Raw genomic sequence first — 65,327 nt, 5'->3', positions numbered from 1 at the left:
TAGATAAATCTGCTAGCTTATCACTCAAAGACGCAGGTTATCTACTCTGCATGCTACAAATAGGGCGTATCGCTCTTTGTATGCAATGCCCCCACGCCATTACGTGCAGTAAAGCACAAAGGCATCCTTATACAGTAGACTACCGTTAAGACGACCTGGAAGGGACCATGAAAATTTGTTGGTATTAGAAATTCGTCTTAAGCGGAGGTTTTTTGCATTGTGGACGTTACAAGAGAGCAAAAGTGTTGTTCGTCTTAAGCATGGGGTTCGTCTTAACGGGAGTCTACTGTATTTCGTTCCCATCCGAACCCGACAGCCGTGGCACTGAGTTTACCCAGATAAATATTTAAATATATAAAACTTTACCCAGATAAATATTCCATTGTACAGAGCAACTGCGCTCGGCTAACTTTCCTCGGAGATGATTCCTCCGGAACCTCTGTGGGCCGCGTGATAGCGACGTTTTAACCGGGGTGCTCGCTGTGGCAGAAAGAACCCAGACCCATCCGAAACCCCTCGGTGGGACAGGGAGCTAACCAGCTGGGCGTGCGGGAAAGGCGAGGACGGCCAGCTGCCGGCCGCACCAGCGGAGTTTTGGACTGAATACCCCCGCACACAAGCAAGCTCGCTTCAGCTCTTATTAAAGTTTTCTCCCTCACACTCTCTCGGGCAATCTCCAGCGGGGGCTCCTCACCTTCTATAGTGTAATCATTTCTGTGCGTGGAGACTGGGGATCGCGACTCACGCAAACCGCTTTTGGCTGGCTTTCTCGCTGTTCTGCATCGCTCCTCGTGCACTCGCGACGGGAAAGTGTTGGCACCCAGCGAGTTCGCTTTGGCGAGGGTGGTCAGAGGATGTCAGGGTACGGTGTTCTAGAGTGGTGCCTTCGCCCCTTTTTCTCCTTGCCTTGACCGGTAACCGGTTACCGCACTAGCACCGCCGTACTACCGCACGACAACGGAACAGCCTCTTGACTTCGGGAACCGACATTGCACGAACCACTTGGCGAGCTGCTCTCTTGACTTCGGGGACGCATCGTGTGCGGACCGTTCCTCCAGCTGCTGTCATGTCTGTCTCCGTGAACAACGTAGCCGGCCGCAGCCGGCATTCACACAGCAGCTTTGCTGAGCGCGGATGGCTCAGCAAACTTTATCGCGATTTACCGCGACCCGAGCATGACGGCCGATTATCAGCGAACGCAGCTTCCCTCACAGCTGACATTGTCAAAGCAGAGAAGAGTTGAAAGGGGTGTAGGTAATCGGCGGTTCCTGCAGGCCGGCGTAGTCCGAATGCATGAAGGTTTTTGAAACGTGTAATATTTTCGATTAACTTTATCGTCCTTGCTCAGAATAGCGGGATTACTGCGCTGTGGAGATGACGCACGTTTGTGAATGCGGGAAAAAATGTGTGCATGGCCAGTTCCTACAGTCGAAGAGCGCAAGGAGGGCGCCGCACAAGAATGGGCAAAGTTGTGCAATTTGGTCAGGATGTCGTTGCGATTCCTTTAAAGTTATGGCAACTTGAATTTGACTTAAATCGTGAAAGATTTTTTTTTGCCGCGAAACCAGGAAATGCTAATTGCATACCAAAAGCGAATTTTACGAGAGCAGCAGCATTTGGCAGTCAGATGATCATGTCGCCACCACAGGAGCACTGGACAATGGATAGACAGGCCGCGAACACGTGATTGCTGCGGTCTATAAATTACTCGGTACTCAACCGGGCAGAACACAATACTAGGCGAGTGAAAGTATCGGTCATGTGGAAGTTTGAAATCATGAAATCATTCTGCTGACAATGAAAGTGCCCGTACCTTACTGTGGTCCTGTCTTAATTTTTTTCGGTGGTTCTGTCCGGTCTTTAAATGCTACACAGGGTGCAGTTACTAAAACCGCCTTCCTGGTTTACGGGTTTGAATCTGAGGATTTCGATATGAATATTGCAGGCGTTCAGAACGACGCACAGGTCGATCTAGACTATCACTGGAGGGAGAGGGGATGAAATGAAAGAGTTCGTTCCATTTTATAGCGACGGGAGGGGGGGGGGGGCAGTGGGTGTTTCGGCATAATAAGGGAACAAAGAAATCGGGGAACAAAGAATGCGGCCACGACGACTCTTTCCCTGAAGAGCTGACGGGACGGTAACTGTGGGGCAGGATACTACAGAAACTCATCCAGCAGCCGGCACCGCTCCCGATCAAAATCACGGCGGAGGACCCTCAGCAACCCGGGGCCCAACAACCAAGGATGACACCCGCGATCCACGTCGCACAGGTCGATCTAGACTATCACTGGAGGGAGAGGGGATGAAATGAAAGAGTTCGTTCCATTTTATAGCGACGGGAGGGGGGGGGGGCAGTGGGTGTTTCGGCATAATAAGGGAACAAAGAAATCGGGGAACAAAGAATGCGGCCACGACGACTCTTTCCCTGAAGAGCTGACGGGACGGTAACTGTGGGGCAGGATACTACAGAAACTCCTCCAGCAGCCGGCACCGCTCCCGATCAAAATCACGGCGGAGGACCCTCAGCAACCCGGGGCCCAACAACCAAGGATGACACCCGCGATCCACGTCGTGAAACGGACGTCAAGCAACCGGCCATTCTCCACTAAACAAGGTGAGCTGGGCGATACGGTCTCCCAAAGCAAACATAACCAGAAACGTAGTGCTCCCACGCCGAATACCTTAAAATCTGAGCAGTCTGATCATTCTTCCGAGACAGCGAAAATCAAGCAGATGCTCGAAGTGTTAATGGCTGAAAATGCCATGCTCAAAGGCAAACTCGCTCAATTTGAAGAAACCAAAAACAGTTCTGCAGATCTCAGTAGCACACGTCCCGGTGCCCAAACGACGGGCCCGGTAAGCCAGGAAGCGCAGCTCACTGCTGCCTACTCCCAAACGCCGCATGCGTGTGACTCTGCCGTAGAGATGGACACTTTGCAGCAGGATTGCCCTCCTTCGAAACGTCGAGCCCAGGCGATAAACTCTGAGAGCCCTAACAGAGTCCTTCAATGCTCTCGCCCTAGTTAGGGCGCAGCCACGAACTCGGTAAAACTTTGACGACGATGCTCCGCCATTTCGGAGAAACCCTCACCCGAACTCTAACGGAAACCCTCCGTGCCAAGTTCGGAGCTATGCTGGATAAGTTGGGCGAAAAAACCGATGCCCACATTGCCATCCTCAAAGCCCGATTAACAGTGCTAGAAAATGGAGTCCCACGAGCTGGGCGGGAAGTGGGACCGGGCTCCATCAAGTCCATTAAACCCTACTTCCGCCCCCCGACGGCGGACAGCCCCAAAATTGCGAACGATGTCTATTAGCTGATCCAACCGAAAAATCAAAGCCAACACTTAGATAGTGTGGAAATGGAATTGTCGAGGATTCAAAAGAAAACGAGCTCACCTAGAACAGTTTATCAAAAACAAAAAATCGGACGAAATACCCGATATGGTCTGTCTAAGAGAGAGGTGTTTTTGCTCGATTGTATAACTACAAATCGTTCAGTGACCTAGAAGATGACGCCTCTGGTGTAGTAAATAAACAAAAACCCGCAGTCACCGCCCTCATTAGGTGAAACCTCCCGATCCTGCGGCGCGAGACCGGGGTAAACGCTGCGTCCGCGGCTCACGTCCTTGTAGAAATAATCCAAAACCAGAAACACAAGGCCCAGAGCACGTTTATACTCAATGTTTATAGTTCCCCAAGAAATACTCAGAAATTCCGTAAACTCCTCCGAAAAACTGCCGAAATAGCCAGAGGGAGCAGGTTGCTTATTAGCGGAGATTTTAACGCGCACCATACGGATTGGGGCTACAAGCGGGACACAATGAAGGGGCGCAATTTCTGGCTTGGTGCGCGAAGAGATGGTCTGAGTTTGCTGAATGATCCACAGCAGCCCACCCGTATTGGAAACAGTGTTAGTGGGGCCACAACCCCTGACTTGACCTTTGCAAAAAACATGCGTACGGAAACAACCTGGCTAAACACTCAGGAAAATTTTGGCAGCGACAGCTACATCGTCGCTATTGGGGTCGAATCTGGGGTAGCCAAAGAAAAGTCCGGTAAAAAACTACAACTAGGATGCATTCCGCGCGCTTAAAGGCGAAGAACGAGGCCCAGTAAGCGCGGAGGACGGTACTTCTGGGGCCGACATTACCAACATTGAGAGCTGGGCAGAACAACTTCGCGCAGACGCTAAACGGGCCACTAGGGTTGTACCGGAAGAAGCAGAGCTCCAACAGGTCGACGCAAAGTTGCTACATATGTGGGAAGCTAAACACAGATTGCACACACGACTCCAAAAGCAAAAGCTTAACCGAACCCTCCGGCGACGACTAGCGGCCCTCAACCGCGATATAGAAACGTACACCCAACAACTAACACGTCAAAATTGGCATAGCACATGCGATCGCATGGACTACGAAATAAGTCTTCCCAAAACCTGGAACATTCTGCGCTGTCTCATTGACCCCGAAAATAATAAAACTACACAAAGACACAACCTCAGCATACTTCTCCACAAATTTCAGGGAACAAACACGGAATTGCTCAAAGCCATTCAGGACATATACATTGGCCACTGCACCCGCGAGGCACTTCCTCCCTACGTGGGCAATGACAATGCTCTCCTTGACCAACCCATCACTGTAAGTAAAGTTAAGGGGGCTATCTTGGCACTGCGCACTCGCTCTGCTACTGGACCGGACGGTATTACAAATAAAATGCTGAGAAACCTAGATGACGAGTCCGTTGAAGCCCTCGTATGCTGGGAGACTGGGAGACATGAACGTATGCTGGGAGACTGGGCGACTACCGGCTCAGTGGAAAACGGCCAAGGTTGTCATGATACCTAAGCCAGGCAAAAAACTGCAGGTCGAAAACCTTATACCTATTTCCCTCACTTCATGCCTAGGGAAACTATTGGAACACGTTTTCCTAAATCGACTCACCAACTACATGGAAGAAAATGGTCTCTTTCCCCACTCCATGATCGGGTTCCGCCCAAAACTCTCAACACAGGACATCATGCTCCGTCTCAAACATGACGTCATCGATGGGAAACGCTGTTCCACTTTAGATACGGGGGCCAAATTAGGATTAGATTTAACTAAGTTATTTGACAACGTTAAGCACTCGGCAATCCTTGACAACCTGGGCCGGCTTGGCCTTGGTAAACGCGTATACAACTACGTCAGTAACTTTCTCTGTGAACGCACAGCTACTCTGGCCGTAGGGGGACTCCACTCACTTGTGATCGAGCTTGGGAGCAGGGGGACTCCGCAGGGTTCAGTCCTGTCCCCATTTCTCTTTAACGTAGCCGTGATGGGGCTTCCCGAAATACTAGAACGGATCCATGGCCTGAAACACAGCCTCTATTCGGACAATGTCACGCTTTGGGTCAGCGGGGGCAGTGACGGGCACATTCAGGAAATCTTACAACAGGGCATTGAGGCGGTCGAGCGGTACGTAGGTCCCCGGGGCCTCAGCTGCTCCTCGCAAAAATCAGAACTGTTGCTATACACGCCTACTACTGGGGAAGACGTACAGACCCAAACCCCCCGGCAGTGAAGATCGTCGCGAATGGAACGAAACCCATCCCCACAGTGTCCAATATACGGGTTCTTTGTCTCCGAATACAGGCCAATATGCATAACTCAGAGACCATCCTCGCACTAGAAAAAAGCGTCCATCAGACTACCCGACTCATATCGCGAATCGCTAACCGACATCACAGTATGAAGGAGCGCAATTTCGTGCGATTAGTTGAGGCCTTCGTCCTCAGTAGGAAAACGTAGGTCACCCCTTCCCTACACCTAAAAAAGACAAAGAACTCAAAACTGACGCCCTCATTAGATGGTCCTACAAGCAGGCCCTAGGCATCCCGATCACTGCTCCGACCGAACGTTTCGAGGCACTGGGGCTTCACAACACCCTCAGTGAACTAATAGAGGCTCAAAAGCTAGCTCAACGGGAGCGGCTTAGTTACAGCCAGACGAGTCCGCATATTCTCGGCTCCCTGGGGATCAAGTACCCTCTAACTGGCACACACAAGGTACTCTTGGCTCAAAAAGTGCGGGAACAAATTCACATTATCCCTAAAAACATGCAACCGGTCCACAATCTGGAGCGCAGACAGGCAAGGGCGAAAGCCATACACAAACGTTACGGCAATTTGGAGGATGCGGTTTATGTGGACGCGGCCGATTACCCTGGTCGCGATGTCATGGCCCTAGTGGTAGTCAATCGGTAGGGTAATTCCATAAGCTCCGGGTCTGTCCGCACGAGCGAACCGGGGGTGGGCGAAGAGGCGGCCATTGCCTTGGCAATGACGTCCTCCGCAAAAATCAAATACGTGGTTAGCAACTTAGTCTGCTATTATAAATTACAAGGGGGCGCATCTCCCCAGAGCAGAGGTCGGAAGACTCACTCATGAGTCCACTCACTCAGACTCATTTGGACTCAAACTCACACGTGAGTTTGAGTTTGAGTTTGAGTGAGTGCGAGGCTAGTGTAGCATGGTGAATTTGAGCTTGAGTGAGTTTGAGCGCGGCTGAGTTTGAGTACGCCTGAGACCGAGTGAGTTCTGAGTCCATTTTGAGTTTTGAGTCCATTTTGAGTTTTGAGTCCATTTTGAGTTTTGAGTACATTTTGACTTTGAGTACATTTTGAGTTTTGAGTACATTTTGAGTTTGAGTACATTTTGAGTACTGAGTACATTTTGAGTTTGAGTACATTTTGAGTTTGAGTACATTTTGAGTTTTGAGTACATTTCGAGTACTGCGTACATTTTGAATTTGAGTACATTTAGGGTCTGAGTACATTTTGAGTTCTGAGTACATTTTGACTTTGAGTACATTTGGAGTTGAGTACACTGAGTTTTGAGTACATTTTGAGTACTGAGTACATTTTGAGTTAAAGTACATTTTGAGTTTGAGTACATTTTGAGTTTTGAGTGCATTTTGAGTACTGAGTACATTTTCAGTACTAAGTACATTTTGAGTTTGAGTACATTTTGAGTTTGAGTACATTTTAGCTTCTGAGTACATTTTGAGTTTTGAGTCCGATTGTGTTCTTAGTTTTGCGCTTACTGTGAGTTTGAGTTTGAGTGAGCGCAGATGTGCTGCTCAACATTGAGTCTGAGTTTGAGTGAGGGGTGATTCGAAAAAAAAATTGTGAGTGAGTTTGAGTGAGCCGCGCCAACTTTGCCGAGGTATGCCCGAAAGGCGTCCGCAATTCTCAGGACTGGACTTCACAATGTTCAGCGGTCCGGCAAGATATATTTAATATGGGCACCTGCACACTCCGGCTTGGTCGGGAACGAATACGCGCACGACGCCGCTCGAGGATTTTCAATCCGAGCTGGTGATGACCACAGCGCTCATTCGCTTCGCTGTTCGGGCAGGGATCGGCTCGTGTCCTGTAGAGACATCACTCATCACTCATCCAGCTCATCCTACACTCAATAAATTTCAATCCGGCGCTTGGCTACTTTTGCAAACAAACTCGTACCCCAACCCTGTAGCATGCAGCCATTGCTACCCCGGGCAATATTCTGAGAAGTGTCACCGGTGTAAGGAGAGGGCAGACCTTGCACACATGCTGTGGGCCAGTCCACAGGCGTCAACGTTAGGTCGCAAAATCGCTAGTGTAGAGCAATGGGAGACCATATTGTTCAGCTCGGACCCAGCGGATCAAGTCTGGGCCATTCAGCTGGCCGAAGACGCTGCCAGAGCCCAAGGGCTCTTGGCCGACGTCTAGGCTGTCACGCAATAAAGTTGTCTCTCTCTCTCTCTTGTAATAGTCGCCTGGAGTCTCTTAGGGCTGTTTATTTAATTGCTAAGCACTTTCGGCAAACGAGCGTGAGAAGCTCAGCTCAGGAAGCAAGTGGCAAATCTTAGAGCCAAACACAAAAGACCTTCGACTACAATTCCAAATTGCCCATTTTCCGGGTATGTCAGTCCCTTCCAGGAGCAGGAGTGAGTGAGTGGGTGAGGGAGGAAACTCTTGTTACAACAGATGTCGTACAATTCCAGGACCTCTTTCTTGTAGCACAACTCCAAGCGAGCTTGATGTGTGCCACCGATGTCCACTGGTTCGCTGACGTTTCTGCTTGAGTCTGGCAAACATTGTTGAGTGATGTGCCTATAGTGGTTTGTTTAAAGTGCTGGTTGTGCTGGGCTTCATTGGTGGGCATTCGCAGATTGTGACGACGCTTCGGGTAGCCTGCGCGATGAATGCATTTAGGGGGACCTCAACTTTGGGCCTTAATGCTGTGCGTATACGGGACGGTGAGATGATAATTTATTTGAACTTGCCGAAGTAGCCCTGCCTGCAGCTCTCTAGTCAAACTGGCATGTGCGGCCTGTTAGAGCCGGCCTAATGTAAGTTCGTTTAGGAGCTGCTTCTATTCTGAGCCGCCATTCGGATGTGACGTCGTTCGGTGACGTCCGGTGACGTCGTACGCTGGCGGCGTATTCGCTCGCTCGTTGCCAGACGACCACGTGCATTGGGACGTATTGCGTCTTAGTCATGTCTGCCACACATATTTAAGTGTTCAGCTATCATCTTGCCGACATTATTGTGCACTAGTTGCCAGCACTCGTCTAAGAATCCGTGAAAAGTATTGCAAAATTCACGTCTTCTGTTTCGCTTGCTTTAAGGAACGTTCATGGTAGCATATCGCTGAAGCCCCAAGTTATAGCTTTCTGTCGCAGACGTTGTGCGGCCGTTAACTAAATTTTGCTCAATAGTCCCGACATTGATGTATGTATTCAGTGCCGCGACTTTCCGAGAACAACCCTCCTCGAGAAGTACTTCGGTATAATATGTAGCCTTCGCTTATTCGCTTCACCTGTAGCTTATTCGCTTCACCTGCAAGATGAATGACAGCCTGCACCTTTCCGCAACTCTCTTCAAATTAATGTTGCTAGGAAGTGTAGCCATTCACAGTCAGAAAGGAACGGCAGGCACTGCAGGCTGAGCAGTGGTTTAGAAACCGCTTGGGGGAGCGTTCCCTAGCCCCAACCCATCTATTGGATCAACCAGCGGCCGGACCACGGGGATCTTGCTGATGAAATTGTGCACAAGGAGATTCCGCCCTATACGTGGATACGTACTTAAACTCGATAGCTAACAACTATCTACCCTTCTTACACCACCATAACAGCGAATGGTATGGCAACTACTTTGAAGCACCCGGGGGTTCCACCTTGTTATTTATTTTGAAATGTTAATCAATTTTATTGAGTCCTCATTGGCCCAGGCCAGGCACCCTTTTGTGGCATGAGTAGGCCGTTTGTTTTATCCTTGTCAAAGTCTACAAGTCACCGATATGCAATTAAAAACCGTGCAAACACAACTTAGCTGTTATGCCGCGGCATGCACGGAGCGGTGAACTATACACTCCTGATAAGCACTGCGGAGATTAATGTGAATTTTATAGCAGCGCGTGTTACCTTGGGGTGCTGAGCGGCCACATCGTTGTACTCGCATGGGTCCTCGGCCAGATTGAAGAGGCAGGCGGCCACTGTGGGTTCGCAGGCCTTCGAGGGGTCCCGGGTGCCGCATTCGATGGGCGTGGCATAGCCGGCGCCGGTCGAACCACACACAGGATCCAGCCCCAGGTCTTTTAATGTTCGTGCAGCCGTCGACGCTTCGCACTGCTCCCTTGGTTTAGCCGAGTCCCATGTCACGTTGCCGACGATCGGATACCACTGTTCAAAGTCGCCCTTCTCCGCCACGCCAGCCACCAGCTTGAAGGGCCAAGCTATGATCGCCGAGTAGTTGTCGATGGGGTCGATGTTCACCATGAGCTCCATGCGAGGTGGGCTCGATGCCGTCTGCAGCGCTTCAGCGTGGCTAACGCCGTCAATATTGCCCAAGTCAGCTGGGACGCCTCCTGCGGTGCGTACGAGCGTGTGACTCGGTGGGTTAAACCACCCCGTTACGGGCGTTGCGCAAGCATCTTACGTGATGAAAAGAAAGCGGAGCGCACATATCGGCTGCATATCGACATGACAAAAGTCCTTCAAGCAAAGAGCTCCGGAACGGGGGTACTTGTGTCAAAAAGAAAAGGCTAAGCTCCCCGTTTGGTCTTGTGACAAAAGACAAGACGTGACTCCAAAATAAAAAAAAAACTGATTGGAGTGTGAAAACTGCGGGGCTCAATACCACTGAGTGATTTTGTCAAACCAGACTCCCTGTCTGTCAAGGCTAATCGTTATTTAATTCTCCATTCGCCTTGTTTCTTTTCTTCTTACAAATTGATACTGACGCACTATTGTCATTAGAGCTTTGCTGTTCCTGTAAGGGGGAGCGAACTATTTCCCTCGAATAATTTTGTCCACGATGTCAATTGCATAAGCGTAAACGCGCTTGCAAGGACATTTCGAGTGCTATGGAGTCGTTACGATTGCTCTTTCGTAACCAAACAAATATTAGCTTTCATTATTACATTATGAAAGATGTTTGAAGATACCCGTGGCGCGCGCTGAAGATACCCAGGTGGTCGCATCAAACTAATTCCTAGTCCTACGCTGGGGCGCGCTTTCGCTTCCGGGCGTAAAGACTTTTCTTTTAAACTCCCGCTGAAAAGCAGCTGACGTTCACCAAGGTATGCTTTGCGTGCAAGAGACGGCCGCGGAGTGGTGGCCGATCCAACTGACCGGCCATCTGGTAGAGGGTGGGCAGCCAGTCGGAGACATGGAAGAGGTGCTCGTAGTCCTCGCCTCCTCGGCCCCTCTGCAGGGCCCAGCTCCACAGCACGGCGGACGATCGGACGCCGCCCTCCCAGGGGGTGTACTTCTGACTCTTGAGCGGCCACGAGGACGCGTAGTTGGCCTGGGGGCTCGCCGCGTCCCCGCCGTTGTCAGAGGCGAACACGAACAGTGTGTCACGCAGCATCCCCTTCTTGGACAGAGCTTCGAACACCAAGCCCACGGACTCGTCCAGGGCCGAAACCATGCCTGCGTGCGCAAGCTTTCAGTGAGCTGCGCGCGCCTCTTGCCATCTGTAACAGGAGGTCTTCGGACAACGACCAAGCTGATACTGCTTTGGACATGCGGTAGTGAGCTAGATGAAAGCCCCTGACGCGACGTTCGCTTCGCTAAAACAGAATAGTGAGCGTCGAATTACATTATGGTCCCCTACGAACGCGTATATTCTTTCAAGGCACTGTATACTCTACAGACTGCCGTATAGAGTAAGGATCCTAGTCAAAGGCCAACGACCCTGCAGGTTACAGGAACAAACCTAAAGCTATCCGATTTCTTCGGCCTCAATGAACAAAACTAATTTAACGAAACCTCTTCTAGGCGGCAAACGTGCTGTCACTCTAGGGTAACGTGATGCAGATGACGGCCAGACTGCGGCGCCGTCCGGTCACTGACTCGTCGGCCGACTCTCGAATTTCTATACAGCCTTGTCACTCTACGTTTACTACGACGCAAGCAAGTAGGGTGACAAAAAATTGGAGCAGTGTGACAGACCCGCCAACCGAAACCACCGACAAAAACAGACTGCCGACCGGTCCGCCGATGCATTGTCGGAAATTCATTGTAGGACGCACACGCACAAGCGAGGACTTCATCCCGACAAACTTTGTTGCGTGATTAGCGTGTTTTTCTCTCTTTTGTCTATAAAATTCGCTAAGTGCAGCAAGGTGCATAAAGCTCTAGTGAATTTGCACTAGTCTGTTCTGGTGCCTTTGAAACCCGCATAAATTTACTGTGTTGATCGACACCAATTTCCTCTAGTCGGGCTGGGCTCACGAGGTGCGTATGCGTGTGTGACTGGTACACTTGCAATAAAAAAATATACGCAGTGGCTTCGGAAGTCTTGCACCAAGTGTCGGCTCGAGGTGAGCACCAAGTCACCCTGAGGATCTTCTGGCGTCTGGATAAGCTCAGCCCCCTTGTATTCTTGTGTTTGATAAAATACTTCCTGCCAATCACGTCCGGTTAATTATACTACAATAAAATTATTGGCTGAACAGCTCAATGCTGGCGAGCATTCTCAGTCTGCACTGCCAGTTGTGGCACCATGACAAGGGGACAGCATTTTTGATTTGAACAGAATATATACTGGTGGACTGCTATTACGGATGAAAAGGCTGCAACAGTAGACGCAATAAAACAACCGGCGAACCACCACCAAAGCGATTTTCTTCCATGTTTGAATGAAGTTTCAAATGAAAAGGCTATAGAAAAACTTCTAATAAAGAGTAAGGGCTATTTCTCGTCTCCCTCAAGATTCTACGATTCCGAGGCACTCGGCCATCTAATGCGTGCGTTTAGTCTTGACACACACAGTTGTTCAGCACAGCATGCTTCCCGCGTAAGCAGTGGGGTAGGCTCGGAGAGGGTTTTCGATGTGTTCAGACCAGTATATTTGCTACTATAGCTATCATTCCCCGAGTCGGCGAGATTAATGGGGTCACTAGGGAACACGTGGTGCAACTGGAAAAGGAACTCGAGTCGGACTCTCTGAACTCGCTTTGGATTTCGAATAATCTGTATAAGCCCACCAAGAAGTCAAATTTAAACGGCGATGTTTCTCAATGGCTGCCGACAACTGAGCGAACGGTGAGTAACCCGACAATCAGAAATATTCATTACTATTGAAGGAAGTTGGTACAAATCGCAAGATTTCATAATTAACCGGTTGCAAAACAAACTACGCCATCAATTCGTCATGTTGCTGGCCACTACTCTGACTACCTCCCCGTGAATTCATGTGTCCCGCAAGAAAGCGTCCTTTGTTCGCTGATTTTTTTTTTAAATCTACATAATGATCTAACAACCTGAATTGATGAGAGTTTTACTACGCGATTGCTTGTCGACGATTGCCTAATCTTCAAGGAAATTAAAACTGACGATGACCCGGTAGTTCCAAATAACAGTGTTTACGTTATTTATAACTGGTCTGATAAGTAAGACATGCAACTTAATCTAAAAAACAGTGTTCGTGCGTGTTACCAACAAAAAATGGCCCTATGAATACCGAAACTGTGTTAACGACTTACCAATTTCTGAAACTGAAAGCTTTAAATACCCTGATTCTGCACTAACTAATAACACGGTTCAATATAGAAGTCGGTAGAAACGTTTGTCAGTTTGCATATTACGCGATTGCCTCGGCCGGTTGAGGTGTCGGCGTAACGCCAGACAGTTACCGGCCTCTTTCCCCCCTCCCTCCCCCCCCCCAACAATCACTTCCTCCTCCTCCTCCTCCCCGATTGCCTGTCAAGTGGAATACAAATAGGCCACCCTTACAACTAAGAATACCAGGCGCACACGTGAGTTTTTATCCGCAACTATTTTCGTTCGAAGAAACGCCTTCAAAAACATTTTTTCCCCAGACAGTGGTCACAAAGAATCATTTACCCTTAAAGGAGTACTGACACGAAATTTCTCGCTTTCAGTTTTTATGCTGTAAAGAATACCTATGGTCCCAGTAATTACGAAAATCGAACCGAAAGGCGTCAGCCACCAACATATAATTAATTATAGCACGTTTATTGCAACCACTTTCAAATTCGGTCGCCGCGCGGGAAAATGGCCGTTCGGAGGAGAGCCTGCAAGCGGACTGCCTGACGTCACGGTCTCCGTGACGTCGGACCGTGACGTCATGGTCTCCGTGACGTCAGGGACGTTCGCTGCATCGTCTGCTACGGATTGCACGCGGTTCACACTAAAGCGCTGGACACATGTACGATTTGTACACTCGATTCGCATGCGACTGATCGTTACGACTGTCACCACGACTAGTCGTACGCGTGAATTTGAGACACATGACCCGATGCGTGCATGCGATGCGTCGTCGGCGTCGCTCCGCCCACCGTTTTTGCTCCATGGTCAACTACGACTATCGCTGAGCTGAATTTGTAGATCCCGCGCGTTTAATCGCAAAAAATGGATAAAGCAGGCAATCGTGAAGCGTTTCCTGCCTTCGGAAACAGTTCGCGCACACGCCGGCCGCGCCTGCCAGCTCGGACACTCAGCGGCTCGATCCGGCGCAGACCACGGTAGCAAGACGGTAGCAACCGCTTGTCGCTGCTCTTCTGAATCAATCTGATCGTTAAAATGAAGTTCCACATGCGAGAAAGTAGGTGTTAGTGTGGTGAAAAATTGTGCTTGGGATTGTTATCAGGGCTTATTTTAAAAGCGGCGATCAGATATCTGCCGCGATGCAAGCGTATACGCTGACCGGCCCCCCGCGGCGCGCGGCGGGCGGTGCGCCGACCGGTCGAGAGATGGCAATACCTGCGCGGAAACGTGAAGTGCGCACTTCGCAAGCCTTGCTCACAGCGGTACCGCAGCCAAGCCAAACCAGCCAAACCTCCTATCGAAGCGAGACCGCCCACAACAACAGCGCAGGCTATCGCTTCCGGTTCCGGAAACAACTGTATGACGTCATGCTGAATCGGCCGCAAAATCGCGGATAGCCTGACGTCACACCCCAAGCGATTTCGCTAGTGCTGCCGATTTGTAATAGTTCGCGGCCAGGGCAATTAAAATCGATTTTTGATGCGTTTCCAGCCTCGGATCGCTCCAAAAATTTCTGTGGGTAATCTGTACAAACTACTGAAGCCAATTATATCGTTATTTAGGCCTCTAAATTTGGTGTCAGTACTCCTTTAAGTGTTTTAAATCAAATAATTTCATACTACATACTCATTAAAGTGTCATATACGTGTTTAATAACACATTATTTCCATCATGTCCACCATTGTTGCCCCTACCAGCGCCATTTTTCTTCTCTCTCTCTAAAAAAACAAGAATCTCTACAAAATTACGGTGCCGTGTTGTTCCAAGTTATTTCATTGTTATGTTTTGACTCATTGCCCCGGTATTACCTCAGGATTAGAAGCCCTTCTGCATGGGTCAGAAATGTAACCGGTCATTTCAAGAAATAATAAAAATAAATGAAATGGTAGCGCAATTATAACCGAAATAAATCATGCAAGAATTGTTACATTTACTCGCCAGAAACAAAAACTAGAATAAACGAACCTGTCAGGTGATCAGACGCTGGCCATGTTGAAGAGTTGTGGCCATTTGCGTTCTATCGAATGACCAAGGACAGTTGAGGTGGGTATTTAGCGCCGACAGTCTTTCCTTTGGGATCGAGCGCAGGAACTCTGGTGTGATTGGTAAGCCGATGTACGTTCAGAGGCCTCCTCAAACGCCAAACATCGATCAGAACGGCACGTCCATGACGCCTAATCATGTTTAGGTCGTGTTGCTCAGAGAGCTTTCTACTATAGCCCCGTATGTTCATATGGTAGTATGGAGATTATGGGGAGGTCACATATTTTATTGGAATCATGTTTGGCTTTCCCCGCAATGTTGTATGGCTGCGGAGTCTCACAGTCGCTGATGGGGCATGTTTACGTAGTCGTTTCGCTAAAGACACAGCGGGTTCGTCCAACGCCGTAATATGTTGTCTGTAAATGTGGATATCCATGACTACAGACGCGCTGAGAACAGAACCACGAAACTTATTTCATTAAAAAAAGCGTTCGATTAGACTTTTCGGAACGTATTTGACGCTTCCTTCTGTGATAGCTAGATGGTGCAGAATTCTGAATTCCTTGATCACTAAGCATTGTTTTTGTTTTTATCGAGGGTGGTCATGGAAAACCCCCGTAGGGGAAGCACTTGAAGCCTCACGGCACATAACGAGCTCTGATGAAATGAATGCATGGGGCAACCTTGGCAACTGCAACCAATGTGACTTCCAGCGAGAGCTGACAATATGGGTCACGATACACAAGGGGGCACTGGTCGTTGGTCATTTGTTTTACCAAAAACAAGCGAAACTAACATTTCACCTGTTGCATACAGCCACATTGCCTCAGCATTGGTTTCACTGCCCGATGTATTGGGCATTACGCATTTTTTTGTTCACCGCGTTCACGAGCAGTAACAGCGTCACTGCATGGTATACCCTATCAAACGCTGGCTGCTCGTAACGGCCAAGGCTTCCGCGCAGCTGAGGCCACTCGCACGAAAACGTGTCGCAGAAATCCACCGCATAGGAAAGCCTGTTCCGGGTCATTATTGCAAAATCCTTGGACCAAGTGGACAGACAGCTCACCTGCATACTTCATCCTTTCCGGGGAACCAATTTCTTGGTATTGCTTGACGTACTTGTCAGGCACTTGCAGTGGGTCTTGGGCACTGGCCGAATGGGGAGCTAGGTGCGCCAGGTACAAAAACAAAGGCTGTGAAACAATTAGGGAAAGCGGCAACGATTAAAGCAAAACTAGGGACTAATGCAGACAGCATTTTTACAAATTGAGTGGAGTTTATTATCTTACAAGTCACCATGATAGATGTGTAATTACCTTGTCCGTGGGATGGTTCTCAATGGTCGCGACGGCTTCTTCTGTCAACAGATGAGTCAAATATCTCCCAGTATCGTTTTTGGCAAGAACAAAATCTCTTCTCATATCCAGTCCTGGAGATTTGGTCGGCTAGAACATTCAGGGTCAATAGTACACGCTCTTTCACTGTGCAGTGCTGAATAGAGTACGGCCAACGGTTTGTGAAACCTATGTGCACTATGGTTGTTTACAGCTTATGAAAGCAAATCAGTCATGCTCACAATTTTTATGGTGTAAAATGCTTGACAGAGGCATGTGGAGATAGATTACTTCCGAACGTGCCAACTGCGGAGCAGGTCCGCATGAGAAAATTCTACGTGTGGAGTAACACCACCGCCACTATCATTCTATTTATGGCTGCTGCAGGAACAAAGCCTCTCCCGCAGGCTTCATATTTCTATATATATATATATATATATATATATATATATATATATATATATATATATATATATATATATAGCGAATCAAAATGGGAAATGAGGGGCTCGTTGAATTAAGACAGAACTAAGGGGTTGGCAGTTAACCTAACCTACAGTAAGAAAAATGGCCACCATGGCCGGGATAAAACCTGCGTCCTCGTGCTCAGCAGCACACCACTTTAGCCAGCTGAGCCATTGATTGATTGTGGGGTTTAACGCGCCGACGCAACGCAGGCGATGAGGCGCGCCGTAGTGGAGGGCTCCGGATTAATTTCGACCACCTGGGGATCTTTAACGTGCGCCGAAATCTCGTACACACGGGCGTTTTTGCTTTTCGCCTCCATCAGAAAAGCGGCCGCCGCGGCCGGGAATCGAACCCGCGACCTCGTGCTCAGCAGCGCAACGCCTTAGCCACTGAGCCACCGCGGCGGGTAGCTGAGCCATTGCGACGGGTGGGGACATAATGTAAAACGCTGCATGCAAAAAAGAAGTCATATTGAAAAATCGTGTGAATGTCGATGTCCAAACGCCCAGCTCTGAACCAGCTCGCAGGATACATGCAATGTTGCCTCACCCCAAGGTAAGCCTTTTCGTGACTGTAGTAGTCCACGTAGGCTCCCCAGTAGCCCACGTGCCGCTGAAAGCCCCGCATCAGGGGAGTGTATTCTTTCTTGTAGAAGCCGATGTGCCACTGAAACAGAAACTCATACTGTTACTGGCAGACTATAGCACGTTTCGCAGACCCACACTAGTGTACAAATTATGTAGAGAAGTTTCGGAGCATGTTTAGTTGGTGGAAGTATGAAACAACCAGAATCGAGTGTGAATCCATGATGGTAGACCTATACCGTAGGATGCATTGTCTCAAATTTATTGTGGAAGTGTTGAAACATGACTTACCATAAGTGGGCATAAATAGCCTTACCCTACAAGCAACGAGCAACAGGTCCGAATGCCTGGCTTTTATTTTGTGACCCGTATTTCAGCCATATAAACCATGGAAGAAACTAAATTTTTGTTGCTCGGATTGGCATGTACGAGGGAACTAAAAATCGCTAGTATCTAGTCAGAAATAAAGTCGCAATCCGTCAGCGCGGCTCAGATGTAATGGATTTTCAAGCTTAGGCTCGAATTCACAGCGGTCTTTTTACTTGCTCTTTTTGTGTTCATGTTCGTCTGCTTACTATTAGTTGCGGAATTTTCGGATAAATACGATGAAAAATAAAGGGCCCTTCAAGATAAAAATTTTGCGGATTCAAATTTAAAGCGAGAACTAGAAATTTTGCAGCAATCCGACACGAAAAATTCCTAATTCGGGACCGAACACACAACTCTTGTGATTGTCTGTTTCATTTTCCCCCCGGTGACCACTAGTAGTCCTAAAGAAATGCGTGCTAGAGATATTCTAAACTGATGCATGCTAGAGACTAGCACAATCGTGAACGTTGTTCGTTGGTTTGCTGTCTCTTGTCATGCCCAGCGAAAACACCGAAGGGGCGTTTTCGATGACACTAGTTACTGAGCGTCCACGCGGGGAAAAAGCTATATAAGGATTTTTATGGGAAACAGAGTAGTGTACGGGCGAGATAAAAAAACAGACACAGGTCAGATTCGCATGTCCGAACCAAAATTTCTGTTCCTGGAAGACCACGGGTGTGCAGCGAAGTTATTGTTGATTGAAATTATTATTGGTTGAAATTGATCGATTGATTGATTTATCGATTGATTGATTAATTGATTGATTGATTGATTGATTGATTGATTGATTGATTGATTGATTGATTGATTGATTGATTGATTGATTGATTGATTGATTGATTGATTGGTTGATTTTAATATTTAGAACTGACTGATTGAAAGGATCTGTCTCTGCTGTTTTATCCAACTTTCGCCAATCTAATTTTTGAGTTTGTGCAATCTAGTCGTTACATGCCCTTGTGGCAGTGTTTCCCTGCTAACATCAAGTATGCCAGGCATCAACTACGTCATGAGTCATGTCTACAGACACTGACTGCAGGGAATGATAATAAAGGGAATAAATTATCCGCTATTAAAAGAAAAGTTGCGGTGCAGACATTTACAACAATGACATTTACAGACGTTCACAACAATGATGCAGACATTTCCAACAAAGTAAAGTAAGTCGCGGCTGAAACACAACGTAGGAAAAAAAAAACTTAAAACTTAAAAACGAAGGGCACAGATGCAAGGCGTGGCGTTTGCAGTTACCCACCTTTCCTATAATGTGCGTAGCGTATCCAAGATCAGCCAGCCACTGGGGCAAAATTTTCACGGACAACGGAAGTCCCCTCGGTTCCTCGTTGTAGATGACCGAGTGTTGCAGACCTGCGAGAGCCGTGATACCGTTATAAGCAACATTGAAACTGTAAGCATTAATTGTCTTACCAGGTTTAAGTATCTGATGTTTAAGCCATGCTCCGAGTTTTTTTTTTCAATTTCTGTGCTTTTTAACAAGAAAAGTGCGTTCGAAAGTGCCATTTCCCACGCGCCATCCTTCCCATTGTTTCCTGACGTCATCTATGACGACACACTGGCGAAGTCCGCAGGGACAAATTTAGCGGATTGCTGGCATGTGTAACTTGTGCAACCTGTGCGTGAAGAAACAAAAAGTTGATATCAACCGTTTAATTGGGGCAAATGAAACTTTTAAAGGGCTGAGCCATGGGGAACTACAGTGACGTAATTAATGCAGTTTTTGCCCAGCTGCGAATGGCGTATAACGTTCCCTTCCCTGTGCAATGAAGCTACGGCTTCATTTGAAAAAGATGGATTGCATGGAATAAACAACACAACGCAGCCGCAATGGTTGCTTTGAAGGTTTCGCTTCTCTGTCCCTTTATTGTGTTACAGAATGTCCGCTGTCAGTGCAAAGTGCAAGAAATATTTAGCTTATAAACGAGTGAAAAGGCAACAAATGACAAGACGTTTCTTTTTCTCTCATTTGCACTTGCATACTAACTTTACTTTCTTTTCAAATCAGGAGAAATATTTCACTTTTGCATGTACCAAGAGATAAGGACGACAAAAAGATTTATCTCATCTATAGTCCTATAGTCCCGCAGCACAAACTCGGCTGGTAATCTTACGTCTGGAGCAGTGTTGCGGAATGGGCATCCCCATTCCATTCTAATTCTATTCCGAGGAATTAGAACTTGTCGCGATTCCATTCCTTTCAATTCCTCGGAATGAGAGAAGTTAGCCCATTCCCACTCCTGGAATGGACGGGCAGTTCAATTCCATTCCTTTATATTCCTCAACCTAAAAACTGCCTCAGGTGCTCTATCGAGTTACCGAGGAACGCAACGTGAATCTGACGTAATCATACGTGTTGAAAACTGCAAAAGTATGCAAAATGTGCCACTTGTCACCAAATTTGGGAGGTGGTAGCAGCTTGGTTACATATCTGGTGCAGACCAACGACCATTCTGATGCAAAAGTGTACCATCCCTTCCTAACCAAAGTAGAGGGAAGCACGAAAGCTAGAAGTGCGTCCAATCGATCGTCAAACCTTACACCTAGGGTTCTGCATTTTCGGAGTTTATTTTTGAACAAATTCGGAGGGCGTTTTTCGGAGTTTATTTATTTTTGAAAATTTGGAGTTTTTCGGAGCGTGCTTTCAGGGTAAACAGAATTCGGAGTTTTTCAGATTATTAGGGTCGCAGAGGATTGATCTTTAAGAAATACCATGTAAAATAATAAAAGAAATCAAACAGCAGAAACAAATATCATGCTCTCACTGCGCGACCACTGTGAACAAGTGCTTGTAGATCTAGAACATGGGATGTAGTTCTGCCTTCACGTTCGGGTTGACAATCTGCACTCGATACCAAAACGAATCGCTGGTGTATTGCAAGTCGTCCGCAATATTTCGTTGCACGGTCTGGCTCCACTTCTCGGCCACAGCACCGTAGTACTCATGGAAGCTGTTAACAGCGTACAAGCGCTTCTCGTCAGCAATGTCGAGCATGCAGTCGACTTCCCCGCCAAAACTTGTCACTGAGGCGTCGGTCCATTGGCTTAAAAGTGCCTTCAGGCGCACAGCAAGTAGGGAATAGACCTCATGCACCAATGTAGATTCAGCTTTTATATTGATTATTGATTCAGATTCAGCTTGATTATTGAGAGCACTTCGTTCGAGGTTTTTTTTTAAATTAAGAATCTGAGCTTAACATGCAGGTCATGCAGATAAAGGAATCGAATATAGGAAACGAATACCGAACACAATAGAATAAGATTGTGAATGTAGGCCACATTTTGATAAGACCAGCATTGTAGGCCGACACGAGAATCAGCTAACAAAAGAAATCATCGAGTCCTACCAGATTGTTTTATTGAAAGACAAATGCGCTAGCACAGCTTCCATAACACTGACAAAGACAGAACTGAAATTCTTATCCAATCACTAGTTTTTGCCTTCCTAAAGTGCCTTTGTTAAGCGGGTGTTTGAACTGTCATCCTCCACCTCTTAGTTTCTAGTTTTTATTGTATTTGCTTGTGATCCTCCCCTTTCCCTCTTTTCTTTCGTTGTACCGTCCCGTATAAAATCGGGACGGTACAGTGAAAATAAACGAGTTGATAGTAGCGCTGTGTCCCGTCCACTTCGTTCGTCCTTGTTCCTTTGCGCTTACTCAAACGTTCAATCTTTAGTGAAGTGAGGTCAGAGAAGGGCGAATGAAATTCTCAGAAAATAACATATCAGGGAAAAAGGCCCGAAGTGGAGTGGCAGGGAAGGTGAGAAGTGTTTGACCTTGGTTCGACTATTGTTGTGGGGAGAGATCTGGTTTTTCATGATAAGGGTCCAAAGCGACTCCCTTTCTGAAGCTTTGGAACGTAAGTGGAACTAACAAAAGTGGAAACATGAAAATAGAACAGGAACCGTTTTTTGAGGATGCCAGGGAAAGATAAAGGATAGTCTGGTTTTCATAGGCGGCGGTGCCTGAATTCGGAGTTTCTCGGATAAATCCGAATTCGCAAAATTTTTACCCGCGAGTGTTTTTCGGATTTTATCGGATTTATCCGAAAACGCAGAACCCTACTTACACCCAAATCGCAAGCGAAGAGCGAACCCATGCGACGCTTTTCGCGCACTAAGTAAATGCATCTACGAACTATTTAAATGTACACGCTTACGTGGTTTATGAGATAAAGTTATACTATTGTACTCCTTCATGATCGATGCGTGTGTTGTCGTACCTAAAACCGTTCCTTTTTCGCGATTTTCCAGTAACCGTTTTGACACAACGGAAGCCCAGTTTTAGAGACAGATAGAGAAAGACTTTATTTGCGGTCCCGGTTTCCCGCACGTGCCGTGTGTTTAAAGATCTTATCAGAGCTTTTCGGTCTAGCAACCGGTCTATGGGGAAATGTATTGGTCTTTTGACAGAACTCCATCGGTCCCACTAAGAAAGATTTCGCTTTGAAAAGGGGCAGTGTCACACTTCCCCCTTTTGAATAATAAGTAGTGGGACCCCACTACTTATTGTAGTATGTATTTGCATGTTAGCATATTTTAACGGTTTGTTCTTGCGCGACGCGAGATGAAACAACTATAACGTTGATGTCTGCTTTTTCGGTTTCGTTCCACAGTCTGTTGCGTGCTGTGTTGCATCCTGCTTTGCGTACCGTCATACCAGCGCCATTAGTATGCTGTGGCTAACTCAGAGGCATGTCGCGCGGAGCTCGCTTACGTGTGCACGCACTCGCAATGCTTGCTTCAATGATTCCAAGTGAATTTACGGCATGTGACCTCAAATGTTACTGTACCAACGCTAGAGACGTGAGGGCAGCGTCACGGAACACCGTTAACAGTTTTGCATTCACCGTAGGAAAGTCGCCACCGCTTCCACGTTGACATCCATGGCGCGTGTTTGTTGCCCACCAGCTTTATTCAGCATTTTTTTGTAATTTGTGCTTTGAAGATATTTTGAAAAAAGAACCAGGCACATAATTGAATGGTTTAGGTATATAGTGTAAACTAACGTTTTCACCATATCTTGTGCGGACACTCACACTAAACTTTTTTACTCCCTTTTTGGCCAAAAAAGGTGTAGCATAAGTGGAAATAGGGTGTTGGGAGCCCATTACACCCTTTTTCTTGAATCTCAACACCCTTTTCCTAGCTCTACACCCTTTTTGTGTAAAAAAATGGTGTTGATCAACTTCAACACCCTTGGTTTTTCTTATGGTGTTGAAAGGGTGTGGAAAAGGTGTTGAGCTGTTCATTAAATAAGGCCATGCACACATGTATAATTGCACTGTAAAGAACAAGACATCCCCTCATACCCTCCTCTACTCGTAAGAAACATTTAAAAGCAAAAAAAAAGACTGTTCGTCTGCAATGATCGCTCCTTTCCATATACGGTGTGTACCATGCCCCAAGTTTACATTTGGCACGTGAAATATCAATTTGAACATTTAAAAAAAACTATAGTTGTGAGGCAAAAAGGGTGTTGAACGACGGCAACACGCTTGGCTTTCTGTAGGGTGTCGAAAAAAATGTTCAGCTTCGGGTCCACCTAGTTTCTTCCGGTGTCGCTAAGTTTTGCTGCGTTTTCTAGGCTTTGCGATGTTCTTGCTAAGCTAGGATAAGCTCTCAGGGGTGAGGCCAAGTTTAACCAGACTTTACAAGGCTGTTCCAGTGTGTCCCACACCCTGACAGCGGATCCAAGAAGGAAACAAGCTAGGTCGACCCCCAACTATGCTCTTTCTCCAGCCTTGCACCACCATTGCAAGCTGCGCCAATTCTTTTTGCGTTTTAGAATCCAAAAAGACTGGTACCTGTGAAATGGTGTAGTAAGATGTGCGTATACGCTTGCGCCTTCTGTGATAACACTCGAACAGGCTACAAAGCCGGATTCACTGGTATAACACATTATCTGCGGTGGTGCACCCGTTACAAGAAGCGCAGTTCGTTTTCTCTTTTTTTTTGCTAACGCCGCCGAACCTAGTTCAAGGTTAAACAGCTTCACTTGTAAAAAAGTATTCCATTTTATGTTGTGTGAAACATCGTGAGGTACAAAACATACTCCGCTTGTAGAAAATGTTCTGTCCACCCGTGTAAACGGGTATGAAATACCTCCAAAGTTGGAGGTCTCTTACACCCGCTTTCTTTACACCCTTTTTCTTAGTTTCCAACACCCTCATTTGTAGCTTTACACCCTTTTGGGAAAAATGGTGTTAAAATATTGAACACCCTTCTTAAAGGCTGTAGAAATGGCGGGCAATATTTGTCTGGTATTTAATAAAATTTTATGACATATTGAACGTAATAACTACCTCTCGATTAAAACGTTTTTGCAAATCCGCATGCTGATTTGTATATGCTTACATCAAAATGCATAATTCCGAAATTAGCGCAAATATCTTATTTTTGCGACAAGCCCAGCGGCTCTATTGGAGAACTTTCCTCTGCTTGCTATAAAAGCATGAAGAGTAGATGTATTTCTTAGTAAGTATTGTGGGAACGCGACCTTAGCGCGTTCCCTTTCGTTTGGCTTCGCCCCACTGCTTGCTCCTCGCGGGAACTTTCTTGGCGAGACGTCGGCGAGGGGGATCTACCTCCTCGCCGAAGGCGTGTCTTGTGGCCGGCAAGAGCGCGCGGGATGCAAGCGGTGGGAGGTTGGAGCTCGGGAAGCGAGGCAACAGGACGCGCCTGGTGACCTCCTTCCTTCGAGGATCGGACGAAAAGGAGAGCGACAATGGCTGTCATCGGCGACCCAGCGAGGCAAACGCGAGCGCGCTGAGGCGCCCCGAAGATGACTCTTGTCGCGGTGAGTCGAACCTCTCGATTCCCTGTAATTTCCCAGGCGAGGAACTAGATCCCCGCCGTCAACCAGCTAGCCTGCATGCTCTTTGTATGTTTATTATCCAGTAATAAATGTCAATGAGCGAAAACACTTGTCACTTCCTTTGTTCCGCTGAGCCACGGCCCGCCGCGGCTGCCGCGGTACAGCGCGCATCCGCGGGGTGGGAGAAAACTTGCTTGTTGGGCGAAATGAGAAGACAAAGACTGGTTAGCGTCTCTCGTCGCCGGCTTTGGTATTACATGAGGAAAGTAACCAACCTACTTTACCCCTGCGACTCCCACCGTATGTACTCGCTGTCCCCATGCATCCAATTGGTTTTCTTGCTCAATTCATTTGATGGTCAAGTGTGACTTGTGCATGTAGAATGTGTCTGTATGTGATGGTGCGCTCTCGGCCCATTCACACCGTCACGCGTAGCTCCACTGCCCACACCCTTATTTTAGGTTGTTGAGCAACCTTACACCCCTTTTTAGGGTGTTTACACGAACACCCTTTTTTTAGCCAAAACACCTTTTGAAGGTGTTCGCCATGTGGCAAGATTCTTACACCCCTTTCGGCCAAAAAGGGTGTAAGAAAGTTTAGTGTGCAGCCTGTGCACAGGCGGGCCGAGTACAGAACGATCCGTACTTTCGGGATCCCACCATAGCTAATTGCAGATGCATACGCTGTTGAACTGACAAAGTGTCGCGGCTATAAGGTGCCATACATCTTTGAAAAAGCCAGTGCAATATAAAGTTTCTTTCTCTGCGAAGTCAGGCTACCGTCAGAGGTTGAAACATGCAGAATATGATGGTAAAAACCCCGTCACAGAAAAGAAGGCGCGGGGACTGACATCCGAACTCACAAGAGGCAATCGCGTGGTTATTAGCGTGCACGCCTCGTCAGGACACTACAGTTTTCTTACAGACGCGGTTCCAAAAGCGCTCAAAAATTCGACCGTGTCGTGTGTTTTTCTTCAGGTAGTTCTTCCCTGTGTCAAACCAAAAATAATTTAGCACAATTGTGTGGGAAAAAAGACAGGCAAAAGATGGCATTTTTAAAACATCAAACCGGTTTCCTGACGGCAAAGAAACATTGGATGCGACACTTTTACGAATGTTTTTTTTTAAATACTATTGATTCTACAGTGCCATTTCGAAGAAACATTGAAAAACAAGAACAATATTTCATACCTACGTGCACTGTAAGCCAAAGAGTGAGTGACGAGCTTGCGTATGTAGTAAGGCATAAAAAACTTTTGAATTATAGAGCATGCTTGCCACAACACGTAGCCGGTTACGTAGGTACACCATGTGAGACGACCACGACACTGTCACTGTCAAAAATAATGCCTACAGATTTTACAGAAGAAGCTGAAGTTATTGGAACGCATGAACTCTGTGTACAAGTGGAGCAGTGTAGTTTATCTTTTTCTACCCTCTTCAGAAGGTTATGAAAGCATATTGCCTTGGTTTTTCTATTTTTAGGTTAATCCTGTTAATCCTTTGCCTACCGTAGACTAGCTGAGCTCGTCCACACGGGTTGTACCGCTCCCATTGTACCGCTCACACGGGTTGTACCACTCGCGCGCTACCGCAGTCAAGCTACCCTAAAATATGTTAGTTTATTTATCATGTTAGTCAGGTTTAGCATGTTCTTTATCATGCATTTTTGAACCGTTTTTAACCATTATACACTTGTTTTTGACCATCGTTTGACAACTTGACGACAGGAGACGCTGAAAGCCGGAGCCCCTAAGGTGTTTGGCCCGTAAAATACTCCGTTTAACCCTTTCGCTTCCGTTGACGAGTATAGTCGTCATGACCGATGACGACTATACTCGTCATCGCTCATTTTGGTACAAAATCTCATGACGACTATACTCGCTAACGGAAGCGAAAGGGTTAAACGAACTATTTGGGGGGCCAAGCACCTAAGGGTCATCTTGGAGCCCTGACAGCGCTTTTTTGGAAGACACTGCGGGCATGCGGTGAAGCCATCTTCGATCAATCTTTTCGCACAATAAAGAATTAAAGGCGCCTTATTTCATCGAAATAAAGGTTCCGTGTGAAGCAATCTTATTTACGCAGTTAGATAAATAAAGGAACGTTATTTCATTGAAATACTGATGCCTTTTTATTAAGAAAAAGAAGGTCTACAAATTGAGCGAGAAACATTTTTCGGTAAATTTACATTTTTATTTTTTTTTACGGTACGGACACGGTTAATCTTGAACCGATCAAATACATGGATAGCGTCTTCCTGCACCTGATTTAAAGCAGATGAATAGTTTCAGTACCGTGTGACTAAAACAGTATCATCAGCATTTGGTATACTTTACTATGGCGAATACCATAGAATAAATCATTTACATAAATATTAAACAATAAAGGCGAGAGAATTGATACCTGAGGAACTCATTTTGTTAAACACAAAGGGCTACTGAATAATAATAATAATAATAATAATAATAATAATAATCAATCAATCACTCAATCAATCAATCATGTTTATTTACGTGCCCAGGAACAGCCAGAGGCCTGAGTGCTGGCGCACGGATAGTTACATAAAAACAAAATACAAGAAACATATAGCAAGATACAAACAAGCGACAAGACACACACAAATTGAAGTAGTGAAAATGGCAGAAATAAAGCACAGGCGCAGCCTGGGTACAGGTAAAAAAAATAAAAAGAAGATGCCTATGTTGCTGTGCCTGTCGTAAAGGCCACACGACAGGCAGAGCCACAAAGTTTGAAAGTAATATAACAAAGACAACGGCAAGAGTGCAGCGACAAACGATAAGACGAACAAATGACAGTAAACAGTTTCAAAAATAGGCAACTATCAGTTGGATAGACACAACCGCAGAGAAACCAAATTCCAGAAAAAAAAGAACGACAGACATACCATAGGTGGTTAACATACTGTATTGAACAGCGCTGTACGGTAAATTGTAAAGGATTTCTGAAAGATGTCAAGGCGTTCAAAGAAGCGGTTGTAACAATTCTGTATTCTGCGCACAGGAGAATGGTTGGAGTTGCGCGCAGCGGTCAAGAACGGGCGATGCGACCTGGTGGGCCTTTGTGGTACACTAAACTCTAAACAGTTAAGCAGGTCTGCGCAAGAAAGGTCACCATGAACAATTTTGTGAAGAAATGTAAGGTCTGCACGCATACGTCTGCAGTTCAAGGAAGGGATGGAAGGGACTATGGGTAAGTCAGAATCAGGATGAAAACTGTGATTGTGATGACGGTGCTTAAATATGGATAAAAACTTCTTCTGCACACGTTCTATTAATTCACTACTAGATTTGGAGATGCCGTTCCAGGCAACAGAAGCATATTCTAACTGTGGTATACATATTGCATTGTATAGCATTAGAAATGGATCTGGAGAAGAGAATTCCTTATAATCCGACACACAATTCCAAGACTTCGGAGTGCTCGCCGGGTGATGAGCCTAATATGAGGAGAAAAAGAGAGGGTACTGTCGAAAAGCACCCCTAGGTCCCTAATCTCCTCAACCCTTTGCAGAGGAGCTCCCTCAATACTGTAGGAAAACAGCAGACGGTGGGTTTTCCGGCTGTAGGTGACAACCTTTGTTTTAGTGGGGTTTAAAATTAGGCAGTTTTTCCTGCACCAGGCCGATAATTCCGACACATCCCTCTGCAAGGCACAGCAGTCCTGAACACCACTAATGTGCCTAAATAGTTTGACATCATCAGCATAGAGAAGAAAAGAAGAGTTAGTTAACACTGTTGACACATCATTGATAAAGACAGAAAACAATAATGGACCCAGCACGGAACCCTGGGGTACACCACTTGTTGCAGGGTAAACACTAGACTTTTTGTAGTTAACATCTACATAAAAGGACCGGTCAAGGAGATAGTTGGACAAAAAGGCAACAAGGCTTGCGTCTACACCGGACTTAGCAAGCTTGTTAATTAATAACTGATGGTTCACCACATCAAACGCCTTACTGAGGTCAAAATAAATAACGTCCAACTGGCCGTTTTCACAAACTGCAGCCGAAGCCTGTGTCATAAAGCTTGCAAGATTTGTGACCGTCGATCGACCCGAGAAAAAGCCGTGCTGATTTGGTATCACAACGTTCTTGACGCAGGCAGCAAGAACTTTTTCAGAGCTGACTCAAAGAGTTTTGAGGCGACACAAAGGAGTGAGATCGGGCGATAGTTAGAAACGGCTGACTTATCACCAGACTTAAATATTGGAAAAATTCGAGCGATCTTCCATGCACGAGGAAATTTACCTAAAAGTATGCAGTTTATATAAAGGGAAGTTAAGACAGGCACAAAAATGTTGCCGTAAGCCTTCATGAGGGCTGCTGGAATTCCATCTGCACCACAGGAAAATGATGGTTTCATCCGTTGAAGGCTATCATTGACAATTTTTTCATCAAACATAAGTGTGTTAAAATTAGAGTTATTAAACGATAGGCGTTCGTCGTTGCCATCTGGCAGTTGAAAGACAGAATGAAAGTACTGAGCAAAACTGGTGGCAACATCCTCAACCTCTTCACCATCGGAATTAAGCAGGCTAACGTGTTCTTTAGACGCCTTAGAACGGCCGCTTACATACCTCCAGAATTCAGCCGGTTTCTGAGACGCAGTAGCCTCAATAATAATAATAATAATAATAATAATAATAATAATAATAATAATAATAATAATAATAATAATAATAATAATAATAATAATAATAATAATAATAATAATAATAATAATAATAATAATAATAAAATTTATTGTGTACACGCATTCAGTACTTATACAGAAACGTGAGTGCCAAAGCCATGAAGGGACCTGGCAGTGGCATTTTCAACGCGACCGCATCCCGAATTGAACGCATTACAAACACAAAATTAGTCCCTAAACAAGGAAGAGAAAAAAAAGATGCAATAGCATGGTTGAAGCCACAAGATGGAAGTCCAACATGTCAAACGTTATTCTGGAAAAATGAAGGGTAACAGTTTCAGAATGTTTCTTAATTTGCTGGCATAGGTTTCGGAAGAAGAACCGGCACGTAACTGAACACTTTAGCTGCATAGTACCAACACTTTCGCTGTATTGTGTGCGAAGTTTTAGCACATTCGGAACTTTTGGCTCCAGAATTCTGCCTTATCGCGTGTTTTTCTTCAGGCAGTTTTTCCTTGTGTCAGACCAAAAATAATTTAGCACGATTGTTTAGAAAAAAAGAGAAGCAAAAGAGGTAGCTTGGTAGACGGAGGTATTTTGGTAGAGGGGGAAGAAGTGAGACTTCACCGCCCCAGCCGCCGCGAAATGCTCGACTGCTAGCCCAAGAACACCCTAAAAAATCGCCACAGGTGGGCTTCACGACAGCGCCCCAATACGACCAATCAGAGTGACCAAAAATGCAAATATGGCAAATGACGGGGCCCAGCATGGGATCAGAGTAAGAACTCGAGTCTGCGCTATGACAACAGCGCACATGCACGCCTTGCGCTGTTGTCCCAGCGCAGATGCTGGGTCGGGTCATTTGCCAAATTTGGACGTTCGGTCACGCTGATTGGTCGTTTTGGGGCGCTGTGGTAAAGCCCACCTGCGGCGATTTCCTAGAGTGGAAGCTTTACGTTAAAGGGACCCTGCAACACTTTCGATAAGCGCGTTCACTCTTTCCTTCGCGACTGGAACCACTGCGAAAGCCAGCATGGAGCGGCACTGCGTGATTTGCTCGTCGCACCAGATACGCCTTGAATTTCTGCTTTGTTTTTGTGACTTTTTTTTAAAGTTGCTATCTAAAAGCGTTCATTGCTGGAACTGAAGGAAAACCGGCCAACAGCCGCTGCATGGCCTTAGTGACGTAATTCGAGCTGTCGAAGAACGTCAAGACTGAGAAAGAAAGGAAAATGTTTTGAGCGAGATTAGAACTTGTCTGATGGGCAAAGCGTAGTTTTTGGCTGAGGTACTTTGCGACCCCCTAATCTAAGTACTGGGTGTGTTGGGTGACTGCGTTCTGCAAACATTTAAGATTTCAAAAAAAGTTGAAGAAAGTGTAGCAGGGTCCCTTTAAAAGGAAATTTCCGCTGAGTCATGACGCAGTGCTGCAAGTCCGCTTGCATTGCGCAGTGTCCCTACGCAGACGACATTATTGAGTCAAACTCGACATATCCGCCAAGTTTTTACTACAAGTTGCACTGATTGATTATTCTAAAGCGTCAGGGCGAAGACGACTTGCGGTAAATTCTTAAAGTGTATAGACACAGGACAGGAAGTTTTGAAAATATCCAACTGGATTCCCATTTTTGTTGGCCCTAAGTATCCCATCCCATTGAGCGAAAAATCAGTAATCGGCGTCTGAAGCCGCGAAACGGCTCCTTGAAAGCATTCCGTGGCACGAGGCGTTCCATACTGTGAGCTTTACCTCGGTAGCAGTGTCAGGCGGTCGTTCCCGCCACTGCGCCGTAGATGAAGGGAATGGAAGAGCGCAGCCGAGCAAGCGAACAGACAAGCAAGGGAATTCGCCATCGCCGAAACTCTCCCATTATATAAGTGGTTCAGGCGGACCGCGAAGCAAAGCGTCTCAAGAAGATGAAGCGCAACGAGAACGCCAGGCCGAAGCAAAGCGTCTCAGGTGTTCAGTTGGACGTTAATGCCTTCGCATTCACAAACCATAAGAAGGGTTTAGGAATCCTCAGAGCTTTTTTAGATGCGACGCTCAGAGCATCTCTTGTCGGCGGCCTTGTCCTTCCTGCGTGCGTCCGTTGTTGTCCGCAGCCACTCTCCCGCTCTCCTCTCCGATAGCGAACACTCTCTCGCGAGGGGCATTGGATTGGATTCGATTGGATTGGCTTGGATTGGATTGGATTTGGATTGGATTGGATTGGAGTGCATTAAAGTGGATTGTGTTGGATTGTGTTGCGTCATAGCCGCGGCCGACGCACTGGCGCCGGCGCGTGCCCAGGTGAGAGCGTGTGCGGCCCAGCGTGCTCTCACTCCGCCGGTGGGCGGCGCTGCGCGCGGTGCTGCGCATGTGCAGTACTCTCTCTCCGCGGTCTCCTCTCCTTCGGGCGCGCTGCGCATATAACCGGTGTGCCGCTCTCCGGCGGCCTTTCCTTTCGGTCGACGGTTGCTCTTCGCTTGCGCTTGAACCCCCCCCCCCCAGCGTCGCATCACACCAGGGTTCCCGCGAGGGGAGGTGGGCCTAATTTTTTTTTCTCCGCATAAACATAAGCTCCTCTCGCGTTTGTGCCACCTTAGAAGGGCCTTCGGAAAATGAGAAGGTGGTTCACAGTCTCCCCGAAGTGAAAACATGAATGAAGCTAATGAAACGGTTTGAGAAAGGTCATGTTTGCTCTGTCATCGAGCTTTGTAGGCGTCGGTCTTCCAGCTGCCGCTGTCGAACATTTATATGTAAATACACCATCACTTTTTTGCTTACCTGATTTTATACCTCTTTTTAATATAACAGGATTTACCTCAAACTCTTGTTTACCTTTGAGCGTCAATATTAGTCAGTGCCTTTTGTTCCTTTTTCATGGTCCGTCGCATACCGCATACCTCGCTGATTACTGTCGGTTCCTCACCGCTTCACCCACTACTGCCAAACGATTCCGACTGCTCTTGTAAGCTGAAGCTTCTCTTTTAAATGTTCCCTTAGTCGACATAGATACTCATCCCTTCACAACAGGGGTTTCTCTTGCCTACACGACTTCAGTAAACGCAGTGGTTCATACAAGTACCTCCATTTTCCTAAATGACTATTCAACATTTCGTTTGACTCCCTTTTGTTGTCCTGGGGCTGAATTCTTCAAAAAAGGGGCGTCGTTTTGAAGGGGTCTAGGGCCACTTGTCTCAAGGCCACTCGTCATAGGCCAACTCGTCACAGGTGAACTGGTCAGGAATGCCAATTTGTCATAGGACGTTTCGTACGAGGAATTCTCGTGTTACCAGGATATTCGCCACACGGAAAACTCGCACAAAGAGCTCGTTTCGGAACGTTAAAGCAATGCAATGTTTTTGCCTGCTATATGTCGGCCATATAAAAAAGGTGTAGACGAGCGAGTGTGAATCAAAGTTTATGAAGTAGGAAGTTAAGTGAATATGCCGTCACACCGCGTTAATTATAGTGAACTGATAATTGCATTCAAATTTGTATTAAATGACACGCAGAAAAAGTAAAAAAAGGCTGTGGTTGGTTTCTCTGTCATAGGAATCGGTTAAACAAGAAAGTGAAATGTGCAGCGAAATCTGCAGCTGAGCATGATTTGCGGGTCGGCGGCAGTCTTGTGGGTTTGCTTGGCGAGCGACGTCCTGCTGGCGGGTCACTTCGGCAAAGGTGCACTGTCGTCATTTCCGTGACGGATATGACGTCATTGAAATCTTGGTGCATCCCGGCATAAAACACTTTCGTGTTAAAATATAAAACGCGAAAACTAACAACCCCAAGTATAACGTACTCTTGCCCCCGTATTCACAAACCTACCTTAAGTACAACTTTTCCCTTCAGGCACTTTTCGGCGTCTTAACGCGTTTCTAGAACCAAACGTACGCTCAAAGGGCGCCTTTTCGCGAACTTATCGCACAGAAAAGTAAGCGACACTTAAGGTAGCTCCCGACCTACCTTAAGTGCACCTTTCCCCGACCAACATTACAGGCTACTACGACAGCTCGGCTGAGGCGTTCGATTTCGAGCGTCATTCGCGAGAAACTGATAAAGCTGTGAACAATAAAGCGCTTTCTGCGAGCAAAAACGATCCGCGCACACGCCTGCCGCCCTGACGCGGCCGTGCACACACCCGCACACCGGTCCGCCCCCGGCCGGCGGCGCGCGATGCGGCCAGCGCCGGCACCATGGCGCTGCCTCCGCGCGTAGAGCGACGTCGGCAAGTGCAGCTACCGTTTGTCTCCGCTTGCCCGAATGGAAGCAATCGTGCAAACCAAGCTACGCATGCGAGAAAGGGGATGATACTGTTGCGCTGTAGTAGCGCAATCGGCGATCAGTATTGTGCCGCAATGTTAAGCCTAAAGTTCCCTACGGGTACTGGTTACGGACGGAGCTGGCTGATCCGTGTGCTTCGAAGCTGGCGCCCCGCACGCGTTCTTCCCTATTGGCGCAAAGGGCAAGCCCCGCCCACACGCCGTGTGCGGATTGGCGCATCACGCGCTAGCCTCGATCGCAGGAGCCTAGGGTGCCTCGAAAGAGGCGCCTTTGATAAGTGCGCCTTAAGGAAGGTTTGTGAAGCGCAAGGCCCGTTTCTTCTTCTGGTCCTATTGCGACACTTACGAAAGGATTCCTTACGGCATTAGTGAAGTACGCTTTCTGAATACGTGGGTTAGAACTAAAGGTTGCTTCCCCGCAAGAAGGCCCTGTGTGCAGGGGTGCACCCTTTACAGGCCGCTTGTACGAAGCTGGTGGAATAAGGAAATAAGAGGCTATTGACCAGCGAAGAAAGGCGTCGAGAGAACATAGAGAAGCAAAAAGAACTGGTATGGAACCGGAGGTAGTGAAGGAGAAATAGAATATCTACCGTGGGAAAAAAGTAGAAGTGCAGAAAATGGTGCAAGCAAAGATCAAGCAGAAAAGCGAACAATGGATGGCAGAAATACGGAAGGACAAAAGCGCATCCAAGAAGTTTTGGAACCATGTAAAATCACTAAGCTCAAAAAACGATAACCATCAAAAATTCCTGATTGATTAGGAGGGCGAACATTTAGAAGGAGAGCACGCGTTGGCGCATATTCATTGAGTGATTAGTGAGAAGTTTAGGACAATAGTGGCAGGGAAACCAGCACCGATAACATCAGCGCCACAGAAGACTGCGGAAAGGGAAATAAGTTTGAGCAACCTTGATTGGAAAAAAGCAGAGCAAAAGGTTTCCCCCCAGACAGCAGTGGGCCCGGACGGAATACCAATGCAACTGATAAACCTGCTTGGACCTAAAAGCAAGGAATCGTTTATGAGGGCAATAGATAAGGTGATAGAAACCAAACAAATACCAGAGGACTGGTTAGAAAGTAGGATGAATTTAATATATAAAGGCAGAGGAGACACAGCCAGTATTGATTCATACAGACCACTCACAGTAACGTCAGTGGTGTATATATTCGTAATGCAGGCGATAAAATCAGAAATTCAAGCATGGATGGAAGAAAATGAAATACTTGGGAAACTGCAGAATGGATTTAGACAAGACAGGCGACTGGATGACAATTTGTTCGTGATAACGCAATGCATTGAAATTGCGAAAGCACAGAATAGACCACTATGGATTACGTTCTTGGACATTAAAGGGGCATATGACAACGTAAACAGAGAACGGCTGTGGAGAACGCTGAAACTCCAGGGATTAGATGACGAGTTAGTACAGTTCCTTATAGCAATCTATAAAGACAATAGAGTGCACCTTACTTGGGAAGGACAGAAATGCGCCCAGCAGGTCAACATCCATCGGGGACTGAAACAGGGATGCCCTTTGAGCCCAATACTGTTCATGCTTTACATGGCAGGGTTAGAAAAGATACTGGAAGAAAGTCAAGTAGGGTTTAGCCTAACCCATATGCTGCAAGGCGAAGTGGTACAACAGCATATTCCGGGAATGTTATACGCAGACGACATTGTTCTTTTAGCTGATAACCAAACCGATATGCAGCGGCTAATAAATATTAGCGGCCAGGAAGCCACAGACCTCGGGTTAGATTTCAGTGCAGAAAAATCAGGAATAATGGTTTTCAATGACGCTACCACTGATGTAGTGTCTATCCAGCAATGCGAATTACCTGGAGTGAAGGAATATAAATATTTGGGAGTGTGGATAAACGAAGGGGATAACTACTTAAGAACTCACGAGGAGCAACTTAAGGTTAAGGGAAAGCGAAACGCAGCTATAATGAAGCATAGAGCTCTGTGGGGGTATAACAAATAGGAAGTAGTAAGAGGAATGTGGAAAGGAGTAATGGTTCCGGGTCTCACGTTTGCGAATGTTGTACTCTGCTTAAAATCAGACGTTCTATCAGGCCTTGAAGTAAACCAGAGAACGGTAGGACGTTTGGCCTTAGGCGCGCATGGAAAAACAACTAACGAAGCAGTTCAGGGAGATATGGGCTGGGCGTCGTTTGAAGTTAGAGAAGCTCAGAGTAAAATATGCTTTGAGATGAGGTTGACGGCAATGGATCAACGAAGGTGGGCAGCTAAGGTTTTTAGGTACCTATACTTGAAAAGCGTGGACACGCAGTGGTTAAGAAAGACTAGAAGGCTAACGATGAAATACGGAAAGAACAGTGGAGAATCCAAAACAGCCAAGGTAACCAAAAAAGAGGCAAGGCAGATTGAAACGAATAAATGGAGGGAAAAAATGGAAGGTAAAACGTCGTTAGAGATGTACAGGGCTGAGAAATTGAACATCAGAAAGGAAAATTTCTACGATAATTCCCAGGGCAGTGCTTTGGTTTTTGAGGCTAGAGCAGGTTGCCTGCGAACTAAGAGTTTTTTGGGGAAGTGTTCACAAAATGATGGGGTATGCGTGGTCTGCGGAAAAGGAACAGAAACTATGCGGCACATAGTGTTAGAATGTGAGGGTATCCATCCAAATCTACATGAAGGGAATATTGGGCTTTCAGAAGCCCTAGGATTTAAGGGTATCACAGAGGAAGTTAACTTCGAGGCTGTCGAGGGGGCGAAAAGAAGATTAGAATGCGGTGGACGAAAAGCAGAGAGGGGAATATTGCCTAGGACAGTTACCATCTGTAACAGGGGAAAAAAAGTATTACGGGCCTAATAAGCTTAGTGCCTGCCCTTAGCAGCGCCAGTATTAAACCAAGAGTGTAAAAAACATGATTATATTAGTCCTTTTTGGTAAGATGACATGTCATCACCCCGCTTTAAAGGGGAGACCAATAGCAATCATCATCATCATCATCATGCTTCGTTGTACTGGCGTCACCTCCGTGATGAATATGACGAAAGTGAAATCTTCGTGAATCCCGGAGTAAAACACTTTCGTGTTTAAAAAACGCGTACAAATGGCGCAGTGAACAGGTTGTGCATGAAATGAACAATCCTGCTTATTGCACTGCTTTAATACGTCAACTCAGAGGCCGATGTTCCGAGGCATTGACTGGGGCTCCGCTGAGCGACACAGGGGGTCACGTGATCTGACCATTCTTCCCGCCCCTTTCCAGCCAGGGCTTTGTTTACAAGGTCGGGGTGCTACGAAATCCAAGCGAGAAAAAGGCACTCTCGCTGGACATATTTTGTGTGCCCAAATTTCCATGGATAAATTGCTCTGATATCAGCGCCTCTTCCAAACACAAGTGCAGGACGCGCTGATTTTTCGCCCTCCCCCCTCCCCCATGGACAGCGCTTCAGCCGCGTTTAAAGGATTCAATCACGTGTGCAAGTCACACCATCGCCTGGTGACGCAGACCTCTGCAGACCCAACTACAGACCCAACTACAGTCGTAACCAGAGTACCATACCCACACGAAGCCCGCAGCTTTGTCACGGTGTCCTTTGAGGCAGATTTTTCTGTCGGCCTCCGGCATCATGTACTTTGTATGTGCTGCCAATAAATTTCATTGTTCATTGTTCAAACCAGCTAGGTACCCCACCTCTACGCCCCTGTATGATCAGCGCTTCAAACAAGTGCAGGTCGCACTGACCTCTCCACCCCTCCTAAACAAAAGCTGTAACGAGTTTACCATTGTCGAGATCAGCCTCAGACCCGCTTTCAATGCCAATTTCCGGCCAGCGCTTCAAGGGATTTGTTCACACGGTCGCGGTGCAACGAAATCCATGCGACGAAAAGGCACCCTCCCCGAGAATTCCTATCTCCCCATGGCACCGAACCAAAAGGCCGGTGTGACGAGTTGGCTTCTCCTGGGACGAGTGGGCTCATTCCCGTTTTGAAAGACGCGGCGCTGGCATGCAAATGCATCATACTCTTGGTCGGTGCGGGGCGTCGCTTTGAGGCGGGGTAAACCGAGACAACCACACGGTGTTCTTCGATGAGAACCATGGTGCAAAGCCACGCGTACTGATTCCCGTCGCTTCGCGCCATGGTTCTCATCGAGGAACACCGTTGCCTCGGTTTGCCCCGCCTGAAAGCGACGCCGCGACCCAAGAATACATGCATTCGCATGCCAGCGAGGCGTCACTTCAAAACGACGTCCTTTTTTTTGGAGAATTCTGACCCTGGACTGTTTCTGCACGTTGAGAAGGTGAACCAAACCACACTACCTCAGCAGCAACTTCACAACGCTTGCTTTAGGAGAAGGGAAGAGGGAGGTGGCATTTGTCGCGCACCACCGCACCGCAATTTTGTTTTTAGCCCGTTCGACCGCTTTGCGGCGTGAAAGGCACCGAGCATGGTGCCGGGAATTCCTTTAATCCTGTACTGGGAGGAGCGGCGGGGGCGCCGGGTAGCACAGTGCAGGCTCCTTTTACCCAGATTGATGGGGTAGCGGCCGCTGAGCAGGGCTGCCCTGGACGGAGTGCACAGTGGCTGCGCGTAGTAGCGCCTCAGGCGGATCCCGTTCCAGGCCAGGGCGTCGATGTTGGGCGTGCGGATCTGCGGGCAGCCGTGGTAGCTCACGTCGTTCCAGCCCTGCGAGCGTTAGTGCCGCTGCTGGGAGTGCATGTGCGCACGCTGGCTCGTGCACCTTGAACGTGCACGGGCACACCGGTACAAGTCCAGCTCCCGCGTGTGCTACACGCCAAGGGATGCAGACGGGGTGCAACTGTACGGGACCTGCTGTCACACGTATACGATCTCTTTTCCGCTACATCGATTCGGCGGAACATCTATATCCCATCTATGAAATATATCCACCCTGCCATATAATTTGGTACTACTGCGTGAGCAATAGGCGGGGCATGTCGCCAAATCTTCGCGTCGATCCGCGTCGATGTGTCAACGGAGCGAGCGACGGAACAGGCCGTGTGTAGATAAAGTCCATACAGGGAGTGCGCGCAGCCTTTGCAGCGCTGGTGACGTTGACACGGCGACGTCTAGTCGAAGCGCGGCTCGCCACTTGCCTCTGCGCAGGGTGACAATACAGGAAGCCGGAACAAGGCGTGCCCAAAGGGCGGAGTCTCAAGGTCGAAAGGGAGAGGAACGAGCGTTTTGTTTTGTTATATGCCGAGCCTTTTGCTATCTAGCCACGCTTTCGCAATGGACACCCATTTTAACTCACCGGTAAGTAGCTTCGTCGCCATAGTTGTTGCCAGTGGCTCTAACACTTTGAGCTCGTGTATGATTACCGAACAAGCGAGATAGAGCGAAACAGTCTACTCCGTGAGCGAACCGTAATACGTGTTTTCGGTTGCCACCTGCCTAATGTGATTAGAACAAAAAACCTTCTGAACTTGTCGCTGGTCATGCAGAAGAATCTTTTTAACCTTCTTAAAATTCTTGGTACTGCTTATACACGCCTTGCTTCATATATAACCTTCACAACATCCCGAAGTGCTCGGGGCTTCGGAGTACCTCAACAATACGAGTAAACACGTTATCTGGCCATGCCTACAATTCATATCCACTTTCCAAAGCTCCCTAAAGGCGCTAAATCACCTGTTAAATGGACACTGGCCAACTCTCGTCTCCCGAATTAAATATTCTGCCATTTTACCAGCGCCTATGTCAACAGATACCCAACACTCTACAAGTTGAAATGAGCTCACTATGTGAGGCAACGTTTTTGCTCACTTTTTTTTTTCTTTTTTACTTCTGTACAGACTGTGGCGCCAGTGTGCGTAAAGATATAGCCGCCGAAAAAACGACGTACGACTCCAATTACACGAAGTTTCATTAGGCCTGTATGAAGCAATGCTTCAAGCAGGCCTTCGTGCATTGAATATCATTCATACGTGGAACAGTGATCAAACATCTTGAAATTGTGTTTAATGCGGAGCAAGCGCGAGACTCGGCGAACCGCGCTGGCTGGCATATCAATTGATACTTTAATTTGGGTGATGCCAAGAAACAATTCCTTAAGCAGCTACCATTTTTCAGAAGTTTTTCTCCCGTCTTACAAGGAGCAGCTTGTGAAACTAGTGTTTTTAACGCATAACTTATGTTGCTAAACCAGCTTTATACTATGCAACTGTTCAATGCAGAAATTTGGGTGAGTTGGTGATAGGACTTCGACATGGTGAAAAAGCGCAATAGACGGGGACAGAAAAAAAGAGAGTGACACGGGACGTGTCACTCTCTTTTCTTCTGTCTCCGTCTATTGCGCTTTTTTACCATGTCGCAACTGCCTCCTGTTCCGTGTGTATTCATATTGGGTGAAGCTCGTTCTACGTGATGCAAGTTTCGCCTGCGAATTCGCAGCTGCGGCGCTGCTCGTGCGGCAAAACGATCTGATTTTTCCTATTTTCACTGCTGCAACAAATTGCCAAATTTCAAGCAGAATTCACAGGAGACGTTAGACTGTTCCAAACACTTGGCAATATGCCACAACAACGAGAATAGATCGTTTTGCCGCACGAGCGGCGCCGCAGCTGCTAATTCGCAAGCGAAATTCGCACCATGTAGAAGGGGCTACTAGTCACCACTCTTTACCGATCAGGTATCACAACAACATTCACGCGTGCACACGCTATGCTGGGAAGCGAGCGTAGGGATCGTGGTAAATAATGCCATATTTGATAGCTGAATCACACGGTAACCTTAGGCAGCAGTTTCGTTTTATATATTCGTATAGCAGCATGGAGCTACGTTTGCAGCATAGATCGAACTCTTCGGCGGCGGCGCGGAGGCAACTCACCAGGTCGTCAGCGAGGACGAACACAATGTGCGGATGCCCCGCGTCGCCATCCTGCTGCCGCACGGCCCAGGCGGCGCCGGTCACCAGAGCGGCCAGCACGAGGCACATCACTAGGAAGGCCACCCGCGACACCTCCATGTCCTCCGCTACGGCCCAGCCGTCGGCGACGGGTCGCCAGCGCCAGAGCTGCTGCTGTGCCCCGGGTGGGGCGGAAGGCCACACGACCTGCAGCATGCGGCGGCCCGTGCGATAATTACGCCAGTGACAAGGCCGCCCCACGTCATGGGTGGCCGAACTCGCCCCTCGCCGCGTGATAGCGGCCGCGCAATCGGGGACGGCGTCTTTGTGGCGGCGGTAATGTGGAGGAGAGTTTCCGCGATAGCGCCTATATCTGGCAGCATTTGTAGACCTCCGCAAACACACGGTGTTACGCACGGTAGCTGTGCAGCGCGAGACCTTGCAAACGCTGCGTCCAAACACACAGCTTATCTCTAAGCGCGGCACCGTGTTCGCAAAACCGAAAGGCCGATGTGGATATGCATGGGCTGTGGCAGGGTTTTATTTTGCGGGCGGGAGGCGTGACCTTATGCACCACTCCGTCGCCTAAACCAAGGTTTTTTCGCGTGCGTTAATGTGTTCATCTGCTGGTTTATGCCCCGAGCCCCCCCCCCCCCCCCTTTCCCCCCTTCCAACCCACTCCCATTGCTCGAATCATGCAAAAATGAACAAGATCACGCGGGTATCATTTTCCTCCTGTTTTTTTTTTTTTTTTTTAAGCGCGATCTTCCAGCCGAGAAGCAGTAAACGCGAGTTCATTAGACCCAACTTTGGTGATCCGTTAAAACGGGAAAAAATATCAAGACAGAATTTCTGCCCAGCCCAGCTGTGCTGATTGATTTTTGTATTACGTGTTCCGGCTTTTGTAACATTTTTGGTTTCCTAAGCTATACGGGGGTTGGGGAACGTAAACTTTGTAGAAAAATTTAGTGCGGTCTAATGAAGTGTTCTCCCTCGTAACCTCCTTAGGGGACAACTTTATGAATCCTGCAGTACTTTTTAGGCATTTTATTGTATAGGAAATATCTGGACGCAAAACAAAATTCGAGAAATTTACTGGGGCGGAGTGTAGTTGGAACATTGACAGTTTTAGTTCCACGCGCGCACAGCGTTCACCGACGCAAACGTGAAGAGTATACGTAGACCGCACGCATTCAGTTTCGAACCCTTTTAGTTACACCAAAGCCCTACAACCATTGAAGGACTCTGGTTACACATACGCGACGCACTCCGCGCGTAGGGCGTTTCGATGTACGCGCTCTCTGCCCATAGCCGATGATGATGATGATGATCATTGTGGCCAGAAACCCTATGTATCGGGTAAACAAATTTACAAAATACATATAAAAGAAAAAATGAAAAGAAAAAATGCGGCTGAATGCCTCAAGTCACTGCACCGTCGCCGCCAGCGAGAAGACTGAAGGTAACAGTTGTCCTTCAGTCTTTTGCATTGTGGTACACTGCATGCGTATGTGTACGTCCACTACACTGTCGCCATTCACTGCAGTTCACTCGTGCGTTCACTGCCCCGTCACCACAGCCGCACCCAGACGATCCGATCGCTGCCAGAGTTGCAGTCGCTTATTCGTCGTGCTTACTTCTGTGGCGTTGTCGATGCCACCCTCGAACCCTAGCGCCTGTTGTACATTCGCGTTGACTCTGGCGGGTGGGAGCAGCTTGCGGCAGTGCAGCACCAGGTGCTCGATGCTCTCTCTCTTCGTGTTCGTCGCATGCCCTGCACTTTGCTGCTTGTATCTCCAGCGTTTTATCGTAGCGCCGACAATACACAGCCCCCGCACGGGCCTCTAAGAAGGGCGCGCTGCCGCTGCTGTTGTCGTAGGCACGCGTCCGGTCTGTATCTTTCCTGTGGCTGCGGTATGGTTCCAGGGTAGACTTTTGGTGCATTGCTGTCCGCCAGCGACTGTTTTCCTCCCCTTTCACTCTGGCGCGCATGTTCTCGGTGATCTTGTGCGGTGGGCCCACCTCAATCGGGCTGGTAGTGAAGCCGAATTTTCGACGGAGGTGGTAGAGATGGTTGCACCACTGTGTGCGTACACCCGTGAATGCCATGTAATGGAACAGTCGCCGCGCCCAGCGTTCGTCGTTCATGACTCGGAGTTGCTCCTCGAACGCAATTTCGCTGGTGGCCTCGCGAGCCTCAAACGTTGACCATCCCAGGTCACCTTGTGTGGCCTCCATAGCCACTCGGCCATGGCAGCCCAAGGCAAGGCGGTCAACCCCTCGCTGACCACGCTCGATCGAGCCATCCCCGTCTTGGCGCCGACACACACACCACAGCGTTCACAAAGGTGAGACATGAAACATGCACCGACTTCCACAGGTCACGGGCCAACAGGTATCGGTTACACCCCCATAAGCACCGTCTGCGCAGGATACAGCTGGCACGTCTAGGCTTTTCTTTCAGCAATGCCTCGTGTGTAGCATACTTGTCACCAGTGGTGCTGAAAGTGACGCCAAGGTAACAGTAGCTGTGCATTGATGGGACCTCTTCACCGCCAGGCAGCAGCACAGCGCGAGCCTTGTCCTCTAAGTCGGAGGAGTACAGGACTGCTGACTTGCGTGTGTTGCAGTCCCAATGGTGATAGATGCTCAGCTGAGGCAATGACAAGTCTCTGTAGCTCAGCCACACTTGATTGATTCTAGGGTTTAACGCTCCGAAGCAACGCAGGCGATGAGGTGCGGCGTAGTGGAGGGCTCCGGATTAATTTTGACCACCTGTGGATCTTTAACGTGCGTCGAAATATCGTACACACGGGCGTTATTGCTTTTCGCCTCCATCAGAAAAGCGGCCGCCGCGGCCGTGAATCGAACCCGTGACCTCGTGATCAGCAGCGCAATGCCTTAGCCACTGAGCCACCACGGCGGGTTCAGCCCCACTTCCAGCGAGCAGGACAAGGTCATCGGCGAAGACCAGCCCCGGAAGTGTCCACATTTGCGGGAATCCATCTTCGGAATAGAGCAGCGTGAAGCCGAGTCCCGACGCAATAAGGACTTTCTCTAGCCCCGCTACGTACAGCATGTATAGCAGCGGGGATAGCGGGAACCCCTACTTGAGTCCCCAGTGTATTGTCACTGGCTCCGTGCGGACGACCTCTCTGAAGCATGCACTGCCTTGTTGCCGGTGTATAAGCGCCGCAGGAGGTCAATCCATTTAGCCAGCGCGCTCATGTGTTGCAGCATAAGGTCATATGGGATGTTGTCATATGCCTTAGGGACGTTGAGGAAGCATGTTACCAGATCCTGAGATTCTTTCCGTGCACCCGCCGCGGTGGCTCAGTGGCTAAGGTGTTGTTCTGTTGAGCGAGAGGTCGCGGGTCCGATTCCCGGCCGCGGCGGCCGCTTTTCTGATGGAGGCGAAAAGCAAAAACGCCCATGTGTACGAGATTTCGGCGCACGTTAAAGATCCACAGGTGGTCAAATTTAATCCGGAGCCCTCCACTACGGTGCGCCTTATCACCTGCGTTGCGTCGGCGCGTTAAACCCTAGAATCAATCAACGATTCTTTCGTGCAATTTCTATGCACTGAGAGAGTACAAACAGGTTGTCCTCCACACGACGATCCCGTCTGAATGCATTTTGCAGCTCCGTCAAGTGACCACTTTGCTCCGCCCATGCGCTCCTCCAAGCCTTAAGCACCTGGGCAAAGAGCCTATACAGTACGCTGGTGACGGTGAGTGAGTGTACTGTGATCCCTGAGAAAGCTGCTGTCACCGCCTTTCTTTGGTGTAATGACACCTTCCCCAGTAGCCATGCCTCTGGGATGGGGTCCCCGTAGATTATGCCGGTGAAGATTACTGCAAGGTGTGCTTGCGTTACTTCCACCTACACACTTGACCAGTTCCGCAGGGATGCCTTCTAGTCCGCTTGCCGTGTGAACCCCAATGAGAGCAAGAGCACGTTTGAGGGCCCGCGGTATCACTTCCCATTGGCAGTCGACCATGTACGAGACCTGTTCACCTGGCGGCTCTCCTACAGGGCTGGCTCTGTGTGGACCCTTGGTTGGGTGTCGTATTTTCAAAGATTCTCTCAAGATGTATTGTTAGGTGCCGACGTAGATCAAGCACTGTGTCGCCCATCATTTCATCTCGGAGCGTTGGCAATGGTGATTCGCGGTTGAGTGAAGAAACATAGGTCCAAAACTTCCGAGCGCTGTTACGGCCTGCTGTAGTGATCTCTTCCGGTTGCTTTTGCTCGTTTTCTGCGATTTTGCATTGGACAATCTGTTGCATTGCTCGTTTGCAGCGCATATGCTCTTCCCACGCAAGGAGGCATTCACTGGCTGTGAGATTTTTCACTGAATACCTGTGTTCCCGGTTTGCCGCACGGCGCTTTTCAAGGGCCTCCTTGATTTCGCTGTCCCACCACCGCGTTCGTTGAGGACATCTACGAGAGCCTGTGCGAAACTCATGCTTGTGCATGATTCTTTTTAGCTCACCGACAAACTCTGAGTACGTTGCCTTCCTTGCGTGGATGTGGAAGGATTCGAATTCGTTGGCAACTGTCTTGTATGCAGGTACCGGCAGATAGCGCTTTGCAGGTCTTCGAGGCTATCGCACACGTTTTTGGTGGGGTGATGAGGAGAACGACAGCTTGATTCGATGGTGGTCGCTCCCCAGGCTGAAGAGGCCACCTTCATCGATGTGGACTTGTCTGATGTGTGTTGCCAGTGAAGACGATATCAGTGCGTAGTCAATGCAGCTACCCCTGTTGCGAGCACCACGTAAAGTCACCTTCACAGTCGCCGCGCAGGTTGGCTATGTCGTGACAGAGCTTCTCAGCTAGGCCGACCGTAAGGTTACCATTATAGCCCTGGAACCCATCGATGGGCTGAATATGCCCGTTGAAGTCTCCCATCAGCAGCAATTGTTTGTCGGTTGCCTACCGTGTCACATCCTGTTCTATGCATTGCAATATGTTGCAGTTGCCGTCGTGTGGCCCTTGGGTGACAGTTAGGTACACAACACCGATGATCGTGGGCTTACCAAAGATGGTTCCGGTGATCCATAGATGTTCCCAGCATGATCATTCCAATCACTCCCATCCTTCTCTTCCTTCCAACCACTCCCACGGGGCGTCGCCACCGCACGCCCACCCCTCCACCCCTGCAGCCAGCTCCCCTGTTGCAACCCGCCCAACGACAATTGCAATGCATCGGAGGTTCCTCAGGGCCCGGATGGTGCGTCTCAGCAACTGAGTAGATTTCAATGGCCTTCCTGTCAAGAGTTTCGGATAACTCTTCCCACTTTGAAGCTTTCCTCGCCTCGTGCATGTTTAGGAAGCCAACGTTTACCGTTTCTGCCTGCTTTGTGCGGTGTCGACGGGATCACCCTTTTTCGTTGGGCACTTTTTCGGGGACTAGTGGGAGGTGCTCTCTTCCTCTGCAGGATGTATATGGACTGTTGGGTTGGGGGCTCCACGGTAGTGGCTGTGGCCTGCTGAAAAAATGGCGGCGGTACACTCCCTTGGCCATCGGCGTTGTCATTTCAGGTGTCTCCTACTGGGTGGGCTATTTCTTGGCCAGGATGTTTTCTATGGACTGTGCGATAAGCTGGACCAATTCCATTTGATGCCGATTTGTCTCGCCCTTGCGTATCTGCGGGTTTCGGTCCATCAGCCTTTCTTGTGTGTGGTGCATCACTCACGTCCCTTGTTTTGGGCGTCCACGCTTGCGCCCGTGTTGTTCGAGCATCTGCCCCTCGTTGGACAGCATCCTTGTCAGTGGTTTGGTTTTACCAGTTGGAGCGGGCCTCCCTGATCTAAAAAACGCACCAAGGACTGTCTAGTGAGTCGGCTGATAAGACGCGTGCTGCCCTCGTTGTAATGGAAGCCATCTTTGCCGCGCGTTATTCCTAGCGCCATCTACTAACAGACACAGATACTGCTGGAGCTACTCGTGATCTCGCGAGCCCGTTGCTATGACGCCGACAAATGCTACTTTGTCAGGCTTAACAGCTGAAAACTCGCTCTTCTATCTAAAAAACAAAAGCTGATTGTCAATTTAAACTTTAGGTGAGGGTAAGAATGGGCTAATTAAAAGCGAAATCAGCAGCTTAGAACACGACATTGCACCGAGGAATTATCGATGAAGCTGTTTTCGCTGCGCAACGGGAGGTCAGGGCGCCGCAATGTTGGTCAACTCTATGTACGCAAGCGACGTGAACACCGCAACGAAAAGATTTGGATCTCACGTCATCGTCTCCTTTATTTTACAATTCCAAAAGCATCGCCCACTTCCCAATGGGAGTGAGGGGTACGCCTGCAGTGCCCACATGTCGTAAGGTGGGGCGCCGAGCTCAACCGGGATCACCCAACCGTAACTGAAACAGAGTGGCAATGCCGATTCCGTTCCCCCTTCCGAGCAGTGTGGGCTTACCGCCAACTCATGATGCCATTTCTGGAATTCAGTTACCGTTCACAATGCTGAATTTTTGGCCGCGATCGATCGAGCTAAACTTCGGACTGCTCCGGGTCCCGATGGCATTACTTATGAGGTATACAAAAATATTGACGACCCAGCTCTCACGATGCTTACCGTAAATCAGGTGTGGCCATCTGGTCAACTCCTTGAATCCTGGCTTCGAACGGATATTGTTCCGATCCTAAAGCCCGGGAAACCACCGCACGAACTTTTCAACTTGCAGCCAATCGCTTGCTACGCTGTGCAAGCTGTTAGAGCGGATGCTTGACACGTCTTCAGTGGTGGCTTGATACTTTTCGACGGTATCACCCGGCGCTAATCGGATTCAGACCTCATCTTGGTGCTGAAGATGACTTGGAATAACTGTCATCGATAGTTTTGGTGGGAGGCTGTTCTCGCTGTGTGAGGACTGTATTAGCTGTGGACATGCAAGGCGTACGGCAACGTTAGTCACGCTGCAATATTACAAATCCTCAGTTGTCTTCGCCGCCCAGACAAAGTCTGTGACTTCATCCGACACTTTCTTCAACACCGCTCTTTTACTATACGCATCAATGTTGGAGCTTCGGCTCGTTACACCAGTACGCGGCGTACCACAAGCCTCTGTTCTGTCTCTGCTACTTTTTAACATTGTCTTGTTGCCGCTAGCTTGGCACCTTTCCACTATCCAAGACTTGTATTTCCTCATGTACGCGGATGGCATTACTGTGTGGTCAGTTCATCCGGACCTGTACCGACAAGCAGAGTGCCTCCAGCAAGCCTTAGCAGACTTCCAGAAATGGTGCGAGTATGCGGGTCTTACCCTCTCTCAAGAGAACACTGCCGCACTTCCGGTCGCGAACGCTTGGGGCCGTCCCTCCCTTGCAGTATCTCCGATCGCACTGCAGCTGAACGGGTCCGCCATTCCCATTGTTGGACACTTTCGGGTTCTAGGATTGGAGGTATTGGCTTCAGGTTCAGCGGCTCAGTGGATCCGTATATGCGAAATGCTCCACCTCGTTCGCCGAATCTCTCAGAAATCTAGCGGGGCCTGCTGGACGATTGCCCGTCTCCTAGCCGCTCCGTACTACAGCCAAGGCTCGTGTACCAGGCACAGTTCCAGTACATGACGCGAGGAGACTAGGACCGGCTGGAGTGTATTAACAGGGCCGCCATGCGCACTATTACTGGCCTCCCCCACCTAACACCAATTCCACAGCTCCAAGCAGAAGCCCAGCTAAACACGCCAAATGAACTCATTCATCAGCGTCGTGAAACATGGACTGGTTCCAGAAGCAGCAAGCTCTCGCCGCGTACATGGACCAGCCGCCGAATACGATTCCAGCCTTTTCCGCCACAAGGCCGCCCTGGCTGTACCATCAGGTGACGGACAACAAGCCTCTGACAAGTCTACACGTCCGTGGGCGCGTAGCCTTGACTGGGCGCCTGAGACGCAACCGCTGGTTTTCCAGGCTTTTTTGGACGCCAGGCATACGACTGCTTCGTCACCACGGCCTTGACGTGTCCCTCCTACCCTGCCCTAAATCAAAGCTGCGCGTACAAGTCACACCGTGCACTCCCAAACCTGCTAGCAGAACTTACTGCCATTCGGGGTGGCCTGCAGGCGCTTGCATCGACTTTGACTATTGGGGACAAGCTGGAACTTTATACTGACTCAACGGCAGCGATTCGGGATTTGCATCGCGTTGCGCGTTGCACAAGCCTGGCCGCACGCATTCACGAGATTATGAACACTTATTCATGCCCTGTCCGCGTTTTGTGGATTCGCCGGGACATGCTTCCTGCCCACACAGCGGCGGATCGCCCCTGCCACAGGGACCTCCCACGGGCACTACCACTTCCAGTATCTACCATAGAAGAACTGCTGGTGGAAAAGGAAACCCTCCGTCGCGCCATGCGTGCTTTACTTCCACCGCGTAAAACTGACCTCCCCAGTGGGCTCGCTCGCTTGGAGGAAGTCGTACTGCGGAGACTTCGGGTTGGGGTGGCGTTATCCCAGTTGCCCACGCTAAGCCTGCCCGATATCACGCGCCGTTTGCGGACACTTGCCCCTTCTGTGTGCTTCCTGCGTCAGAAGTTGGCGTTGAACATTTGTTGTGGGCTTGTCCAGGCCATAGAGACGCGCGAACGCAACACCTCCGAGGCACAGGGCTCCATCCTGGCAGACCCCCAGATCTCAAGCGCTGGATATGGGGGCCCCAACATCGGTCTCTTCTTGGATTTTTGCGCGTTACGGGTGCAGTGTTGTACCTTTTAAAACGTTTTCTTATTCCGTAGGGGCAATCTTCCGCAAAGAAAGAGAGCGGCTTGTGCCTGGTTGCCAAGGCAACCGATGTTTGAGATTTCCAAAGTAACGGTGTTCTCGCCAGCGTTTGAAAACCCAGACCCGCGGCGGAGCACGTTTTACCAACGTTACCGCTTTCTAACATGCGTCGCCCCATGATTAACTGGTCACGTGACTAAAGAATCGGAGTAGAAGGAAAGAGCCTGGTTGACCGCTCGAGGCTGATGCGTTTCTCATTGAAAAAATTGGCCGCGTATCTGCTCCTTTCGTTGCAAATGACGTCAAAAGACGATAGCCTTTATCGGCTTTTGCGAAGTAAATGCCTCCCTTCGCTTTACCGCTCACCTCTCATGTTGTTCCTCTTGCGTCGCGCTCCTCCCAAGGTAAAGACGCCAAGTGTTTGCTTAAATCATTTTAAATTTTGCGCGTTCCACTGCTCCAAACCGGGTGTCTCGATGCGAACGCTGCCGTACGGCGAAGACGCGCGTTAATCGAGGCACCCTACTTCAACGTTTATAGAACCGCGTTTCCCTACTCCACGTGCGTTGCAAGCAGAACGTGGAAACTATCTAGTGGAACCTTGCGTAACTGTTACCGGTTGATTTCTGAAAATGGCGCCAGAAGCTATAGTGGCGCGGGCGACAGCAGGTGACGGCGGAGTGAATTCTTTTTCTGCAGTTGATGAAGTATTTAATTTCGCAAAAGTCAAGCATGTTTGAATTTTTATAAAGGAACACTGCAAATATCACTCCTGTATTGATTTGTTGTCTCATAATTGCGTAATGTCTTGCTCTTCTTCAACAGTGTTGACAAGTATGAACATTACACCGGACCAAGAGGGTTAGATTTAGCTGTGACTATATAAGACTATTGCGCAGGCATTCTTTTGCTTTGGCCGGGTGGCTGAATCGAGTCACAGACAGACAGACGGACTGACATACAGAAATACAGACAGACCAAAATTTCTGGGTTTAAGTAGCCCAAGAAAGACTATCGTCTCTAAAAATACAGGAGGTGATGCTCGCGTACGATCGTGCTTCGCCTCCGGTAGTTTTCCACGCCAAAGTCAGTGCCCGCTTCCCAATGGGAGTGAGTGGTACGCCTGCAGTGCCCACATGTGTAAGGTGGGGCCCCGAGCGTGAATTCTAGAGCGGCTCGTGCCTGGTTGCCAAGGCAACCGATGTTTGAGATTGCTGAAGCGCTCTCGCCAGCGATAGAAAACTCAACCTCGCGGCGGAGCACGTTTCGGCAACATTGCCGCTTTCCACCACGCGTCGCCCCAAGATTAACCGGTCACGTGACTGAATCACTGGGAATGCTAGAAATTGGGAGACAGTGGCAGGACTAGAAGGAAGGGGCTTGGTTGGCCGCTCGGGGCTGATGCGTTTGGCAATGAAAAATATCCCAGGTCATCTCCACTAACGTGAAATCTGGGGAGGGGCGAAGCATTCAGTGTGTAGAAGTGTATTCTTGGCGCCTTGGCATTTTTGCCCCTCGGAGATGAAACCGTTGGGGGGTCGTGTCGTTGAAGCACGAAGCGTTCTAGCGCGAGGAGTTGGAAAACGAGTGTCCCGGTGTGTTATTTTAGTACGCGTTACGTTCCAGCGCGAAGCGTCAACGAGTGTCCCGGTGTTTTAGTACCGTGACCACATGAGACGACAACATGAGGCGCCGACAGTTCGAGCCCCTAAGGGGCTTCGCCCCTAGAATGCAGGAGGCGATGGTCCGTGAGGCTCCTGTAGGCCCTTTGCGTTTTGTGCATGCGCACTGGTCACCCGAGGAAGTTCTACGTACAGTCGGGATCAATTTGAAGGTGATCACTTAGGTGGCAAAGAAACAAGCAGCAGCGCCATGTTACGGGTTGTATCAGGGTTGTATCATGCAAGAAACAACGAGGTGAAGAAGGCACCGCTACCACTGCCTCCAAAGTTCTGTAACAGGCCGCTATGTAGGTTGGATGGCCCGCTGAACGATGCTCCCGCCATCACCTTCAAATTGATCCCGATTGCACTGTGGAGCTTCTAAAACTGTTCACTGAATTTTCACGTCCGGTCGCTTTTCTTTCCGTGACTCAAAGTTCCCGCAGAGCTTGCCGCTCCTGTTTCTGATCACAATTGTTTGATTACGCAGTTTTAAAGGCGTGGCTGCGTTAGGAGATCAAGAAATGGACGTCAGACGTCCATTTCTTGGATTGTCTATTTCTTGGACAACTATGCAAATAGGACGCAACTAATCCAGGAGATTAGTTGCGTCCTATTTGCATAGTTGTCCAGTGGGACATGCGTAGGTGCAGGTATACGTTCTCACCAGTACCCGCGAGTTGCAGGCGGGGGGTGTCGAGAGCATTAGGGAGTGAAAATAGAGTGGTGGTGAGCACAGTGGTTTTAACAGCTCAGCTGTTGTAGCTGGCTGTAATGTGTGGCGCTTAGCGCGCAACGCGTTGAAAATACCAAGAAAATGACGAGCGCTCGTGAGCGCGTGCCTCGCGGCGTCTGCCGAGCATCCCCGGCACGCGCAGTGGCTTTACTTTAGCAAAACGAAAAAGAAAAACTGGCGAAAAACCCGAGGAACGAGAAAATGACGAGTGCGCGTGCGTGCCTCGCGGCGACCATGAGGCGGCTGCCATAAGGAACACGACGATATCTATGAATATGACGATCACAGCACAGTGCAAAGTGACGACGGAACATGTAAATAAACAATTGCAAACTTTTACAATTGCGTGATGATGTGTCCTTCTCTGCTCACGTATAAAGAAATCCTGCAGCTTGCGCGACTTAGTGCAAGCTTCCCCAGTTTTTTTCTAGAAACGTTTCACCCTGGGTGATTGCCTCCCCGTTTGCGCTAATATGCTTCATAACGAAAGAAAATTCTCCCTTGCAGTCACGCGCAGCACCCATTGTTCAGGTATAGTTATCGGTTTGCTTCGTGCTTGTGCGACTGATGTGACTATTTTTTGTACTAGTGCTACATGCTGTGATCTCCTTTAAGCGTTTATTTCTCAGATATGTTTGTTTGCAACGAATGATGAGATTTTATTGCTTGAGCAGATAGTAGACACGCGTCCGAGAAGCTGCTGAGCAAGGGAAGAGCCGACGTTAGGAAGCTTGCTGTACGCATTAAACGCCCGCTGTGTTCACCAGTTAACTACAAAGGACGACAATCGCGCATTCAGAGGTAAATTGGAGTGAACACGCCGTTGGTCCTGAGCAAGCGACCTGGACAACGGGACGCGTTGTAATAGATTATTAGAATTTCGTTGAACTTCCACCAATGTTTGGGGCATCGCAGATTTACAAAGTTCAGGTAGGTGGTTGCCGCGCGTCAAAAGGACTCTTTTTGGAAGAAGTCTCCGAGGCCTTTCCCTCCTGTTTGTTTTGTGATCCTTGACTACTTGCAGCGAAGTCCGCCTTTTTCTGTGCCGTCATACCTGCGCCAGCCCCCTGCTTCGCCGTCCAAGGTTTTCCTTTATCTCCCGCTTTTGCTGCAGGAACCTCGCCCCTTTCTCCCCGGCGTGACGCGTAATCATCAGCCAAGTCGGCAGCTGCCTGTACTGTTACTACTCCAGCCCTATCTTGGATCGAGAGCTTCATTGGCTCGGAAAGCTTAGGAAAGAATTGTTCGAGAGCCACTACTTCAAGAGCCTTTTCGAAGTTCCCAAAGGCGCTGGCTCCCTTCATCCATTCTACTAAGTTGACCTTCAACTCGTAGGCAAACTCTGAATACGTGCTGCCCTGCTTCTTTGTCAGATTGCGAAACCGCTGTGAGAAACTGTGCACGACAAGGCGAACGCTGGATTTTTTTTAGTGGCCAATTTATTGGCCAACCTCCCTTAGTGAATAATGCTTAGCTTGATGAACTTGCGCTCCAGGCATGCGTGCACGAGCGCTCAGCCTTTTCTTGCTATTTTCACTGTGGGCACCATACGCAACCGATTCGCTCAACAGCTTTACAGTTAACATTCCACCACCTCCGCAATTGAGATGCGAAGACTGAGGAAACAGCGGAGCTGGTGGTCATCACTAGCTTTGACTTAGCTTTTTCTCGGTAGATGTGACATCGGTAGATTGTCGGTATATCCGACACTAATGCCGCCGAGCGCACGCCGTCTCCCTCAACTATAGAGAACACCTGCACGTCAGAGCTTACGTCATCACTGGGCGCAGCCAATCCCCGACGCGCGCCTCCCCACCCGAACATCTCACACTTCAACTCAGCCAGAGTGCAAAGCCAATGCTCGCGCTACGAAACCAAAGGAAATGCTGAGCGCCCCGAATGCGATGATAGAGCAATCATGGAAATAAAGAAAAGATGATAGCGCAATCGAATAGACGCCGGTTTGATAACGCGAGGGGCCCAGGTTCGGCTCTGACCACAGGAAGCGTTTTTTTTTTTTTTAATGCGGAGCATTTCTTGGTCGCACGATGTCCCGCTTCGGCGTCGGCGCCGTCCACACGCTCACTGCGCATGCGCGTCGCGTCGAGGCGCAGGTGCGTGTCTCTCCCCCGTACCCTCCTCGCTCTCAACGACAGGTGCGGCGGTGCGGGAGGAGCGCGTGTACCCCGTGCGCTCCGTCGCACTCAACAACAGCTGCGGCGGTGCGGGGGGAGCGCGTCTGTGCGCGCATGCGTCGTAGCTACCCGTGCGCTGCGTCGCGCTCAACAGTAACGGCGGCAGGGCGTGTACACGTGATAACGGCGTGGTGGGTGCGTGGAAAGTTCGCGCGCTTGTGTACGGAAGTGTGCGCATGCGCGTCTCTCCCCCGTACTCCTCTCCCTCGAACGCGGGCGGTGTGTATATAAGCGGCGGAGCGCGCGTTCGGAATTCAGTCAAGGGCGTCTTTGCTTGGCTTTCGCTTGACTTGACGCTTTGCTTGACTCGAGTAGATGCGATGGAAGCAACGTCTTCACCAGTTACGCAATCGCACGACCGCTCCTCAAAGACCCCTTGACAGTGCACTTTAGCGACCACAAAGCAGTCATCCTCTCCGTCCAATACAACGACGGCACCAAGCAATAAAGACAGACTTTAACTTTACACTCCTTGCCTTCGCTTCTCCTTCATTCAATAAATAAGAATAATAAAGCGTTGAAACAGAGACGACCAGACCACGTAGCAAGGCCGGTTTATTTCGAACGCCGTGGGGTCTCTATCTTCTGATGCCAGGGGGCGCGCGAGCCCTCCGGCAGGTGAGCGCGCACGTGGGCCTGCGTCACGCTGCTGCCGCTGGCACTGTGGCTTGCCGCTACAGGGCTCCCCCCCCCCCCCAAGAGAGGAGCTGGTGTGACGCTCTGATGGCCCCAACGTACATGATGGTCACGGTGGTGTGCAGCCACAGTGGGAGGACTCTTAGGGTTGATGTCGGCGGCGGTGACGTATGCCGGCTTCAGGCGCTCTAGGGCTATTTTGTCGTGAGAGCCATTGATGTCGATGACATATGTTGACGAATGTCGTTCTACTACAGGGAAAGGGCCAACGTAGTGTGGTTGCAATGGGCGGCGTACGGGTCCGTACCGCACAAACACGTGTTGCCTGTTCAAGGTCCGGAAGCACATAAGGTCATCTGGGTTTTCGTTCCCGTGTAGGCTGCGGTCGAAGGTCAGCGTGGATCAATCTCAGCGATTTCACGTAGTCCGCGGCGGAAGATGCTTGAGACGGTACCTCGAACAGGTCGGCTGGTAGTCAAAGCTGAATTCCAAAAACGAGTTCAGTCAGGTCAGTTTTGAAGGCGGTGCGTACGTCCAGAAGTGTGAGGGGCAAGCGCTGGACCCACTGTGTTGGGCAGTCGTGTGCTGTGAGCGCGGCCTTCAGTTGGCGGTGAAAGCGTTCGACGAGTCCATTTGTTTGTGGCCGGTACGCTGCCGTGCGCAAACTAGTCGTGCCGAGGAGGTGAAGGAGCTCGGCGAACAAAGCAGACTCGAACTGCCGCCCGCGGTCGGTGACGATGGATGATGGGCATCCGAAGCGCGCTACCCACGTCGACACGAATGCTGACGCTACCGTGGGTGCGGAGATGTCGGGTAGCGGTGTGGCTTCAGGCCAGCGTGTGAATCGGTCCACACAAGTCAGTAGGTAGCGGTAGCCTTGGCATGGGTGCAAGGGACCGACGAGGTCGATGTGCACGACGGCGAAGCGCTCATAAGGTTGTAGGAAGGTCTTGGCCGGAGGAACTGGGTACCGGTGAACCTTTGCGCGTTGGCATGGTGCACAGGGGCGGACCCAGTCGCGAACATCAGCGTTCATGCGAGGCCAGACGAAACGAGCCGCGATGAGTTTCTGCGCGGCTCGAATCCCAGGATGGGCCATGTTGTGCAGGGCATCGAAGAGCTCGCGACGGCAGGTTTTGGGTACGAATGGCCATGGCTTTCCGGTCGACAAGTCGCAAACGATCTGCTGTCCGTCGAGTGTCACGTCTTCGAGCTGGAGCGCAGTTGGGGATGTGCGAAGATGCAGTAGCTCCGTGTCGTTTGCTTGGTCAGCAGCCAGTCGGTGGAGGTCGGGTGCAATTAAAAGCGGCGGAGTGGAGGCAATGGCGTCCACGCGGCTTAGAACATCCGCAGCTGTGTTGTCAACGCCACTGACATGCTTGATATCCGTCGTGTACTCGGACAGGTAGGCAAGCTGCCGCACTTCTCGTGGCGTGTAATGGGTGTCGGGCCGGCTGATGGCGTACGTCAAGGGTTTGTGGTCAGTGAAGATGGTGAACTGACGACCCTCAAGGAGATGTCGGAAGTGACGCATAGCCAGATACATTGGCAAAAGTTCACGCCCGAAGACACTGTACCGGGTCTGCGGTGGGGTTAGACGTTTTGAGAAGAAGGCCAAGGGCTGCCACGCCTCATTTACGTGCTGTTGGAGGACAGCTCCCACAGTAGAACTCCAGGCGTCCGTCATCAGCCCGAGTGGACGGCCTGGATTTGGGTGAGCGAGGAGAGCGGCGTTTGCCAGCGCACTTTTGATGGCATGAAAGGCTGCCTCAGCACTTGCGTTCCAGCCCAATTTAGTGGTAGAGCGCTTCCCGGAAAGCAGGCGGTCGAGAGGCTCAAGCAGAGTGGCGCAGTTCATGATAAAACGACGGTAGAAGTTTACCAGACCCAGGAACAGGCGAAGCTTGGTGACCGACGTTGGTGCTGGGAAGTCGAAAATGGCCTGGACCTTGTTAGAGAGGGGCCGAATGCCTGTCGCATCCAGTCGGTGTCCCAGAAAGTCGAGGGCGGGAACACCGAACTCGCTCTTCGTTGCATTGATGACAACGCCATGGGCAGCTAAGCGTTCGAGGAGAATGCGGAGGTGGTGAAGATGCTCCTCTAGGGACGTACTTGCTACCAGCAGATCGTCCACGTAAGTATAGACGAAGGGCAGTCCACGCGTCACTGTATCGATGAAACGCTGAAACGTTTGGGCAGCGTTCCTGAGGCCGAACGGCATTCGCAGGATCTCGAAAAGGCCGAAAGGTGTTGTGATGGCCGTCTTGTATATGTCCTCCTCAGCGACGGGGATCTGGTGGTACGCCCGTACAAGGTCGAGTTTTTAAAATATGGTGGCACCGTGCAGACTGGCGGTGAAATCTTGTATGTTGGGAAGGGGGTACCGATCTGGGATGGTGGAGAGGTTCAAGAATCGGTAGTCGCCACAAGGTCGCCAGTCACCGTTCTTCTTGGGTACCATGTGCAAGGGTGATGCGTAGCCGCTGGAAGAAGGTCGGACGATGCCAAGTTCCAGCATGTGCTCGAACTCTGCACGGGCGATCTTGAGTCTGTCGAGAGCGAGTCGTCGCGGACGAAAGAAAACGGGTGGTCCGGTAGTGGTGATATGATGACGGACGTCGTGAGTCACAGGCTGAGTCCAGTCGGGTGGTGACGTGACGGTGGGAAACTTTTTTAGCAGGGCGGCAAACGGTTCTTCAGCAACTGTAGCGCAGGAAGGCGCTACGTCAGCAGCTGCTGTCGCTACGATGCCCTGAACTGAGAGAAGGGTTGTGGCGTCGAGAAGTCGCCGTCGCTTGACGTCGACTAGGAGGCCATGTTTGGTAAGAAAGTCCGCACCAAGGATGGCAGTGCGAACGTCCGCGACCGCAAAAATCCACCGAAAAGTTCTGCGAAGACCCAGGTTCAAAGTCAGGGATCGCTGCGCGAAAACGGGAATGCGCGTGCCGTTCACTGCCTGGAGGTAGAAGACTGCGTTGGAGGTGCGGTCGTGGCGTGAAACTGGCAAGACGCTGACTTGCGCTCCCGTGTCGACGAGAAACGTTTGTCCGGTGGTGCGATCGACAATGTGAAACAGGCGACATTCTTCAATGGGGCCAGAACCGCTCGTCGCCGCTAGCGGTCAGCCAGGCCGTTTCCCGTCCATGAGCATGGCAAGAGGCAGTGGCGAGCGTCTGCGCCGAAACGGCGGTGGTAGAAGCATACACCGGGGACTGATGTAGGGCTGCGTCCACGAGCGGCATCACGGCGTGAAAAAGACGAGCGGTCGCGTCGGCGTGACGGGCGGTGAGAATGTGTTGAGCTGTTTCGCCTCGTCGCCGCGACAACGAGTTGCTCCTGTCGTTCGCACAGGTGATCGACACTGGCAGGCGACGCAGACGCACCTTCGTCGGCAGGAGCTGGCGTCGTGCGAGGGGCGGGTAATGCTGGCGTCGCGGTCACAGCAGCAATAGGTGAAGCTGTGCTGGCTACTTCCATTACCTTGTCGGCCAGGGACGCGAGCGAAGGGAGATCCATGGATGACGCTGTAGCGAGGACCATTCGCACGTTCGCAGGAAGGCGCTGCAGAAAGAGCTCGCGCAGCAATGCGCCGTCCATGGCTTGGGCACGTGAGCCGAGGAGTTGGGTCATGCGCCGCAGGAGTTGGCTCGGTCTGCGGTCGCCAAGCTCTTCGGTGTAAAGTAGCTGCTGTAGGCACGTGCGCTCAGATGCTGCTGTACGTTCGAGGAGCGCGGCCTTGAGCTGGTCGTAGGCCGTTGCTGGAGGGTTGCGTATGAAGAAGGCAAGAATGTCCGCAACCTCTTCCGCAGCAGTCGCTGGTAGAGCTCTCACGACGTAGTGAAACTTGCGTTCTTGGGAGGTGATGCCAGACAGCGCGAACTGTGACTCGGCCTGGAGGAACCAGATGGCCGGGTTGTGTTCCCAATACGGCGGCAAGTGGATAGCCAGGGCGGCGATCTCGTTGCCGGCTGCTTGCGGTGCTCGCTGGTTCTGGTCGTTGCTGGCTCTACAACTTCGCTGGGAGGGATATCACGTCCGGGTCACCAACTGTAGAGCGCATGCCACGGAGGCGTTGAAACAGAGACGACCAGACCACGTAGCAAGGCCGGTTTGTTTCGAACGCCGTGGGGTCTCTATCTTCTGATGCCAGGGGGCGCGCGAGCCCTCCGGCGGGTGAGCGCGCCCGTGGGCCTGCGTCACGCTGCTGCCGCTGGCACTGGGGCTTGCCGCTACAAAGCATTCCCAAACCATACCCAATTACGCAACATTCACACGATACCCCCACCACTCTGCGACGCATTTACTCGAGTTCCCCCCGTGGGAAGATGCGGGCGGGTTTGTTTTTCTTGAGGCGCACTTCCCCCACACCTGCTCGCCGGCGTCTTACGTCCTCTCCGCTTTTCCTCACACTCTTGGCCTGGCATTTTTCTCCTCTCCACTTTGCTGCGCCGAGTTTTGAGAGACGCCAGGCACGGATGGAACTCAAGCTTAAAGGGGCCCTGCAACAGTTCATTTTTTTTCTAAGTTTTAAATTCTTTCAGAACGTAGTCAACAAATATTTCCAGTACTTTGAATAGGGGGTTACAAAGTGCCTCAGCCAAGAATTGCTGCTCTGTGTCCATCAGGTAACTTTGCAACTTGCTCAATACATTTTTTTCTCTCTTTTCGGTCCTGACGTTCTTCAAGCGCTCAAATATACACTCTTAAAAAAAAGGTCGGGGCATTCACTAATGGAATACTAACAAGTTACTTGTCCCAGTATACACTAGGTACTTAGTAACTGGAGGTAGTAAATGTAGCACTTGTCAGAATTACTAACCGAACCAGGCAGTAAGCACCATTACCCCCACTGGTAAAGTCCCAGCGATAGCACTCTTCTGAGCTACATGCGTTTACTAACTGGCCATGCACAACCTAGTCATAAGCACGACCTTAATCTAGTGCATACTACTTCCTGCACTCAGTTAATTCACTAACCATGCAGTTGTTAGTGGCAGAGCATATACGTACAAAAACGCGGGGTAGTAAGGTTCGTAAGGAGTTAATAAATACGGCCTTTACTACCTTTTTACGACTTTTTTTATTAAGAGTGTACGTCATTACAGCCATGCAGGAGCTATTGGACGGCCACCTTTACGTTGCAGGAGTAAACGCTTTCGATAGCTGCTTTAGAAAAAAAAGCCAGAAAAGCAAAGCAGAAACAGAAGGTGGGTCTCTTGCGAAGAGCAAATCACCCAGTGCCGTTCCGTGCTGGCGATAAATATAGCTTTCGAAGTTCTTCCAGACGCAAACAAAAGAGTGAAAGCGTTTAACGGAATTGTTTCAGAGCCCCTTTAAACAGCTCCGGTATTAAAAAAAGCAAACGACGAGTGGGAGTAGTGACCGGGCACTCAGCGCCGGAGTCATCGAGCCTCCACTACGGGTGTAATTCCGTCTGGATGACGATGTTAGATAAACAGCTGATAAAAACGTAATGACAGGACAAAAATCGTTTGAACCCAGTTTGTCTTGTCCTAGATGTCATCTACGCTTTCATTTATGACTTGTACCGTAAGCGGTGCAGGCGTTCCACCACCACGAAACTAACACGCGCTAGCCTGCAGCACAAGAAAGTAAAAAGATCAAGAACGTCGCAAGAAAAATGGCCGCCTCCTCTCTGTCTTCGCACGCCAAGCTTCATTTCCCGCACTTTGTATTGTCACTGAGTTAACGCTTATTCGCCCTCAACGGAACGTCGTCGCAGCCAGTTTTTATTCTTAGCCGGCAGTCACAACAACATCTAAAGAAGTGAAGAGCGCTGCAACGTGATTGCCTCTCTAAAACAGCACCCTTGCACGACTGCTGCATCTCCCATGGGCGCAGGCTCATTAAAAACGCTTTTCATCGTGATAAAAATTCCATATATGACCTCTCAGCTGCTTCTACTAAACGGGCCCCACTGTGGGATCCCGGACGTCTGCACCCACTGTCGTTGGTGCGGTCCTTGAAGTGTTCCTGATCACTCGGCGTTTCCACGAGGTAGAGTGCATTATCACTGGAAATAATGAACCCTGCCTGGATGAATGACCGTGATAAGACGCTGCAAATTAAAATCTTATCCCGGGAGCAAGATAACGTTGTGTGCCGCGAACATGTACGGGCCAACCATCTTGGTTGTTTTGAACATTGTTGCCAGACTAAGTCACGTATTGGGACTCTAGGCATACACGAAGTCACGAATAGAAAACTCGACATATTTGGGGTATTTGTCCAGATCAATTACTATTATGGATTAAAGTTTCGCCATTAGGACGAACACAGGACAACTGTAAATTTAGACCCCGTCGATATAAGCAATGGGGGAAACCTAATAACCCCCTCACTCTACTACCAACATTTTCATCAACCGCCAGAAGGCCAAAATACGTTCCGTTGCCTTGCAAAGGCGTATATGGTCACAGTGCCTGTAGTGTAGTACGCGTCATTCGTCGTACGTACGCGTTGGGCACGTATCGCTTCCATCACTGACTACTAGTTCTTTCGTGTTTTGCTTTACGTAGATCATGCTCAGAGAACGCACCCGTCGCGGTGGCCCAGTGGCTAAGGCGTTGTGTTGCTGAGCCCGGGGACGCTGGTTCGATTCCCGGCCGCGGCGGCCGTTTTTCTGATGGAGGCAATAAGCAAAAACGCCCGTGTGTGCGAGATTTCGGCTCACGTTAAGGATCCCCAGGTGGTAAAAATTAATCCGGAGCCCTCCACTACGGCGCGCCTCATCGCCCGCGTTGCGTCGCCGCGTTAAAGCCTACAATCAATCAATCATCATACACAGAGAACGCCTGCACTAAGACAGAAAAGATTTCTATCGGACGGTAGAAGGAACAACTTGGATTTACTCCGTTATAAGTCTTTTTGAAAGAATGGTATTCGACAGAACGAATAGTACCAGCTGGGAACATTTTTTCGACCGTGTGGCTACACGTGTTGTTGCACCAGTAGGGTGAAGTCAAAGCTCATATCAGCGAAAAGGACGCAGATTATCTGGTGAAAAAAGGGTGCATTTCGTCGTATAGCACCATGAGGTACCGGTAACTGCATGACCCGCTGCTTCGGGGAGTCGGCCCAAAACAGTTTCAGAAGAAATAAATGTGTCAATGGTTGGCATTATGGGACTCTTCATTCCAATCTAACGCCATCTCTTATAGCAATAATTGATTGTCATTCGCTCTCTCTTCCGAAAACGGCGAAAGTACCGAATTCCCACCGCAGAAGGGGCTTACTAATTCTATTCCATCTTTCGAGTTCATTAATTCATTAATGAGTTGTGGGGTTTAGCGCGCGGAAACTATATACCTGGGCTACGAGGCGCGTCGTAGTGGAAGGCTCCAGAGTAATTTCGACCACCTGGTGATCTTTAACGTGAGCCGTATACTGTTGATAAAAATGGTTGTAAAACGGCCGTATTGACTAACTCCTTACGAATCCCGCGGTACGGAACGTAGGCTCTTCCACAAGCAACTGCATGCATGGTTACAAAATTAACTGGATATAGGAAGTAGTATACAGTACATTAAGGTCGTGCTTATGACTAGGTTATTCATGGCCAGTTAGTAAACGCATGTAGCTCAGAAAGGTGTTATCGCTGGGACTTTACTAGTGAAGGTAGTGGTGCTTACTGCCTGCTTCAGTGAGTAACCTTGACTAGTGCTGCATTTACTTCCTCCAGTTACTAAGTACCTGGTGTATACTGGGACAAGTAACTTGTTAGCGTTCCGTTAGTGAATGCCACAACCTTTTTCTAAGAGTGTAATCTCGACACGCGGGCGTTTTCGCTTTTCACCTCCATCAGAAAAGCAGCCACCGTGGTCGGGTCGAACCCGCGTCCTTACAGCATCACAAGCAGCACAACGCCTAAGCCACTCAACCACCGCGGCGAGTCATCCACCCAGCTCATACACGTTAGTGGGAACGCGGAGATTAGTCATCACATCGAAGCAAAATGAAAAGTCAAGCTACTAGTTGGTGAATATCGATCATTGAAATTTAAGCGCAAACTATAGGATACGTACGAGAAAAAAAATGGCTGGTGTCGCTTCTCTTTCTGGTCCTTATCTCAGGTTGCGCTTAAGTTTCAATGATGGATAGTCACATCTCGAATGCAAATTTGCAGCATGCACAGAATAGGCGACGTACACCGAGGCAGCTTGATGGCACATTTCGCCCAGTCGAGTTGCTGTTCCTCTATAGAAATGGCGCATACCCAATCAGGGGACCAGCCAATCATCAGCGGTTGAAGGAAGAGACAAAAAGTATCTTGTCTAATGTGCACGGCGCACTGTTTAAACATAACTAAGGTGGTTGGGGACAATTTTGAAACCGCAATGAAGATATACAAATTAAAAAGACAGCCCGGAGCGTATTTGACCTCCTCTTTTTCGAGCAGGTTGTTCCTCAACTACTCAAACACGGTGGCATGCCCCAATAACAGCGCGAGAGTTTGGCTGCAGAGGCCGGCTAAGGTTAGTCATTGTGTCAACTTCTGTCCCGGAGCTACCGAAGGTTCGTGACATAACCGCCCCGGAGGGAAAAGCGCCATTGAGATGCCTGTAATGAAGGAGGATCAGGGGTAGGTGTATCTCGTGGGTGTTAAGGCTTGAGGATGTGACGTGAACAAGCTCAGGCGTCGGGTGCGCAGACGATGTCAAGGACAGTAGGTGACGGAGGTAACCGTACGCGTTTTGCGATAAGGTACAATGAAGGTGGGACGAGCTTATTACAGAGTCTTATTTGGCGAGAAGGGGTTCACGCGAGAACCAAGGAGCCCAGAGAAAATTTCCCAGGCCAAGATGCCTGTGATGCTGAGCGGGCAACCTGTAGAGCCAGGTCAGAGCAAGCGGTAGCTTCAAGGGCTTTTTAAGGTGGAAGCCTTATATGTGTCATTTGAACGTGACCTCGAACGAGCTTAGCGTCGACAATAAAGGAACAGAATCTGGAAGAAAAATATCACGTGATCCAAGGAAGGCCACAGGCGAACCAAAGCATGCCAGCCGTATATGAGAAGATTAATTATTACCAAAGGTAATTATTTATTGCTTAGTGATTGATAGCAAGGATTAGTAAGGTGAATTAAGATGGATTTAGGTGGACTCATATGAATTGACTTGGACTGACTGGATGAAGGGGAATTTAGAAGGATTAATTATTAATTAGGGGTTGATCGTAACGATTAGTGATTTGGGATTAAGGTGGATCAAGATTGATTAAAGCGGATTAAGGTAGTAATTAAGGTGGGGCTAAGGTAGGGTCAGATGGATTAAGGTTGGATCATGAATTAAGGTAGATTGATATTTATTAAGGCCGAATAAGGTGGGTGTAAGCGGTCGTCGATATACCACTTAGACGTAAAATAGTAAGATGGTAAAATTGCGTTGCTGCTGTGCTCAGAACGCGTATAGAAAAGGTACCCGTCACAATAGTACAGCCGAAACAGGAACCGACCCGTCGACGGTGGGAGTGAATAAGTATTGCCAGGCTTTCACCTTCGAAACACGTAAGCAGGCTTAATTAAGTGCCCTGAAAAAAATTCAGTGGTATATATAGGCTCAGCTGAGGCAAGTGACTAGGTGTCGATGGGTGCGGTAGGTTGACGGCCAAAGAGAAGCAAGAATGTAGAGTATAGGGCGGTGTCTTGTTGGGAGGAAGTATGTGACATAAGAGAGTGTAATGCTTCAATTTCGATGCCGGTGAATGTGTGCCGGTGAATGTGTGCAACACCATCTATGAAATAGCTCGGTATTCTGCGTCAAACACCGCGGGATTAAGTAGGCATGGGCACGTTTATCAAATTCATTGCGTGTATATATAACCTTTCTCGAAATAAAGACATAGAAAGCGCCCCGTCCGTGACCCCCTATCTTCGTCCTTGTGTGTGACACCGCTATTTTCGCTGGTTGCAATGTCGTACCAACGATCCCAAATTAGCACTATCGGGTTCTCGCAGCCCGCGCTCGTGGAATGATCAAGTCGGGTGAATTTTATAGCGGCATGGGATGGGCGATGGCATGGGATAGGGGATAGGGGATGGTGGCATGGGATAGGGGATGGGCGGTTCTTTGATGTATTTCTCGGCGGTGCTCTTTTGGGTCATACAAGCGAGGCCAAGGTATTGGGTGCCCGGATCATGAAGAGCAGCTAGGGCTGATGCGTGGGCCTTCTCATTCCCCTTTACGTTTGTGTGTCCAGGAACCCAGGTCACAGTAGAATGAAGCTCTGTGTCGCTGCGTGTGATACTGGCTACAGCACTACGACAAAAGAGCATGCACCAACAGTGCATAGGCGTCAATGCACCGGAGTGAGAAAGAGGCACAACTCCGAAACAGCACACACACTTTAATGTGGGCTCCAAAAGCGGTCATTCACTTCGCTATAATCAGTTGGCAAATTTTTTTGTGCTCCGCTTCAACTGCACGCGTCTACCATGTCGCCGCAGTATAGGGGCGTTCCTCACGCCTGTATCTTGCCACAGCTGCTCTTCAGTTTGCCCGTGGCCCGTTTCGCCCGGAACCGGACCACTGCAGCTCGCTTCGCTATCTATACGCTGATGACCTCCGACTAGGATTGCACTGAAGACATGGCTGCAGAATTGCAGGCGGCGGTAAACAACCTCTCCGCCGCTTTCCCGACTATTACGCCTTGAACTGGCATCCGAGACGACAGAATTTCTCCTACTTCAAAAACAAAGCAATTCATCGGGGCACTTAAGTCGGCCCACGGGCTTTGGAGGCGAATGCCTGGCGGTACTTATTAGCAACCTATTTACTGATACATCGTATTTGAGGCTATTTCCTCGCTTTTGTTTCTTTGTCTTTTGTTGCGAATCACTTTGGCCAGCTTCTTTTCTACTATTCACGTGGAGTGACGTTTTGGGTGACACGCGGCGCGCCATACTCTACCCGCCGCGGTGGCTCAGTGGCTAAGGCGTTGCGCTGCTGAGCACGAG

General features: G+C 49.2%; 2 protein-coding genes across 2 annotated transcripts in view; both read right to left on the bottom strand.

Annotated features, from left to right (window-relative positions):
- Positions 1 to 9,455: 9,455 nt before the first annotated feature.
- Positions 9,456 to 40,669, bottom strand: LOC144174932 (arylsulfatase B-like; the record flags this gene model as incomplete). The annotated part of the gene is given in 8 exon segments (XM_077703925.1): positions 9,456 to 9,898; positions 10,665 to 10,964; positions 16,099 to 16,225; positions 16,349 to 16,477; positions 17,384 to 17,500; positions 19,043 to 19,155; positions 38,042 to 38,201; positions 40,366 to 40,669. Coding segments are annotated over 8 exon segments (1,623 nt in total), but the record flags the coding sequence as incomplete, so codon positions are not given.
- A 16,797-nt stretch (positions 40,670 to 57,466) lies between these two features.
- LOC144159957 (uncharacterized) overlaps positions 57,467 to 65,327 on the bottom strand; it is an 11,329-nt gene continuing 3,468 nt past the window's right edge. Inside the window, exon 2 of the mRNA XM_077691773.1 lies at positions 57,467 to 58,369. Coding sequence (XP_077547899.1) covers positions 57,467 to 58,369 — 903 coding nt within the window. The remainder of the gene's footprint in view (positions 58,370 to 65,327) is intronic.

This window comes from Haemaphysalis longicornis, unplaced genomic scaffold, assembly GCF_048455015.1.
Source record: "Haemaphysalis longicornis isolate Haplotype H1 unplaced genomic scaffold, Haemaphysalis longicornis Haplotype H1 scaffold_1, whole genome shotgun sequence".
NCBI classification, from domain to species: Eukaryota; Metazoa; Arthropoda; class Arachnida; order Ixodida; family Ixodidae; genus Haemaphysalis; species Haemaphysalis longicornis.
This window is presented reverse-complemented; position numbering and strand designations above follow the sequence as displayed.